Source organism: Mytilus californianus, unplaced genomic scaffold (genome assembly GCF_021869535.1).
Source record: "Mytilus californianus isolate M0D057914Y unplaced genomic scaffold, xbMytCali1.0.p SCAF_17, whole genome shotgun sequence".
NCBI classification, from domain to species: Eukaryota; Metazoa; Mollusca; class Bivalvia; order Mytilida; family Mytilidae; genus Mytilus; species Mytilus californianus.
Genome location: NW_026262659.1, coordinates 828,556 through 889,503, shown reverse-complemented (window position 1 = coordinate 889,503; position 60,948 = coordinate 828,556). Strand labels below are relative to the sequence as shown.

Sequence of the window (60,948 nt, the reverse complement as noted above, 5' to 3'; positions counted from 1 at the left end):
AAGGTAGGTAGATCCTGCGCCATATGTTGAACCAAAAATATCATTGGAGCAAATGATGAAATGTGATCAAAGTCCTGAATTGCTATAGAAATTTGTAAGTTGTATAAATGGCAATATTTTTTAAAGTGAATAAAAGGGCGTATTCAGTATGTCTGAATTAGACAACAACCTTAGTCTTTTTAGCTCACCTATCCGTCACTTTGGTCTGTCCTCTGTAAATTTAAATCTTCTCTCCAATTGCTCAGTTGACTGCAACAAAAGTGCATGCCAAGATCTATGAACCCTGAAAATTACAGCAACATCCGTGAACCTGTTTTTGAGTTATTGCCTATGAAATTATACAGGTTTTTGCAATTTTTCGCATTTGTTTGCTGTTATTTTGAAAACAATAATAGATAGGTTCGATGAGTAAACTGCAAAAATTATCAGCACGACATTACCTATCTACTCTGCAAATTTTATCAACCCATTTTGGAGTTATTACCTCTAAAATGTGGATTTACTACGGGTTTTTTTTTTGTAGTTTTAGCTGGTGTAAAAACCTATCAGAGCTAGTTTAAATATGACAACTGCAAAAATGATCAGCTACACAAAAAGTATTTATAGTATGTGCATATAAAAGTCTAAATTAGCAAACTGGCATTTTCCCCTGGTCAGAGATACAGGCACAGGTGTGCCTCTTGCTTGTTTAAATGATTGATTTTAACCAACACTCTCTAATAAAAAAAGAACACAATCCTGTACGAAAGTCAATATCCAAAACAACTACTTTAAATCCTGAGGTTCATTCAATCCTTAAAAGATAATGCAATATGTGTATGAAAAGTGTAAGCACGCAACAACATTATATATATGATGTACAGTTCTCAATGTCCAGGAACAAATATTACAGGCTCATAGACTTACTAGTAAGAGGACAGTCTGCTCTAGAGAGAAAGTTTGAAAATTAGTTGAGCAGAGAATGACTTTAAGAGATAAATGAAAGAAGATGTTGGGTACACTTCAATGAGACAGCAACCAATGATGAAAAAAATGGCAAAATATGAAGAATAGAAATTAATGGAAAAAAATAAGAAAAGAGTATAACAATCTTATTAAAATTCATATCTATATTAACTCGCATGCTCATGAGGATAGCGAAATCCGAGATATATATCTTAATTAGATTGAGAGAATAATGGCATACAAAATAAAAAAAATAAAGAAATGTAGACCCACCCCCCATCAAGACTTCCATTAATTACAGGTACAAACAACCCTGTCCTTCTTTCTTGAATCATAACATTTCACAGAAAACATTTTCCATTGTCCTTTAAAGGGGCATTAGCTGTCAAATTCATTTTCAATTTGACTCAAATTCTCATATTTGATTGATGGCATATACTAAAACGTATATGCAAATTATAAAAAGTATAAAATAAACAATTTATGATGCATGAACTCGATAATATGTATCTTCTTTTTCTTCATTATCCTCACAAAAAATATAATTTATCCTCAATCTTCTGCCAAATTCATCAATGTCGGCTCCAAGTTGTGTTTTATCCTCATTAGGTGTTGGTGTAAATTTTAATCCTCTTTTTAAAAGATTTATTTCCCTTGATTGTGACTTTTTATGCGACAAGTTAATAATTCTAGGGTGAATTTGTTTCGTGTTTGTTATACTATTTCCTTTGGGAACGTCTCCTGGGTATTCGTTGTTTCTGATGATAGAATTGTGTTCCGTATACTGCGGTCTGTTGTCCCTCCGCCCTTGTCGTTCGTCATGCGTTGTCCTAAAAAAAAAGGTTCCGTACGTTTTCCCTATGTATGTAGTGCCATTATCATTAACGAAATGTTGTTGTCTTCTATCTGGTGCAGCATTTCTTCGCAATCTCAAATTATAGTTATTCTGATTCACATTTCTTGTTTGTATAGAAATATGTTGTTGAAATTTTGGTGTATTTCGGGATTGGAAATTCCTGCGGGGATTATGTGGTACTTGGTTGTAATGGTATTGTCAGTATTATGTGTAGTTCCGGGATAATTTCTTTGTAAGTTATTTTCCTTTGGTTCTGTGGAAAGGTCTTCTTTCTATATTCTTTATTAAACTGTGTGTTTTCTTCATTAACGAATAAATCACCGAAATTTTCTTCATATTCTTCAAGCCAATTCTGTTTCCGCTTCCAGATTTGTACAGATTTAATTTCTTCTTTTTCACACTCGGATCTCCATAAATTGTGTTTTTTTTCTTCAAGTTTTTGTCTCACCGATATACATTTGAACATATGAGAGAATAAATGACGTTTGAACTTTTACAAGACATGTTTTGTTTAACTGTGAAATGCTTTCCATTTTTTAAATAAATTGAACTTTCTTCTATTAAATCTGGACATTTCATACATCGTTTATCTGTCCCAAGTCAGGAGCATGTAGTTCAGTGGTTGTCGTTGGTTCATGTCGGTCATATTTGTTTTTCGTAAATTGTTTTGTTATAAATTTGGCCGTTGGTTTTTTCAATTGAATTGTTTTATATTTTTTATGTCGGGGGCCTTTTATAGCCGACTACACGGTATGGGTTTTTTTCTCATTGTTGAAGGCTTACAGTTGCCTATAGTTGCTTACATCCACTTCATTTGAACTTTGGTGGATAGTTGTCTCATTATTGGCAATCATACCTCATCTCCTATTTTTTATATAGTTCACTAGGTAACAGTCCGCAGCAAGACATACCGCTCTATTTGGACACATTATTGTGACTCAGAGTCTGAAAGTCTTTAACTTACTCAGCGTGCTTAGCGGAGAAGCAGCAGCACATACTAATTTAAGTCTTTGGTTTGATCCGGCTGGGATTTTTTAAAACATTTGAAGGTCCCTTCTATGTATTAGTTAGTGTACTACATCTAATCTTTCTGTGCTTTTAACTTATTCCTTAACTTCTATCAAAGAACTTATCACTAGCTTTTGTAATAAAGCCTATAAAAATATAGAAATATGTTTTATGTTTTAGATAAATTACGTGCTTTAGATGGTCCTTTTAATTTGGTTGACAGTCTTGATTTTTCGACTCTCTATACCACACTTCCACACAATCTAATCAAACAAATGTTTTCCTATTTGATTAAATGGTCGTTTGAAAAGCAAATTATTTTCTGCATATTAAGCCTTCTTTTGTAGTAAAAATGGTAAATATGCCAGATATACTTACTGGAGTGTGATGAGATGATTAAAACTGTATATTTTTTCCCTTGACAATATCTATGTACGTTTTTGCAATAAAGTTATAGGTATTCCTATAGCAGACTTGCTCCTATGTTGTTATTAATCATAGTGTATGGCCAATTAACTCAGTAAAGACTCGTCTACATTCCATTTAATTGATAAATTCAACAGCGTTTACCGTTATTTTGATGATATTTTTTTAAATTGTTAAATAATCGCGTATTCTCTAAATATTCTGACAAAATTAACCCAAATGACGTTACTTTAGATTAATCAAATATAACCCTATAACTGTCCTTTCCTATATTAGATATTTCAGTTTTACACGAGAAACTCTACTCAAAAATTTACGACAAAAGGGACAATTTTTGGGTCCCTATTATTAATTTTCCTTTTTTTCGACGGTGATGTTTGGCCCAATCTTAAGGTGTTTATATACCTCAACTCGTTCGCTATGGCCATGCCTGTTGTGACTTTTTGAAGTTCAATGAACGTGATCCAAGTATGTATATATCAATGATTAATTATTAAGTCAAGGATTTCGTTACCACCAATTACTTAAAACCTTTACTAAATTCCATTAAATAAAACTTATTACAAACGGGATAGGACCGCCTAATGTTTATGGTGATGGTGTTTATCGAGCCCGTAGATTTAGATACGATCCAGGTATTACTAAGCTTATCGGTCCGTTAAATAAACTTATTCTAAAAGGTTACCAATTAAACACTATACTTATAGATCTTTGAATATTGTTTTTATTGGTAAAAATATTGATTTTGTTATCAATAAATCAAAGCATAACTAAATATTATTGAACATTCACGTTCCTACATTCTGTCGATACCTAAGTTTTTGCATGGCACAAGATCATATTTTTTCTCTGCCGGAAAGTTAATACCATCTTTCGTACACAATGTTGTATGTACTGATTGATATTCAAGTCTTAGATACAACAAAAAAGTAACATGATTTTTTTTATAAGTGGTTATTGACTTTGAACTTGCTTTCAGTATCTGGGATCATCTTCGAGTTCTCTCAGATCTGAACTCCTGTCCTGCCTATTTTTTTCAAATTTCATCCTAGCCCCCCCCCCCCCCCCCCCCCCCCCATTAAAATCAAATGGTAGCTCCCTAAGATTGTATGGAAAAGAGCTAAGTACGCATTAAATAAAAAAAAATGTGTTCGATTAAATTTAATTTTCTAAAAGAAAAGAAAGGGCTGGTTCCTTCCCCAAACGCATGTGAGTTTTTTTTTTTTTACATACATACATACGTTGTATGTTTTGTCTTGTAGTCATAATGAAACTGTACTTATTCTGCCCTAATGCGGGCACTGTGATTAGTTAATAAAATTATTGTAATGGATTTGTAATTGGCGGGAAAATAATTGTCATTACTGAGTAGTTTCCCTTTTTACATTGTACTTTCGATTTCAACAAACAAAAAACAACAAAATCAAGACGACAAGAAAATTCGTCAAAAAGAAAGATGTATAATTGTAAAAACATCATTAGGAAGGAATACCAGTAAGATTACTTACTTTCTGTTTTTATTGGAAACATTTCAAACTTATTTCGCAAGTCTATCAATGTCTATATTTTGTAGTTTCACTTTCAATTTGGCTATACAAATAAGATGTGATATGATTGTCTGCTTAACTCATTTTATTTCAAAAAGAAAAGCTATTAGGTATAGGTTTTTGTCATTGTGAATTGATTTTGAATTATTGTTCAGTTGGTAACAGTATAACTATTATATTTTTACACTTTAAGGTCAATCCATGATGTCAGAGGTTGAACTTAATTAAAGTAATTTACTAATTTTAGTAAAGCTAATGTTGCTCTGACTTTCAGTTTTGATAAAATGTGAATACAGAAACTTTTGTTAATCTAACTTAACTGTTATTTAACCTTTGGTAAAGTTTGAAATTATTTGTGATTATATTATTTGTTAATCATGTAAACAAAAATTGTTTTGAGAGAAATGTTGCATGGTGATTGATGATGAGGCCTTTTGTAACTTATTGTAAATCATTTTTAAGCTTGTCACTCATTCATTCCAAATTTCTCCTTTTAAGTCAATATTAATAGTGTGTTCAATTACAGTCATTGACAGTAAATCAAAAGAGAGACGATATATAACGCGAAAGATACCAAAGGGACATTCAAATTTTTTACTCATAAGTCAAAAATAAGCAGACAATGCCATGGCTAAAAAAGAAAAAGACAAACAGACAAGCAATAGTTCACAAAACACAACATAGAAAACTAAAGACTGAGCAACACGAACCCCACCAAAAACTGGGGGTGATCTTCAGGTGCTCCCGTTGTGTTGCTCATGTCAGTACAAACCCTGTAATAAGTCTAATTCAGTAGGTCACATTCTTGGAAAAAGGGACGGGATTGTAGTTACGACATTTGGAACATATCGATCCGCTATCATCTGTGAAACGGATATTCCATAACTGTCAAACAACTGGTGATGGCGAATTTTCGAAGGGATGATTTTAACTTCACCACTTGGAACTCTTGGTTTAATAGCTTCCTTGGGAGAAGCAATCCCTATCAAGGAAATCATGACAGGAAATACAAGCCCTGAAATATCTTATCAACTAGGAGATATACATGGGATAGATGCGTTCAACATTATTAAAAGTCACCAAATTTTTTATTATTTAGTGAGAGAACATCATCTATTATAGCAGAAAGTACAGTTAAATGATACTGCTAACTTCTTTTCTTTCTTCCTAAGAAGTTCCTGTATGAAGTCAGCCGCATATGAATAAAGGAACAAGTCGGCAAGAAGAGGGGCACAGTGGGTTCCCATGGGAATGACGATTGTTTGTTGAAAAACATGTCCTCCAAACGTAACAAATATGTTGGAAATCAAGCATCTTGATAGTGTCAGTTTCAGAGAATTGTTTGTTTGAATCAGAGTGATTTTTTACGAAGTAGGATTTATCCCTCCCTAAGACCAGATACTTGTATCTACGTTGGCCATTCTTTTTTTATGAAACAAAGAAGGAACAACTCTTTTAAGTTGTCTTTTAGTTTGGATTAGGGAATACTTAAGATGAAAGAGTCTTAGACTGTATGTTACTCTAACAGATCTTTGATTTTTATAGTATCAACATCTGATACACGACACTTCTGGAATATGCAGTTTCACAATAACTTTGAAACCGACTTTGATTGCTGATAAACAATTTTGCAACAATTGGATCAAAACGTCATATACATGTAGGGTGAAGGTTGGCGCCTATTAAAAGGTTTAAACCCGCTGCATTTGTTTGCACCTGTCCTAAGTCAGGAACCTGATGTTCAGTGGTTGTTGTTTGTTGATGTGGTTCATAAGTGTTTCTCGTTTCTCGCTTTTTTATAAAGATTAGACCGTTGGATTTCCTGTTTGAATGGTTTTACACTAGTCATTTTTGGGGCCCTTTTTAGCTTGCTGTTCGGTGTGAGCCAAGGCTCTGTGTTGAAGGCAGTACTTTGACCTATAATGGTTTACTTTTACAAATTGTGACTTGGATGGAGAGTTGTCTCATTGGCACTCATACCACATCTTCTTATATCTATCTAAGGTCTTATAAATATGTATTTGCAGTTTGCATACACAACTATAAATCCAACCTTCTTCATTGGACAGTGCAACAAAGATCAACTCCTACTTTTCTGCCAGAAACAAATACAATAATTACATTGTCATAATCATTTAACTTCTTCCAAACCTGCATAGGTTATTGTAAGTTGTCATTTATATGCCGGTTATTCAGTATGCACCACATTTTTTATGTTATTTCTTCATAGACAAAAAAAAATATTACAGTCATTCCTTAAATAATCCAAAATAAATTAACACCTACCCCAAAACCTCTATTTTGATGTGATTTAATCCAAATTTGAATCGTAGAAGTAATGTAATAACCTTCAGTTTGAACGTTGTCATTTGGATGACGTCACATTTAGCCATGACTTTTATTCCCCATAATCATTCATGAACTTTCGCGGAATTTTATTTTATTTCAAATTTAAAGATGTTCTTCAAGTTCTAACGTATGATTTCTTTTTGTAATGCATTAGAATGGGAATAACAGTACTGTAGTTGAAGAGTTGCCGTACCCAATTGGGATTTTATGGTCACTACACGTCGCCAGTAAAACTGCATTTGCGACCATCAAATTGCCAATTTACAGTACTGTTATTCCTTAATTTGTCTTCATCTAGAGAGCATCAATCCAAAAGACTGCTGTCTTTGTCCCACATTTATATTATAATAGAAATAGTTCATAGGGGTGTGAATTATTACTTTGTATTGTGCACTGAGAAAGGCAGAACATAATGTTTATTGTAATCTCTCTAGGGGTCTCATTGGGGGGGTCTGATCCTGGATCCCGCTTATTGTTTTGTCAGAATCCTGTATCCTGCTTCTCGTTGACATAATAGCGCATGTAATTTCCCGTGTCCCGCCCGACTTCGTTTACCGTTTTCACGCTAAATTATTTGACTTTCACGTGTCACGCTTAAAAAAAATTGGCCAATCCCGCATCACACTTAGACCCCAATGAGACCCACGTGGAGATTGCCTTGGTGAACTTGTGCCAGATATAAAAATAAGAAGATGTAGTAGGATTACCAATGAGACAACTCTCCTCTCTCACAAGCAAAAAACCCTAACCGTAAAATATATGGACATACACCACAGGCATGCAGGGACACATCCAACTGCATCCACACAGCAAGAGCAACAAACCCTGAAGTAAATATAAAAATTAAAAAGATATGGTAGGATTGCCAATGGGACAACTCTCTTCTCTCACAAGCAAAAAACCCTAACCGTAAAATATATGGGCATACACCACAGGCATGCAGGGACACATCCAACTGCATCCACACAGCACGAGCAACAAACCCTAAAGTAAATATAAAAATAAGAAGATGTGGTAGGATTGCCAATGGGACAACTCTCAATGCTTATCCAGATGCTTATCTTGAGTGCAGGATACATTGAGTTTGATTGCCAGCTGCTAGGTCAAATGAATAAAAAAGAAATAAAATTGGTATTATAGATGCTTCCTCACTATAAATAGAAGACAATTAGGAGTAAGAGTAATTTTGGTCAGCTAAGAATGCATTTAACCCTAACCCTAACCCTAACCTTAACCCTAACCCTAATATTTCTGGGTTTCTTTGCGAGCTAGCAACAGTTAAAATCAAAACAGCAATTTCAAAATTTGACAAATGACAATAAAATTATTTCTTGATTTGAGGTCAAATGAGAAGGTTGGTTTGGCAACCAAAAATGTTATAGTAGATTTTTATCCACTGCATCCATGTCTGAAAAGCAAATATATGACTCTTATCACAAAAAAAGTCTTGCAAGTAAAAGTATGTGTTAAAAGTACTTGAATTGATGATAGATTTTTCAAAATATGAGCATGGAATTTCCATGATAATTAGCTTTATCATATTTCAGCTAGAAATACATAATGGGGGATGTTTTTAGTAAGAAGGAAGAGAAATCTCCAACAAGAAACCCGACACAGGGAGCCAAGAACACCAACCTACGTATAAATAAAGGTAACAAAGACATGTATTCTAACCATAATAACATGTTTAAGTGGGTGAAAAATCAATAAGTTCATCATAGAACGATTGTTTTACAACAACCTCTTTTTCAGCTATCAATCATCAAACAACCAGTGTGATCTTTTGCCCTTTATTGATATCTTGCATCCCATATATCTGTTAATTTTGCATTTTGTTCATTTTCACTAAAACAGTTCATTTTGTTCTAATAAACAAAAAATATGGTCATTAGAATTAATTCTAAGAATTTTATTCAGTTTATTTTCTTTTTTATACCCCTGCAAAGAAACATATATTTAGGGTATAAAAGGAATCACTCTGTCCATCCTTTTTATCTGTCTGTCTCTCCATGTGCAACTCCTAAACTGCTAGATGGATATTGATCATCAACAATTGTAGATCTCTGTCTTGATGTGCAAAATTCTGGTCCAACATGATAAAGGGGAGATAATCAAAATCCTGGTCCAACATGATAAAGGGGAGTTAATCAAAATTCTGGTTCAACATGATAAAGGGGAGATAATTTAAATTCTGGTCCAACATGATAAAGGGGAGATAATCAAAATCCTGGTCCAACATGATAAAGGGGAGATAATCAAAATTCTGGTCCAACATGTTAAAGGGGAGGTAAACAAATTGATAATGTCAATATAATAATAATCATGCTGGTTGTTGGTAACCTTTGGGAGTTCACTCACATTTCTAGTTTTTCTCCACCAGAGTCCAAATGCCTTAGAAAATCAACAGGTCAACGTACAGCTTTCAACAATGAGCAAAAACCCACACCGCACAGCAAGCTATAAAGGGCCCGAAATGACAAATGTAAAACAATTCATACAAGAATACTAAAGGCCCGATGTATATAGCTGTTTTAGAATGGAAAAAGATTGTGAGGAGGTATCTTAACACAAAACAAAACCCCTTGAATATGAGGAAATACAGATGTATTTAATATAATAGAAAAAACAAAGGATATGGGATATCCATCCATGACACAAAATCAGTACATGCACAGCAAAAACACACACAAAGCAAAGGAACAGGGCTTTTATTGCTGTTCTTCAACTCAAAGTAACAGTGAGGCCTTCAACACAGAGCAAAACAACTCTCATCTCACTGCAAGTTTAAGACTGCTTCTAGCATCGGCTTGAGTGGAATTCTTTGCAAAAATAATTTGAGTAGACTTTTATATATATATCAAAGGAACCATATTGTAGTTGACAATTGTTTGAAGGACTCCAGCAATAAACTTTAGAAATCAAATTTTCAATCACCATGAGAAAAAGAATATCTTCCCATAAATATAATTGCAACCATTTTTTTGTAAATTTTCTTTTGTTTTAGTAGTTCTGTTTCTGTACAGGTGTAGACCCAGTTTTGTAGAGGAGAAAATTGATGCATATCCAAGATTTCCTATATATATATGTAGGAGAAAGTACACTCTTCTGAAAGAGTAATAAATTCATACATTTAAATTGAATTGTTTCACACACTAGGTAATTTATATCTTACTATAGCATAAGTCTTTTTTTTTCATATTTGAAGGCCATACTATAACTTGTGGTTGTTTAGATAATCAAATATTGCTTTTGGTTAAAAGTTCTCTCATTGGCAATCATACCACGTCTTTTTGATGCTCCTTAATTTTGATTTGTTTTTATTACCAGCTATATCAAAGTCTACACCAGACTTATTGGAGGATCAAAAACCCAGACGGAGAAAGTTTGTAAAGATTGGAAACATCAAAGTTAGCATAATACAGGGAAAGATAGCTGAAGAGAACGTAAGAGTTATCTACCTTGTGCATCTTTTCTCGTCTGCAATAGATTAGGCAAAGCAAGATATATGATAATTTACTAATTTTACAGTAACTTAAGAATTTTGAAAGATTACACTGTTCAAATGTTATTTTTATTCCCCCGCTGTAGCGGTGGGGGCATTAAGTTTTACCCTTGTCAATTGCAAAATTTTTAGTTTCCGTTCTCTAACTTAAGTTTGCCTCAACCAAATTTTATGAAACTTATACACAATGCTTATTACCACAAAACACAGATCAAAGTTGAATTTTGGTGGCGTCACTTTAACCGTTCTAAAGTTATGCCCCTTTATAAGGACAAAAAAAAATATATGTCTGTTTACGGTTACCTGACCAACCCTACTTTTGAGTGCCAACCCTAAGTCATTTTATTCCATTGTAAAGTGAAAAATAAACTGAACTCGTATCAAAAGCGAAGTTAGTGTTGCCAATAATATAAATCAATTGCCTGATACATCCCAATGTTCACAATCGTGAATATGACAGCTGTTTTAAGGAAATTCGCGACTCGTGTGATGAAATAAACACTTTGCCGCCATTTTTTTCCAACCAATAACCAAGGGAAATAATCCAATCATTAAAATAACAGGTTAAATCGGCCCGTGATCAACTCGGACCACTACAAGACAAAACCGCATGACTCAAAATCAAGTCACAAAAAATAAAATGGAAATACCGACCTACCTACCCTATTTTTTAAAAGTATGTAACCTTAAACAGACATATATTTTATTTTGGCCTAAACGGAAAAATTGCAAAATTTTTATTTTCTTCTAAATATCAAGTAATTTTTAAAATTTGAGTTATCTTCCTTTGTCCATGATTATAGTTGAATAAACTACAATCAATGCTTTATACAATGCAATGTTTAATTTTGACTTCCACTGATAAAACATAGATCAAGTTGAATTTGGGTAGTGTCACTTTAACCATTATTGAGTTATGCCCCTTTATAAATCAAAAGATTGCAAAATTTTTAGTTTCCATTCTGTAACTTAAGTTTGCCCCAACCAAACATTATGAAACCTAAACACAATATTCATTACCACAAAACTAAGATCAAGTACAAATTTTTTGTTTCCGTTCTCTAACTTAAGTTTGCCTCTACCAAATGTTATGAAACTTATACACAATGCTTATTACTGCATAATACAGATTAAGTACGAAATTAGGTGGCGACACTTTTACCATTCTTGAGTTATGTCCCTTTATAAACATAAAAATTGCTGAATTTTTTAGTTTGTCTCAACCAAATGTTATAAAACTTATACACAACCGTTCTAGAGTTATGTGTGTTTACAAATAGAAAAATTGCTGAATTTTCAGTTTCTGTTCTCTAACTTTAGTTTGCCTCAACCAAATTTTATGAAACTTATACACATTACTTATTACCACAAAACACAGATCAAGGTTGAATTTTGGTGGCGTCACTTTAACCGTTCTAGAGTTATGCCCCTTTATAAATGGAAAAATTGCAAAATTTTTATTTTCTTCTAAATATCAAGTAATTTTTAAAATTGGAGTTATCTTCCTTTGTCCATGATTATAGTTGAATCAACTACAATCAATGCTTTATACAATGCAATGTTTAATTTTGACTTCCACTGATAAAACACAGATCAAGTTGAATTTGGGTAGTGTCACTTTACCGTTAAAAGGCTTGTATAGTCCGCGGTTTTATTCTCCAAAATTAACCCTGACAGCAGGGCTGCGGACTATAGAGTACAATAAGCAAGAAATAAGAGTGAAAATTTCAATTTCGCGATGTGGTTTGTTTACGTTCCGCCATGTTTGTTATTGACATTATAGACGGCGCTCTTTTCATTTTTCAAACCAATAATTTTACCCAATCCATATTAATAAGTTATTTTTATTCAATATCAAATTAATACTGATAAATTTAAAAATTAAATGCTTCATTGCAAAATTCACGTTTCTTTTCAATGCATTGCTTAATATAAACTGGTATCTGCTTGAATGAAATCGTACAAAAAAGGTAAAAAAAGACAACCGTAAACCAGCTTACGATGTGTAAACTACAAAACATAATCAGTTATTATTCGTTCCGTTTTGATGTTTCCTATTGACAAATGTGTTTTGTATTAGCTAAGACCCTTCAAACATTAATGTGATAGATATATTAAACACTGTTTTACATAAGGACGGAACTGTTTTACTTTCAAAGTCGTATTATAGTGATATCTATTATGTATGGATTTCGACTCTCACCGGGTTTTTTCATCTTTTACACATGCTTTTCAAACTTCCGGTTTAACATACACAAGTTTCTAAATTGTTTTTATGTGTGATTTAGACTTATTTTAACCAGCGTGAAGTGTTTTAGAACCATTTACAAGCAGTTTCAGCTTCTTTTTGGTGATGGAAAATAGGGTTTTCCAAGAAATACTGCAAACGACCACACGATTTAAAATTACCGGAGTTACGTTAGACCTTTTCTAACAGTTACAAAAAGTTTTTTTACCTGAAATTTCGTGGGGAGAAGGGGGTGCGGACTATGTACCAGTGCGAACTATACAAGCCCGATTACGGTAACCATTATTGAGTTATGCCCCTTTATAAATCGAAAGATTGCAAAATTTTTAGTTTCCATTCTGTAACTTAAGTTTGCCCCAACCAAACATTATGAAACCTAAACACAATATTCATTACCACAAAACTAAGATCAAGTACAAATTTTTTGTTTCCGTTCTCTAACTTAAGTTTGCCTCTTCCAAATGTTATGAAACTTATACACAATGCTTATTACTGCGTAATACAGATTAAGTACGAAATTTGGTGGCGACACTTTTACCATTCTTGAGTTATGTCCCTTTATAAACATAAAAATTGCTGAATTATTTAGTTTGTCTCAACCAAATGTTATAAAACTTATACACAACCGTTCTAGAGTTATGTGTGTTTACAAATAGAAAAATTACTTAATTTTCAGTTTCTGTTCTCTACTTAAGTTAGCCTCAACCAAATGTTATGAGACTTACACACAATGCTTATTACCACAAAACTCAGATCAAGTTCAAATTTGGGTAGCGTAACTATTTAATTACGGTTCTTCAGTTATGTCCCTTTATAACTATATGTTATGCAAGCGGGGGCATCATCTGTGTCCACATGTGGACACTATCCACATTTATTTTTTTTTCGTTCTATTTTATTTGTGTTTTGTAACATTTGTAAATAGTAATTATTCAACTATTCTCTGATGGTTATTCCGTGAAGTACATTTTTGTATCTATCAAATTTTTATTTGTAGGCAGATGTAATTGTAAACAGTGTGAACAGTGACCTTGACCTTGAAACAGGTCGTGGGTCAAAGGCTTTAGTAGAAAGTGGTGGTGATGCAATTCAGAAAGAATGTCAAGAGAACTATCCAGGGGGGATAACTGAAAATGAAGTGGCTGTTACTAATGGTGGAAATCTAAAATGTCGTAAAGTGTATCATGTGACCTTACCTAAATGGGAAGACAACAACAAACAGGTAATAAATGACTTTTAGGTTAAGTCAAAATAGGATTAATGTCATGAAAGTACTTGTTTTTAGGGAATGTAAGTTTTGAAAAGGAGTTGGGGGTGGGAGGGAGGTATGAGACCCCTTGGAAGATTTGCTAATAAATCTTTTTCGATCCTTACTCTTATGTATATAAAACTAATGTGGTCCTAGTGCTAAAGAAGAAAATATGTATTTGATTAAACATGAACGCACATGAAAAGCTGTATGTTTTAAAAAAGTAATTAGTTTGTAGAAAAAAATTGATTCAATAGCAAATTGGATTTTTTTATCAGGCAAGTGTTTCAAGCTCTTAGGAGCCCCAGTTTTTTGGAAAGTTTGCTATAGCTTGCTATAGCAAAAACTTTCCTAAGGCATCGGCCTCAAACCGGAAGTGACAGACTATCTTACTTTAGGATGTGTGTTCTACTCCTAGATAATGTAGTACTGGTGTTTGACAACTAATTCTAGGAAGATGCTTTTTGAAATTTTGAGTTACTTCTATTTTGATTAGCTTACAGTTTGAATTAAAATGTACTGGATGTTCATCGATAATTCAAATAATTCAACTTCATTTTGAAAATGGCTATCACAAACACTACTTTGCGGATCTGCGCTGCGCGGAAAGTAAAATCAATACACATCTACACTAGACAGCAGTTTCTACGTTATGCTTTTATCGGTATTCCCCAGACATGCGTGAGATCCATATCAACGGGAGTACTATAATCCTGGTTTCTGGGGTTTCCTCCTGTCCTCCTGTTGAAGAGAAAATAAATACCGTGTTTAAAATATTTCATGAATGAACATTTTTCTATGCTTACTACGATTTTTACAATGTTTATTAAAGACGTAAAGCCAGAGTGTATCGAACGTATCCCGGTATCTCATCTCGACCTTCAACAAACTCGGACTATAATAAACTCGGCCTATTACATAATCGGCATCAGAAAATCGGACTATAACAAAATTCGTAATTATACTACTTGCTATTAAGTCTCCCAAACTTAGACTTATTGTTTTGCTCAGTTCTTATTATTTTTCTTCTTGAGGTCTATTGAGGGGTATTTTGAGGGGCCAACAGAAGGGAGGGATTTACTATAGAACCCTATGGGATTCTTTTTTTTTTAATTTTCAAATGACTATAATGTCAAAACAGTAATTGATAGACACACACGGTTTTCAGTAATGATCACAGAATCTTAAATCAAATCAAATCAAATATAGCGGGAGTCCCTCTGGATCAGCCCCCCCCCCCTCCTGTTTGAGAACTTGTAAACGGTTGAGATCGCCACCCCTAACCCATATATATTATTGTATGGGACAATAAAACAAGTCAAATGAAATATAGGGGGAGTCCCTGGGTGTAACCCACCCATCCTGTTTTGAGAACTTGTAAACAGTCAAGATCCCCACCCCAAAACCATATATATTCTTGTACGGGACAATAAAACAAATCAAATGAAATAAAAGCAAGTCCCCTGGGGTCACTCCCACCCGCTTCCTGTTTAAGAACTTGTAAATGGTCGAGATCCCCACCCATAAACCATATATATTCTTGTATGGGACAATAAAACAAATCAAATGAAATATAGAGGAAGTCCACAGGAGTCACTCCACCCCCCTTCTTTTTGAAAACTTGTAAATGGTCGAGATCCCCACCCTTAAACCATAATATTCTTGTATGGGACAATAAAACAAGTCAAATGAAATATAGGGGGAGTCCCCGGGTGTCACCCCCACCCCATCCTGTTTTGAAAACTTGTAAAGGGTCAAGATCCCCACCCCGAAACCATATATATTCTTGTACGGGACAATAAAACAAATCAAATGAAATAAAAGGCGAGTCCCCTGGGGTCACTCCCACCCCCTTCTTTTTGAAAACTTGTAAACAGTCGAGATCCCCACCCGTAAACCATATATATTCTTGTATGGGACAATAAAACAAATCAAATGAAATATAGAGGAAGTCCCTGGGTGTCACCCCCACCCCATCCTGTTTTGAGAACTTTTAAACGGTCAAGATCCCAACCCCGAAACCATATATATTCTTGTATGGGACAATAAAACAAATCAAATGAAATAAAAGGCGAATCCCCTGGGGTCACTCCCACCCCCTTCCTGGGAATGACTAATTATGGGAGCTTTGTTTGGGAGACTTCGTAAAAGCATCATGTTACAATTATTTCTTGTATTAAGTAATTTTTCTTTGATTCACTGATTTGACTCAAATTCTCATATTTGTTATATAACAATGTAAAACATTTATCCAAATTATAAAAAATCTAAAGTAAACAATTCACAGGGCATAGGGTCGATAATATGTAGCTTCGTTTTGTGTGTATTTTAGTCTAAACGCCATCTAATTAACTGTCGAGTTGACCTCCCGAAAACCACTGATGCCCATATAAGGGATACAAACATAAATAAAGATATAAATAGATAGCGCAACTCGTGCAATCGGATTCTTCTAGGTCTACCGGTATGTAATTTCATTTATAGATTAAAAATATAGGTTAATCATCATTTTTACCTGTATAAGAATGATTTTTTTGAGGATCGAATCAGTCAATTAAATGAATTACCTTTGTTTACTTTCAATGTTGACATTATTTTCCTTTAAATAATCAAACATGCACACAGTTCATGGGTTATCCAACTCTATCTAAGGGGTTAAATTGAAGTTCACATGAATACGGATTCAATGAGGTCGAATTATTCACTTGCAAGTGAATAATTCATCATCAATATTTATTTGCTTATTTTGACAAAAATTAGACAATACTGGCTGCTAAAAGCAAATTATTATTTCACTATTCCACTTTCATTAATGATTGAACCAAAAAAAATCATATTTTAGGCCACACCAATTTGATTAATAGTTCTTTGGATTTTCCCGCTCCTGTTTTGGAGAAATTGACTTTTCAAAAAAAAAAAATAATTACCGCTTCCGCCAATTTTTGGGCCGCATGCCGCTCCAAAATTAGTTTATCCTTGACATTTTTTTTTCTCGTGTATATATTGCTCCGAGCGATTCAAACGCACGTGTGATAAATCGATTGTAAATAAAAGGTCAAAAATCGGGATGCCAACTGAAGTTGTGTCAGATCATTGCCGAGGACACGTAGTTATTAAACACACAGTTATTTGAAATGCATTTCGTTTTACCTGTTCTAGTAGACAAAAATAAAAAAATCTTTCGTTAGATGACCACGATCACATCAGTACTTGTTAGAACCATTGTCATCCCCGATCATTGTTTCAACAGACATAGTCCGAGATTACTCCTACGTCCAACAGCTGTTTGCCAAACAAGATGGAGGGAGGGTCTTTGTCCCACGGCCCCAGTTGTCGGGCAAAACAGCCGTTGGACGTCAGAGTAATCTCGGACTACAACAGACATAGATATCTAGAGCTATCTGTCTTGGATGAAATTAATATTAAATTCACATGAATTTTTGAAAAATGACAGATTTATCTTATTTTAATGAAAACTCCATATCCCCTTGTTAGTCTATCGACATGCAATCAGAACTCTTTTGTAAGGGAAAATTTAAGAGTTCCAACATTCGAGACCAAAGTGGTGGTATTGGGATTGGCATGCTAATAATAATTAGGGATGTGTTATTGGTGCAACCACTTCCAGTTTGAAATACATTGCAGGTTTCAGGGGCAAAAGGAAAAAGTATTTTGCTAAGTCAGAATAATGCATGTGAATGTGGTTAAATGTATTTTAAGGGAATAGATATAGGAAGATGTGGTATGAGTGCCAATGAGACAACTCTCCATCCAAGTAACAATTTATAAAAGTAAACCATTATAGGTCAAGGTACGGCCTTCAACACGGAGCCTTGGCTCACACCGAACAGCAAGCTATAAAGGGCCCCAAAAATTACTAGTGTAAAACCATTCAAACAGGAAAACCAGAGGTCTAATCTATATAAACACAATAAAACGAGAAACACGTATATACTACATAAACAGACGACAACTACTGTACATCAGATTCCTGACTAAGGACAGGTGCAAACATTTGTAGTGGGATTAAATGTTTTAATACATTGAGATCTGCATGCATAGCAATATAATTATCTTACTCAGGATGTTGTTGAAATATTCATCACACTCATTTTGTTGATCCTATTATGGATAAATAGCTCCAACTGGATGTCAAGCAGCCAATAAAAAATCATTACCATATAATGAAAACAACTATATCAAAAGATATTTAATATTTTTCATGGGCATTTTTTTGGAATACATACACATATTTTAATTGTATTCAACACATTTCATTTACCTAACTAACATAATTCCTCTTGCTAAACTGTATCTGATATGCTTCCTTAATATATACACATGTATGAATTTAAATGAAAATTCACGCAGTCAAAGCGTATTTGACAAAAATAATCAAAATTATACTAAACAAAAGCGAACCAAAAAGTTGGGTATGGTACAGACTGTACTACAGGCACAAATACACCAACTTATATGCATAAGAGCATGTTTATCCTCCTTTTTCTTTGAAGTAACCCAGTTATAACATGTACAAATATTCTAAATCGCACAATTTAAAAAAAAAATTATACCGCTCGCTCCACTTGTAGAGCACCCGCCTCAACAAAACTCATTTTCAAGAAATAAATACAATCAAAAATATTTCGCTCGCTCGCCCCATAATTTTTGGAGCTTTTGTCCGAAGAACTAAAAATCAAATTGGTATGGCCTTATAATTTTTTTATATCTCGTAGCTAGTGCCCCTTTAAAGTCAGAAAAAAAGTTAAACACCCAATCTACACATTTACAACCTATTTGAAATATTACACATCTACCTTGCAAACTTTCCTCAAGTGCTATCCAGCACTTTGATTAAATTGTCTCACCCTTTGGAAAACGTCACTTAAATGTGACAAAGCATTTCATCGTTCCTGTTTAGGTTTTCCAGAGTCATCAATATCATGAATATAAGGTTGAGCTGTGGTCAAAGTTTGATTTTACATCAATAACTTTGTAAAACCTTCATGGAATTTTATAAAACTTGGATAGAAGATAATATCCAAAATAAAATTTAAGGTGGTACCTAACACTACAGGGAGATAACTCTGTAAAAATCAGCTAAACGTTTTAATTACGTTGTATTGTTAAGGAAATATTAAGCTTCTCAATGATCAAAATTAGTGTTTGTCAAACTGCTATATAACCAATGAAATTTTTCTGATAAAGTGGTTGGTTCAAATTTTTTGAAATTTTTATATTTTTGTCAAAGGGTCAAAGTAAACATTTTGTCAAAATTTTATGAAAATTAAACGAGCCAAATTAATATTAGTCAAGGTGTTGGGTACCACCTTAAACAATATATATATTGTTTTTATTTTTCTGTAATTAATTGAGAAATTAATTCATATTTTACAGCTATATAGATATAAGAAGATGTGGTATGAGTGCCAATGAGACAACTCTCCATCCAAGTCAAAATTTATAAAAGTAAACCATTATAGGTCACAGTACGGTCTTCAACACGGAGCCTTGGCTCACACCGCACAGCAAGCTATAAAGGGCCCCAAAAATTAGTGTAAAACCATTCAAACAGGAAAACCAGAGGTCTAATCTATATAAACACAATAAAAAGAGAAACACGTATATACTACATAAACAGACGACAACTACTGTACATCAGATTCCTGACTAAGGACAGGTGCAAACATTTGTAGCGGGATTAAATGTTTTAATACATTGAGATCTGCATGCATAGCAATATAATTATCTTACTCAGGATGTTGTTGAAATATTCATCTCACTCATTTTGTTGATCCTATTATGGATAAATAGCTCCAACTGGATGTCAAGCAGCCAATAAAAAATCATTACCATATAATGAAAACAACTATATCAAAAGATATTTAATATTTTTCATGGGCATTTTTTTGGAATACATACACATATTTTAATTGTATTCAACACATTTCATTTACCTAACTAACATAATTCCTCTTGCTAAACTGTATCTGATATGCTTCCTTAATATATACACATGTATGAATTTAAATGAAAATTCACGCAGTCAAAGCGTATTTGATAAAAATAATCAAAATTATACTAAACAAAAGCGAACCAAAAAGTTGGGTATGGTACAGACTGTACTACAGGCACAAATACATCAACTTATATGCATAAGAGCATGTTTATCCTCCTTTTTCTTTGAAGTAACCCAGTTATAACATGTACAAATATTCTAAATCGCACAATTTAAAAAAAAAAATTATACCGCTCGCTCCACTTGTAGAGCACCCGCCTCAACAAAACTCATTTTCAAGAAATAAATACAATCAAAAAAATTTCGCTCGCTCGCCCCATAATTTTTGGAGCTTTTGTCTGAAGAACTAAAATCAAATTGGTATGGCCTTATAATTTTTTTATATCTCGTAGCTAGTGCCCCTTTAAAGTCAGAAAAAAAGTTAAACACCCAATCTACACATTTACAACCTATTTGAAATATTACACATCTACCTTGCAAACTTTCCAGAAGTGCTATCCAGCACTTTGATTAAATTGTCTCACCCTTTGGAAAACGTCACTTAAATGTGACAAAGCATTTCATCGTTCCTGTTTAGGTTTTCCAGAGTCATCAATATCATGAATATAAGGTTGAGCTGTGGTCAAAGTTTGATTTTACATCAATAACTTTGTAAAACCTTCATGGAATTTTATAAAACTTGGATAGAAGATAATATCCAAAATAAAATTTAAGGTGGTACCTAACACTACAGGGAGATAACTCTGTAAAAATCAGCTAAACGTTTTAATTACGTTGTATTGTTAAGGAAATATTAAGCTTCTCAATGATCAAAATTAGTGTTTGTCAAACTGCTATATAACCAATGAAATTTTTCTGATAAAGTGGTTGGTTCAAATTTTTTGAAATTTTTATATTTTTGTCAAAGGGTCAAAGTAAACATTTTGTCAAAATTTTATGAAAATTAAACGAGCCAAATTAATATTAGTCAAGGTGTTGGGTACCACCTTAAACAATATATATATTGTTTTTATTTTTCTGTAATTTATTGAGAAATTAATTCATATTTTACAGCTATATAGATATAAGAAGATGTGGTATGAGTGCCAATGAGACAACTCTCCATCCAAGTCAAAATTTATAAAAGTAAACCATTATAGGTCACAGTACGGTCTTCAACACGGAGCCTTGGCTCACACCGCACAGCAAGCTATAAAGGGCCCCAAAAATTACTAGTGTAAAACCATTCAAACGGGAAAACCAGAGGTCTAATCTATATAAACACAATAAAAAGAGAAACACGTATATACTACATAAACAGACGACAACTACTGTACATCAGATTCCTGACTAAGGACAGGTGCACACATTTGTAGCGGGATTAAATGTTTTAATACATTGAGATCTGCATGCATAGCAATATAATTATCTTACTCAGGATGTTGTTGAAATATTCATCTCACTCATTTTGTTGATCCTATTATGGATAAATAGCTCCAACTGGATGTCAAGCAGCCAATAAAAAATCATTACCATATAATGAAAACAACTATATCAAAAGATATTTAATATTTTTCATGGGCATTTTTTTGGAATACATACACATATTTTAATTGTATTCAACACATTTCATTTACCTAACTAACATAATTCCTCTTGCTAAACTGTATCTGATATGCTTCCTTAATTTATACACATGTATGAATTTAAATGAAAATTCACGCAGTCAAAGCGTATTTGATAAAAATAATCAAAATTATACTAAACAAAAGCGAACCAAAAAGTTGGGTATGGTACAGACTGTACTACAGGCACAAATACATCAACTTATATGCATAAGAGCATGTTTATCCTCCTTTTTCTTTGAAGTAACCCAGTTATAACATGTACAAATATTCTAAATCGCACAATTTTAAAAAAAAATTATACCGCTCGCTCCACTTGTAGAGCACCCGCCTCAACAAAACTCATTTTCAAGAAATAAATACAATCAAAAAAATTTCGCTCGCTCGCCCCATAATTTTTGGAGCTTTTGTCCGAAGAACTAAAAATCAAATTGGTATGGCCTTATAATTTTTTTATATCTCGTAGCTAGTGCCCCTTTAAAGTCAGAAAAAAAGTTAAACACCCAATCTACACATTTACAACCTATTTGAAATATTACACATCTACCTTGCAAACTTTCCACAAGTGCTATCCAGCACTTTGATTAAATTGTCTCACCCTTTGGAAAACGTCACTTAAATGTGACAAAGCATTTCATCGTTCCTGTTTAGGTTTTCCAGAGTCATCAATATCATGAATATAAGGTTGAGCTGTGGTCAAAGTTTGATTTTACATCAATAACTTTGTAAAACCTTCATGGAATTTTATAAAACTTGGATAGAAGATAATATCCAAAATAAAATTTAAGGTGGTACCTAACACTACAGGGAGATAACTCTGTAAAAATCAGCTAAACGTTTTAATTACGTTGTATTGTTAAGGAAATATTAAGCTTCTCAATGATCAAAATTAGTGTTTGTCAAACTGCTATATAACCAATGAAATTTTTCTGATAAAGTGGTTGGTTCAAATTTTTTGAAATTTTTATATTTTTGTCAAAGGGTCAAAGTAAACATTTTGTCAAAATTTTATGAAAATTAAACGAGCCAAATTAATATTAGTCAAGGTGTTGGGTACCACCTTAAACAATATATATATTGTTTTTATTTTTCTGTAATTTATTGAGAAATTAATTCATATTTTACAGCTATATAGATATAAGAAGATGTGGTATGAGTGCCAATGAGACAACTCTGCATCCAAGTCAAAATTTATAAAAGTAAACCATTATAGGTCACAGTACGGTCTTCAACACGGAGCCTTGGCTCACACCGCACAGCAAGCTATAAAGGGCCCCAAAAATTACTAGTGTAAAACCATTCAAACGGGAAAACCAACGGTCTAATCTATATGAAAAACGAGAAACGAGAAACATTTAGATACAGATTGAAGATTTTCAGACATCAATAATATTGTCAAACTGTCATGATATTTTATGAAATTTGGATAGAAGCTTCTTTATGGTCATGATCAAAAGTATTCTGATCCACAGGTCCATGTGGACTGGACCCCCCATTTATAAATGTTTTAACTTATTTTCATTCCCTTATTTAATGTGTTCTTGCTCTTATCCATATGATATTACAATAGCAGTAGTTTATATCATGCATATAGAGGGGCTTAACCAGCTTTTACTTGTTTCTATTAAAAGACTATTTCAGGTAATTTAAATATCATCCAGATTTTCAGCTAGATACTACCACCCTTAGCACAAGCAAGGGGTTCAAAGGCTGGACAAAGTACTGCTCAAAGTATAAATCGAGTTTATATTTTTTATAGGCAATAACAACAGCTATGACAAATTGTTTAACCATGGCAGACCAGTATGGAGTTACTTCCCTTGCCTTTCCTCCATTTGGATCAGGATATCTCAACTACCCAGATGATGTATTGACAGATACCATGCTCCAGTCAGTGGTGGACTTTGAACAGTTATTTCATTCAACTTCTATCGAATCTATTGTTATAGTATGTCACAGAACACAGAATTCTGTATTTCGGGTAGGTTTATGCATGACAATTTGGAACGAATTATGTCATTTTAAGTGTCCACCACACATGTTTTGATCAGATCTACTGTTTAAATACAAAATTGACTTAATTCCCATATTACTTTTTTTTTTTTTTTTTTTGTATGAAATTTCTTATTTGAATTTATTAAAGGGTGCTTTAAGATGGAACTGTATTATCTTAGAAAATCTTGTAATGTTTGCGGCTAGACATTAAGCAATGATCAATCCATCAATAACCATGTGTATGAATTTATCTTATTTTCAGGCATTTGAAAGGAAAACAAGGGAATTATCAGGTAAGAAAGTGAGTTAAGATAAGAAATACTTATTTTCTTAAACAATTATGGAGAACCATTAACCTAGATCATGGCAGAGAGATTGAATACTCTTTCTAAGAAACTTTTTTGAAGAGCCCTTTGAACCTGACTAGTGCTTGTGTTATTTGTTTACAAATCAGAATTACACTCTATATGAATAGAGAAGTGTGGTATATGTCATTGAGACAGCAACCCAACGACGCAATTAGCATGATTAACAAAGACATCTAGAGGGCAATGATATACAGTCTTCAACAATAGATAAGTATCTACATAAAATGTCAGTGTCCAGAGTCTAAAAGTTGTAAATAAAAAAACAGAAAATAAAAAGATTGCTATTAACACCATTTCTCCAAATAACTAGAATCATTGAAATATGAAATAGGACAATCACAGACAAGGTTCCTGTTTTTGGGACAGGCATATTCTTTTCCATTATATGAGTATATGTTATAATAGTTTTCGTCCAGAAACATAGAAATTATTATAAAGTAAATGCAATGAACCCTAAAAGTAAAATGTTTAAAGAATTGTGATGCTAGAGTATTAAATTTTGGTATACAGAAACATTAATTTCATATTTAAGGGAGAGTTTGAGTCATTCTCCAATGTAACTTTATACAATGATAAACTATCCAATTACAGGTGCTATATCTCAGGGAGGCAGCCATTCCTGTAAATGTGGTAACATTAATGTTATAATACAGAAAGGGACTATTACTAAACAAAGGGTAAGAAATTTCTGTAAATGTGTGAGTATTAAATGTTACAAGAGGAAAAGAAATACAGTTTTAAAGTACAGATCAGTTCTCAGATTCTACGTGCCTTTCAATAGTATAACCTGTGTCAGAATTTTATGTTTATCTTCTCACAAAAAACTAGGTCACTTTTACCTAGGTTTCATTTAACCATTTCTAGAAGTAAACTGGTATTCAAATCCAGTTCTCAGAGAATAAATGACCAACAAATACACCAAATTATTTGAGCCTTCCAATAAAATAGATCACTGAGACCTAAATAAGTAATATATATTTATATAGATGTATATACGGGGAACTAACTTACAGCTACAGAAAGAATAGGTCACTTAGACCTACAGTAATATTGAAGTATTTTAGGATTTTAAGGGAATTTAACATCCTCCTCACAAAAGATAGGTCACTCAGAACCTACATCTCATGTTTCCTTTACTTATGATGAGTTTAGCATTTCTTACATGGACCTATGAACACTATGATATAGACGGGAAATAGTTTGTTTCAAATTTTAGTTTTGGTATTCTGATTGCTGCTTTGACAAATAACTTTAATGACATGACTCATTAAAACAACTTGCAAAATTGTGTGATTCTCACAAAATTTATTGTTGGATTATCATGATTATTGTTTTGTAGTGTGATGTGCTGGTGATAACAGCATCCAAAGATTTAAAGTTAAAGTATGGAATGTTGTCTAAGTCAGTACTAGATGCTGCAGGACCAGACATACAGACTGCTTGTGATAATAACTATCCCTCTGGTGTGGACTATAGAGAAGTGGCAGCTACCCGTGCATACAAACTTCATTGTAGATTTGTATACTTTGGTTCTTTACCTGACTGGAAAAATACCTCAGATAATCCACAACAGGTTTGTAAAATACCTTATATAATTCAGGACAAAAATACTTCAGATAATCCACAACAGGTACGTAAAATACCTTATATAATTCAGGACAAAAATACCTCAGATAATCCACAACAGGTTGGTAAAATACCTGATATAATTCAGGACAAAAATACCTCAGATAATCCACAACAGGTAAGTAAAATACCTTATATAATTCAGGACAAAAGTACCTCAGATAGTCCACAACAGGTTGGTAAAATATCCTTTATAATTCAGGACAAAAATACCTCAGATAATCCACAACATGTTGGTAAAATATCCTTTATAATTCAGGACAAAAATACCTCAGATAATCCACAACAGATTTGTAAAATACCTTATATAATTCAGGACAAAAATACCTCAGATAATCCACAACTGGTTGGTAAAATACCTTATATAATTCAGGACAAAAATACCTCAGATAATCCACAACAGGTTGGTAAAATATCCTTTATAATTCAGGACAAAAATACCTCAGATAATCCACAACAGGTTGGTAAAATGTCCTTTATAATTCAGGACAAAAATACCTCAGATAATTCACAACAGGTGGGTAAAATACCCTTTATAATTCAGGACAAAAATACCTCAGATAATCCACAACAGGTAGGTAAAATATCCTTTATAATTCAGGACAAAAATCCTGCAGATTATCCAACAGGTCGGTAAATAATCCAGGACATAAAACATAAATCATCTTTGATCATTTTCATCTGTATTACTACTGTAATTTATAATGCAATTTTATGTTACAACTTTTTTCATTGTCTCAAGTTTTCCATCAAATTGACATGTCTTTGGCTGTAATTTTGAATTGCTGGAAATCACAAATGTTTGATGAATACAATATAATCTAAAATAAATCATAATCTACCTCAATGTGATCTTATCCAAATCTGAAGTATAAAAGTCATGATTTAAACTTTGGTTTGAAAGTTTTCATTTGTATCATGTCATGTATTGCCATGATATTTATGCGCCAAAATCATTCATGAAGCTTCTCAGAATTTTATTTTATCTTAAATATACATTATTTAAACCTCTAATGTAAAATTTCTATTTTGAATGCAGTAGAAAAGGAATAACAGTACTACAGTTGAAGAGTTGCTACCTTCAATTGGGATTTGACAATTGCTAATATGCAGTGCAAGTAAAACTGCATTTGGGACCTTAAAATCGCCAATGACGGCAGCAACTCTTTAACTTAAGTACTGTTATTCCTAAAATATGATATTTCAGTACTGTTTGTTTACTTTGTTTAGTGTATATATCCCTTTGATAGTTACTATAATATATAAGCTTTCTGTTTAATATAAACATAAGAAGATGTGATATGATTGCCAATGAGACAACTTTCTACCAAAGTTCAAATGAAGTAGATATTTGTTGGATTACTTTGTTCAGTGGACTGTATATGTCACTTTTATTGTACAAAACAGATTTGTTGATATTATTTGGGAAGTGTGAACTCATTCACACTTTTGATAGACTCTGGACAATTAAGGGCCTGAAATATTGTTTAGACATCCCTATAATGATAATAACTGTATGTTTTGCCTTTTAGATGTCTTTTTGGTTATTTTTGTTGTTGGGTTGCTGTTTCAATTGTTGTATACCCACATATCCTGATATTTATATGTGGAAACAATTCAGATCAACCAAAATGAAAACTGAAGACCTTATTTGATGTAATTTACATTTTAAAACATAAATATTTACCAGAGATGTTGCAGAAACTAATGCATACAAAGATGAAATTTAGATTTGGTTAATACTTTCTTTCAATATCCCTGTCTTTGAAAATTATTTGGGACAGTTCTGGATAAATATTTATGACTTGTAACATATATATGGTACAGTCGAAATTATAACTCCTGTAAATCCTATGGTCCAGAAAGGTCTTCAGAGCAGAAAGTAAAAAACAAAGCATTGTTTAATCTTTGTAAGAGTACCCTTAACATAGGTTCTGCATTGTTTTAGGTTCTGACAGATTTTATCACCAACTGTCTGGAGAAGGCACATAGCCATGACACCAAGTATATTGCCTTCCCCACCCTGGGGACAGGAGCTCTAAAGTACCCACCTGATGTCATGGCCAAAACTATGGAGAGTTGTATTAGAAAGTTTGATCTGAAACACAGTGACACAAAGTTACAACATATCTACATCGTTGTCTTTGACCAAAGTAAAGACTGTATGGTTGTGGAAAATGTAAGTATAATTAAATTAACTGCTTCTGTGGTCTCATAGAAGTGTGCTTGAATCAAGTGCGTGAGGTCAATGATTCCATCCCTGGCTAGATAAAACCAGAGAATTGAAAATTGGTATTTGCTGCTTCTCCCCATAGAATGCAGCATTTGCATCTTTTTTTTTATGTCTAATTGACATTTCCTTAATATTAATTACTTAATGATACTTATACATACCCATTTACAGATGTTTATCCAGGATTTTGAAATAAAAAAGGGAGGGGAGCCTTATAACATGTCAACGTTAGGAATGATACTTGTAAAAAGTCTTTGCATTTACCATATTTGTTGCTCCATAAGGGAGAGGTCAAAATCTATCTCTATAGCAGATTTCCAACCTTAACCATGTCAGTCATTAATTTCAAATAACTGACATAAATTTCTCCTAAATTTCAATGTATCAATTTTTTCTTACGATTAAAAAAAAACATATTCTTTTTAAAATTTCATACAACTTGAATAAAATACTGTAAACCAGGAAATTTTCACGCCGTCTTTATTTTGTGATTTATTAAAACAATCTAAATTCTCGCTGTTTTGAAATCGCAATTTCCATGTGACTTATATAAATATTTTCATAAATGATTTAGAATGTGAACAGCTTTACATGATCTTACATGTATCGTAAATCAAGTGATAATACCAATCAGAAATCATTTGTTTTGGGTTCATTAATGTTAAAGGAGATTAAAAGTTGTGTCATGTTTGCCTTTAAAAACACACATACACAATAAACAGTAAAGAAGACCTAACTAAGAGTGAATTAAAATAAAATGCTGTCCGGATTAATGCTGATTAATCTATCTTTTGATCTATTTAATCTTTGTAGAAGATTCAACGAGGTAGTACTTTTAAAACTGATTGACAGGTGTCATTTACATATTTGTAACAAGTGTTGTTTACATAACAATATCCGTAATGTCCATAATGTCCTCTTGCTTGAGATGTCTTCCATTTTAATAAGGTTAACTTGAGTTGAAGTCATGATTTCTAACATTGCTTTTCATTTAGAAATAGTTATGATATGAGGCATAGATTTGTCGTCTGTAAAATCGATGTTATACAGTGGTCCTGTACATATCCTATTCATATACGCACATGTATGGTCTTCATCTTATGAATAGAGTTTCTTTGAAATTTCCGCGGTCGTTTTATTTTCGCGTTTAAATTCTTACCACGAAAATAGTGAACATAAAACTGCCGCGAAAATTTTCCTGTTTACAGTATGCATTTTATTAAGAAGCTTACTGTTTTTGGCCTAACTACATATTTAAAGTATCAAGACTTGATTTTACTTTGTATTACTGTATTCTTTTTCTCTTATAGGCTTTGCTTAAGGAATTTCAAGTCACAAGAGGTGAGAATGCAATCTAATAGATTTATTCATTACCTTTGTTTGATGTTTATTGATGTGTGAGGGATTAATACAGAACCACATTAGTATAAGAATAGAGGTGCTGATAGTCTCAAGTGAAGGATTGCCTCCCTTTGAAAGCTAGACAATGATAATGACTAATTATAAAAAAATCAAAATCTGATGTTTTGAGTAAAAGTTGAATAATATTAACATGTTAGGAATAAAACATATACGAAGAAGAATGAAAGTTTCAACTATTTGTCAGAATCAGTTGTATTTTGAAATATATATGACAGTTTTTGTAGATAGAGTAGGACTGTTGTTTTCTATTTATAACAACTTCTAGTTATGTAAAGTGCTATTGAATCCCAAGTAGCAAACATAAACAATCCATGACATGAATGGTGATCTCGATGCAATAAAAATGAGGGAAATTTGCCTAATGTAACATTATTCACAGCTTATATACTTGAATTGCTTTCATCAGAAACACGTACTGGAGAAAAAATTTCGTAAAGACAGTTACCTTAAACATTTGGGGCCATATGAAGGGGGCATACTAAGACAAAGTTTTCAAAGGTGAGCTTTGTTGTATTTATGAATTGAATTATGGTAACTTTTTTATCTAAATTATGCAATTTTCAATCATTATGTTTTTGTCCTAAACTCACTTATTTTAACCATCATTTTAGGTCTGACGTTAAAGATGCCGTCAGCCCCACCTCCACCAGTGGAGCCTTCTGCCCCACCTGAATCCCCAGCTCCTGGAACACCAGCTTTCTTTCTGTGGATGTATAATTACCAGGACAAGCCTCCTAGTTACTGGTCCATATTTGGTCCAGCTAAGTCCCTGAAGGAATGGAACTCTCAGACCAAGAGAGAACGTTATAAACTGGCTAAAGTGACGAGACAGATAGAGACAGCTGTCAGTAAAATTGTAGAAGAGACTTGGATACCAAAATTTGTTGGGAAAGGTCGTGATGGTGCTGGCTTGGAAGACTTGAATTATACGAATATTAAGGTGACCAAAGTTGAAAGGATTGAAAATACAGAACTTTTTGAAAAGTATGTGCAAATGAGAGGGAAACTATTCCACAAAGCTGGAGTACTAGAGACACCTTTTGATCAGTTAGGAGATCTTCCTAGTGGGGTTAGAAAAAGGAAAGTTTTTACGACTGTAAAAGCTGATAAAAGTGTTTTTACTGATGTTTATCCTGAGATAAATGAGCATTATCTGTTCCATGGTACACAGGAAGATAGAATTCCTACAATCGCCACACAGGGATTTGACATCAGACTGACTGACAAGGCCATGTTTGGAGCAGCTGTCTATGCATCAGAAAGTTCAACAAAGGCAGATCAGTATGCAGGTATAATGTAATATAAATTCTTTTAAATTGTTCACTGCAAAAATTATTTTGTATATATAATTCAAGTCGTTATTGTCCCCTGTACATCGCTTCACAGGGGGACATAGAAATACTTGGCCTCTATCCATCTGTCTGGTCTTGTTAACGATCTCACATTATATGCAGATTTTTATGAATTTATGTCATAGATTTATATCAGCAATGTCTTAGACAAATACGAAAATCAGTGCTGATCAGTTATTTCTAAAAGTGTTATGCCCCTTGGAAATATTAATTATATTGGAAAAATTTGGAAATTACATTAAATTTACTATGAAGCATTCATTTGTCAAGATATTTATCAACAGTTTTAAAGAAAAAGAAAAAAAGTGTATTTTTTAGTTAATTTGCTCTTGAACCTTGGATAGAAAAAATATGTGCAAGAAGGGGACATTGGAACTTTGTTTTTTTTATTTTCACAACCTTTTTCAGGGAAAATGCATAATAGTTACAACTGAATAGAATTAAATATTTTATTTATATTAAACTTCAGATTACCTTTTTTGTATTTAACTTGTATATATTATAATATGCATATATATTTAAATCTAATCTGTCACATATTATTTACATCCATAACTATTTACATGGTAAGGGGCAGATCCAATGTTAAGTAAAGGGTTGGACATAAGTGTATGTAATGGTAAAATCGCATTCTCTGCAGGGGGTGAATTTTTTGTTGTTGACAATTTTATGCCAAAAACTGATGTATTTTTTGTAAAACAGAATTGAGCAGGGACTTTTATCTTACCTGGATAGTTTTCATTATGGTACATGTATGTAAAGGTTATATAACATTTTTGTTAATTGTTACATCATAGAGTCAGGTATTCTCTGTTTGATAAATAATAGTATCTTTATTCTAAAGTTTGTGGGATAATCTTTTATCCTATTATTTTGTAGATAAAAAAAGTGAAAGGGACAAATCTAAGCCAAAGAAGATGATTCTGTTAAGAATGGCTCTTGGAGAAATCTTTGTGACTGAAACAGAAAAAAAATTTGCTCGCCCCCCATGTAAATCTTGTGAGAGAGACAAATGTACCGATTCTTCCCATAATTCCTCAGGACATGGATCTTATGACTCTGTTGTTGTTGATGGGTCGTGGAATTTCCGTGAGTTTCTTGCTTTTGATGCAGCACAGTGTTATCCTGAGTATGTGATAACTTACCAGCGAGTGTAATGATGAAGTATATGTGATAGATCTAAATGTGCCATTACTATTGAAATGTGATCTTGTTGATTATTTGAAATTAAGCTTTATTGAAAGTTTTTGTATAATATTGTGTCAGTTTGAAATAATAGTATCTTTTTGCCCAACAAATAAACAATTTAAAAACAAATCAGTGTAAAATAGGTAATTCTTATCAAAATGTTTAGATTTTTGTTATTAGACATATTTGAATTGTTATATACTGTAAATTCAGAGATTATTGCGTGCATTTATTATTGCGATTTTGTCATTTTAGACTAAAATACGATTCTAATTTTTGCAATATTGAGAACAATCCTGTTTAATTCATATAAGTTAAAAATGCGAGTTTAAATTATTGCCATTATAACCCTGTCGCATTTTTCGCAATAATAAAAACATGGCAATAATTTCTGAATTTACAGTAGTTGTGGGCAACCTGTGGCATAGAGTTTATCATGGTAATATATAATATCTGATCAAACTTAATATTCCCACTTGATTTCCTTGTAACCAATGCAAGTTTTATGCCCCTGCTGCAGCTGACAGGCATTAAGTTTTACCCTTTTTCGTCTGTACATCCGTATCTCCGTCGTTTTGTCCCAAAATTATTTTCCTCTCTGTAGTTTGTCTCAACCAAATGTTATGAAACTTATACACAATGCTTATTACCAACATACACATAAAGTTGGTATTTGAGTGGTATATAAATATGAATAGTAAGATTGCAGAAACTGCAAATTTTCAATTTTTCAATTTATAAAGGAATATTACTCGAGAACAGTGAAAGTGACTCCACCTTAATTCAAACTTGATCTTTGTTTGGTTGTAATAAGCATGTAAGGATTTGAGAGTCTACAATATCCAATAGTATTCTACATATTGTATTATTAGTTGTTATCGATTTAGCCTTAGTTATATAAAGAAATTATGAATTTTATTAACCATTCGTGGTTTAAAATTGTTTGTTATGTTATGTGTTATATATTATATATTCCAGATTTATAAACAACAGTATTGATTTTATAAATTTTGAAATATATAGTAGCTATAACCATTTAATACACTGTCTGGATCCTCCATTTTGGTATAAAATAGTTTAAGTTAATATTGATATAATATCTAAATACATAGTATAATTATCTCCCTCGTTTGATAACCTGTTGTCATCCTTGTTGCCAAGGTTAAGTCAGTATGAACTATTTTTGTGGGGTTCTTGTATCCTATATATTTTTCTCAAATACCTCACATTTTTACACAGTGACAGGCCCTTCATTCACTGGAAAAAACATGAAATTGTGGAGTTATAAAAATTGTGATGACTCAACTTGAAAAAAACATTTGGCTCTTTTACCAATTTTGTAATAAAAGGGGATTTCCATCCATGGCTATATTCATTTTTGGAATAACCCCTGTTATTTTATATTAACTGTTTTCAGCACCCATTTTTATTGTATTAAATTATCAAGTGTTCTAATCAATGCCTACTTAAGTCTATATTTATATTGAGATTACATTGGAATGTTTTGTTTCTGTATTTGTAATTTGTGTTATGAAGTGTCCTTGAATATTTGCAGCATTCAAAGTTGTATCCTATATCAGAAGTAATAGAGCAGGACAACTCAAATGATTAATGAAGGTGCTTAACTTAAATGTGTGTGTTTATTTTTATTATCTTTTCATTCCATGCACATGTATATAAATTTAATGACATTGTCCATTATATGTGAGAGACTTGACAAGTCCAACGATGGATGAACTTTTACAACTTTTCTTCTGAATTAATTTTTTTTAAAAGTTCTATATATTTTTTCTCAAACAGTGAGATTTAGTTATATTGTTTCTCACAGTGTGAAGGTGTTAGAGACACCAATTTGTTAAAAGATTGTGTGATAAGGTCAGTTTAAGGAGAACCACTTATGATAAGTCGATGATATTTGGTATGCTGCGTTGTATTAGCCTTGGCACATCTAGTTGAGATTATTTGATTTTGCCTCCTAAGTCATGGTCTATTGACTTTGAAAACTGTTGCATGGTTGACAAATTAAAGTATTGCTATTTAGATTTCATCATTTGCTTTTTACTCTTGGAAAAACCTTTGTGACAGACGAGATATGTATCTCTGTCAATAGTTTATTTGAAACACTTTTTCTTATATCTGTTGTTGTGATCAGTCTATACTTCGTGGTCAAATGACTCTGGCAAAGTTTTTATGCACATTTAGTTACTCATGTAAATTTTGCATATATATGGTATTTAGTGAGGGATAACCAATCAAAACCATGTATTTCACATTTCTTCAAGATAACTTATGTCAGTTATGACACTGAAGGATTATTTTTGTATTTAAACTGGAAAGATGTTCATTCATGTGAAACTAAATAATTTTGATTAGACTTTGTCATAGATTTATATTATATCATTTTTATTATAGACTGAATGATTTGTGGCATTAAAACTTGATTGTGAGATGCATAATTATAGTTAATTTGATCAGTGGAATTAGGGGTCAAACTTTGTGATCTTTTTTTTTCTAGATATTGCTGTTTTGAAAACTATACTACCGTCATGATAATTTTTTATGTATAGATACCATGACACAAATGTACAGTGGTCTGCTCTTTGGTCGGGTTGTTGTCTCTTTGACATATTTTCCATTTCCATTCTCAATTTTATTTCCAATTTTTATATGTATCTTCTTAGAAAGTCGATGTTAATATAATTTGATGAAAAGTAGAATAAAGACAACACATTTTTATGATTTTAACCAAATCACTAATGGTCCTGAACATTCAAAAAATATTTGTCAGTGGACTAATAAACGACAATCAATCAATCAACCAACACATACCTCTGTGAGTGAAAGGGTTCTCATCAAGGCTTCTCAAAAACATTTCAAGTTATGTTTCAAAAATATTAATGATAATTTAAAGGTTTGTTTTCAATTTGTTTCGAATAATTTACATGAGTATATATGAGAAATAATCAGTTGAATATATGTATTTAAGATAATATAAATATATTATGTGTCAAAGTTTTCAGGTTAATTATACTTTTTTTCTATTTTCATAAATATTTTGTTAATAAGCATGATGGAAATAAAATCTGTGATATTTGAATAATGTCTTACAATTGTTAAGAAACAATAAATTTGCATCATAGATACTGAGTACTCTTTTCTCTTAAAGAAGGAATATTATTGGTTAATTGTGTTCAGTGGACTTATTTAATAACTTGAACAAAATTTAGGTTTAACTTATCAGATTTGTAAACATTTGGTTCATTAGTGTTTCTCGTTTCTCTTTTTTTTCATATTAGATTAGACTGTTGGTTTTCCTGTTTGAATGGTTTTGCACTAGTCGTTTTTGGGGGCCCTTTATAGCTTGCTGTTCCGTGTGAGCCAAGGCTCTGTGTTGTACTTTGACCTATAATGGTTTACTTTTCATATTGCATGCCATCAATAAAAATGACAACGATATGGTTCAGTAAATTTAACGACTATATTACACAAACCAGTATGATAGTCATACAACAATAGGGTATGGACTTTTCTCACAGTTTAAGGCAGTTCGGTTGACTATAATTTCTTACATCCGCTTCATTTGAACTTTGGAGGATAGATGTATTATTGGCAATCATATCACATCTCCTTATTTTTATAAAAAAAAAGGAGATGTGGTGTGATTGCCCATGAATCAACTCTTCACAAGAGACCAAATGACACAAACATTAACAACTATAGGTCACCACACAGCCTTCAACAATGAGCAAAGCCCTTATCGTAGAGTCAGCTTTAAAAGACCCTGAATTAAAAAATGAAAACAATTCAAACGAGAAAACTAATGGCCTAATTTATGTGCATAACAATGAATGAAAAAAAATATGTAACACAGCAACAAACAAAAACCACTGAATTAAAGGCTCCTGACTTGGGACAGGCACATACATACAGAATGCAGCGGTGTTAAACGTGTTAGCGGGATCCCAACCATCCCCTTAACCTGTGACAGTGGTGTAACAGTACAACATAAGAACGAACTATACAATTCAGTTGAAAAAGGCTTATCTCATCAGATGGATACAAATAAAAATACATCTAAGATAAATACAGAGTGAACATGGACAGGTACTTGTACAACCCAACAGCAAAAAGACTCTAAATACAGATCTGAGAGTACAGTTACTGACAGCTAGTTTAAAGCCACTAGCAACTAATCAAACACATCATGCATCTAAGACTAAATTATCAATCAGGACACATCCAACATCCAATGGATTTAGTGTAAAGACGTCATAAACAGATGGAGAAAACATGATCTTGTGGAATTAATGCCAACAGACAGGTATCGACAGATTGAAGATCCAATGATGTGCATATAGTATGTATATAACAATAGTATTTAGTTTGCTTTTAATTTACTGATGAAAAAGTCAATACTAATACCAACAAAAACAATATTCAAAGATCTAATTACAGTGTTGAAATGGTAGACTTTGAATAAGTTTATTTAAAGATCAAAGATAAAAACGTTAGAAGAATGATGCAAATATTTTAATATCTAACTTACTTTTTTGTGGGTTTTTATATGACTAAAAATATATATATATGTGTGTTTTATTTATGATTTTATTGTGGAGCATGCGACTTTGTCGCAAAAAGCTCGACATAGGGATAGTGATTCGGCGGCGGCGGCGTTAGCTAACTTCTTAAAAGCTTTATATTTCAGAAGGTGGAAGACCTGAATGCTTCATACTTTGTATGTAGATGCCTCATGTCATGAAGTTTCCGCCTGTTACTTGTCCATTGCCCTTGACCTCATTTTCATGGTTCAGTGACTACTTGAAAAAAAGATAAGATTTTTTGTAATGTTAATTTCTCTCTTATAATGAGTAATAGGATAACTATATTTGGTATGTGAGTACCTTGCAAGGTCCTCATGCCCGTCAGGCAGTTTTCACTTGACCTCAACCTCATTTCATGGATCAGTGAACAAGGTTAAATTTTGGTGGTCAAGTCCATAATTCAGATACTATAAGCAATAGGTCGAGTATTTTCGGTGTATGGAAGGACTGTAAGGTGTACATGTCCAACCGGCAGGTGTCATCTGACCTTGACCTCATTTTCATGGTTCAGTGGTTATAGTTAAGTTTTTGTGTTTTGGTCTGTTTTTCTTATACTGTATGCAATAGGTCTACTATATTTGGTGTATGGAATGATTATAAGGTGTACATGTCTAGCTAGCAGGTGTCATCTGACCTTGACCTCATTTTCAAGGTTCAGTGGTCAAAGCTAAGTTTTTGAGTTTTGGTCTTCTTTTCTAATACTTTATGCAATAGGTCAACTATATTTGATGTATGGAAATATTTTATGATGTACATGCGAGTCTTGCAGGTTTTATTTGATCTTGACCTCATTTTTTTGGTTCATTGCTCAGTGTAAAGTTTTTGTGTTTTGGTCTGTTTTTCTTTAACTAAAAGCAGTCGGTCAACTATATTTTTTGTATGGAAGAATTGTAAGCTGTACATGTCTGCCTGGCATGGTTCATCTGACCTTTACCTCATTTTCATGGTTCATTGGTCAATGTTTAGTTTTCTTGATTAAGTCTGTTTCTTAGAAACTATAAGCAATAGGTCAACTATATTTAGTGTATTGAATGATTGTAAGGTGTATCTGTATTTCTTGTTTGGTTTATATGACCTTGACCTTATTTTCTTGGATAATGTTAAGTTTATGGGATAGTTGTAGTAAATCTTTATATTTAGGACGATCAGCATAATATCAATGATTTGTAAAGAAGGCGAGACATCTCTGTGCACTGTTGTACTTTGAATGTTTCTTTCCAGGATATTCACTGTATTTTATTCAAAACTTTACTTGTACATAAATGTAGTGTTTTTAATGTTTATATATCAGTATGAGAAACAAAAAGATGTGGTATAATTGCCAATTTATGTTCAAAACAATAAACGACAAACAAACAACCAACAAGATGACAAATTTTCCTAAAACAGAAACGTACGAATCAAGTTGCTCTCAGGATTACATCACAGGTAAAAAATTATGCTGGAGTTTCTTATTGACATAACACATGTCTGTAGAAGATAATGAAAATATTCTGGCCTAACAAAATCTCCAACAAAGACCTACATGAGAATACCAAAACCAAGGACATGGAGACTTTGCTGATACAAAAGAGATGGAGATGGCTTGGTCATGTTTTACGCAAACCATCTGAAGACATGACCAAGGTAGCCCTTATTATTTATTACTTTGGGGTACCAAACGGTCTATTTTGTTAATAGTGAACAAAAAAGTAAAACATGCTACACAGAGGAACACGTGATCATTATGCTTGAGTTTCTTATTGAAAAAAAATTTGTTGAATTTGGAGGTAGACTTTTTTCAACAAATTGTCGGCATTCCTATGGGAACGAACTGTGCGCCTCTCTTGCCGACCTCTTCTTATTTTCATGTGAGTCGGAGTTCCCTCAAACATTTGTAAAAAACAAGACCTAAGAAGCCAGATAAAATAATTTCACATTCAGATATATTAATGATGGTTTTTTTTCTGTTAAAAAGCCAAACTTTTCTGACTGTGTTCAATTAATATATCCACAAGAATTAGAATTTAAAGAAACAGACACGGATTCCCCTGCGTCATTTTTATACTTTGAATTTGACATGAGCTGTCATTTCAGTACTAGAATCTATGACAAATGAAACAATTTTAATTTTGAAATTATCGATTTCCCCCACCTTAGTAGCAATATGTCAACATCACCTGCATATTGGATATTCATTTCCCAAAATCATTCGGTATTCAAGAGCTTGCAGCTGCTTCAGACTTTGTAAAACGTCACCAGTGTCTGAGCAGAAAGTTGATGAACTAAGGGTACATTATATTTCGAAGATGACAGTGGCTATTTAATTTAAAATAGCAAATTTGCAGGCTCTGATAAAAATGTCTTGATTCAAGTCGGCAAAATCGCCTATTTCGTTTGAAAATGGTTATTTTCCCGGCACCAGCTATATAGTGAATTTGTTATTTTGCCGTATCTTTGTGAAGGGCGAAATTTAATATTTACTTTTAAAAAGTAATATGAAAATGTGCACTGTCACGGCAACATAAAAGAATCAAATAAATTACTGATATACCAGTAGTTAAATAAAAAAAACAACTAACAATATTTGAGATACAGCGATGAGTGCAAGGTATTCATTGGGCAAGATTCTCGGGTCAGTGTCTGGAGAAAGTTCGGAGAAGAGTGTTCTGCTCTTTATGAGCCCTTAGATTAGGAATAAAGATATTTGAAGGTTGACGGTTGAATGTATTTGCCCTCCGTCTCAGCGTAAGTAGAGTTTAATTATCTGGGCATGTATTACTTACAAAGGCGTTGGAACTATAATTGTTGTTGAAAGGGACATAAATGCCTTAAAATACATTGACATTATTGACAACAACGTGTGGCCAGTGTTTGTTCGTCATTTTCCCAATAATGACTACGTTTTTCAAGATGACAATGCCTCCACTTATGTCCATCGAGCCCGGTCCGTTCAAGATTTCCTGACTTGGTACAGGCATTTTCTTATGTAGACAATGGTGGATTAAATCTGGTTTTATAGCTAGCTAAACCTCTCTCGTGTATGACAGTCGCATAAAATTCCTTTATATTGACAAGGATGTGTGAACAAAACAAATAATAGGTAAAAATGTCAAAATAGGGGTACAACAGTCAACATTGTGTAATATTCTTAACCACTATAAAACAAACAAATATGTAACAAAGAAGCACAAAGGGGCATATAGACAAAGCACACATGCTAAAATGAAAGACAAAAATACAAAAATTTACCATCGCACAATAACACAATGAAGGGACCCACGTCAAATGGATATTACAAAAAATATACTGTAAACAGTCAAAGTATTATTCAAAAAGATAAATAAAAGAATACTATAACATGTATGACGAGGTTACTACCCGTGGTCACGAATGCTTGTCAAATATTCAAATTCGCGCGTATGTTGGTCGCCCGTCTGATGTGTTATGTTGGCTTTTGTCTTTTTTTTAATGAACTATTAAAACGAAACAAAACAATTATCCTACAAATTCCCTGAATTAATTCAGAGAATCTACAAAAAAAAATATTAATCATTTCAGGAATTTTGTCAAATCCATAGTGGGTGACTCGGTAAAAACCTGGAGATATGTACCATGTATCCGCTTTTCTGGTACAAATTTGGTAGAGCGCGGTGGCTATGTCAACATGTTTTTATAAGAAAAGGGGTATTTTATTTGTTTTTATCAAATTTTAATCAGGGATATGTTACTGTGTTTATCCAAATTTTAATTGGGAATGTTTTTAGGTTTTTCTCCAAATTTTAATTGGGAATGTTTTTAGGTTTTTCTCCAAATTTTAATTGGGGATGTATTTAACTTTTCATCCAAATTTTAAATGGGAATGTTTTTAATTTTTATCCTTATTTTAAAGACTTATTTCATTTTTTTTTAACTGGGTCAGGGTATTTTATATGGCTGTATAAGTCATGCTTTAGTCAAATCAGAGACTTTAAAGTTGGTACTTCGAAAGGAAGAGACAAGTGTGTCACTGCGGCCATTTGTTTCGATGAACTAGCACATTAAAGTCCTGATAACCCTCAGGCCAGCTGGCTAGTACATTAGCAGACAGGTGCTTTTGTACCATTTGGCAATTTTAAAATTTTTCAAGGATAATTTCTTTATATGAAATTTACATCACACATTTTGGCTTATTGTTACTTTATAACTTTCTTGGTCTTAATGCTTCTTTCTGTATTTTTGTTTTCAAGTTTATTATTTTGATGTCAAATTTATTATTCATTCTCATCATATGGACATTATATGTAATGCTTGAAAAAATGCTTCTTTCTGTTTTTTTGTTGTCAAGTTTATTATTTATTCTCATCATATGGGTATTATATATAATGCATGAAAAAATGTAAGGGATTATACAAAATGCCTGAAAATATCAAAGATATGAAACATACACAAAAATAGAACGACTTGAATAATCAAATATACCAGTTTATTTTATTATTGACAAGCATGCCGAAAAGTATATGATCTTTGGGAAGAACTCAATAGATGGATATATTCAAAAGTCGAAATTGAACTTACACTTAACTTAGACAGTCTTATTTGAGATATTAGGAAAAAAAAAGGAAAACAACTACACAAGAAACCTCATGATTTTATTAACCAAATATTAAATATACAGAACAATAATGCAAAGCGGACAAGTAAATATTGTAGTTTTAAAAAATTGTCTTAAAGAAAATTTATTTACTGAAAAATAATATTCTATAACTAGAGTCTCCAAGGAACCTGTGTCGCTCACCTATCCATTCAAAGGTTCTTCAGAAGAAGACATTTCCATTTTCAATTTTATTGGTTACATATTTCCCCATAGTGTTATATGTTAAACTAAGGTCCTTTTGGTGGCCATCTTGAACAGTTAATCGGCTTCAAAGTAGCAACACTTCATCATCACCTCATTATGCCATTTTTGGTTTCATTCCATTCATTGCTGCTCTAGAAGAAGAAATCGTATGTATTTCCCATGTTCTTATGTTAAACTAAGTCCCCGCTGGCGGTCATTATGGATGGTTGATCGCCTACAACGTTACAACACTTTGTCAGCTCCTCATTAGGAACACTCATGCATGTTTGGCTTCATTCCTTTCAGTGGTTCTCTTAAAGAAGACTATATTTCCTTTAGGGTCCTATGTTAAACTAAGTCCCTCTCTGGTGGCCATCTTGGATGATGGACCAGCTACAAAGTAGCAACACTTGATCAGCACCTCATAAGGAATATTCATGCAATGTTTGGTTTCCTTCCATTCATTGGTTCTCTAGAAGAAGTTCTAAATGGAAAAAATTAACGACGGACGCCAATTGATGAGAAAAGCTCACTTGGCCTTTAAGGTCAGGTGAGCAAAAATAAAGAATTGCAAAGAGCGAAATACTACTGGAACCCCTGTATCTTCCCGATCCAGGCTGCAAATGTTTGGGTATTTTTACCATTAGTATTTAATTATTTTTTCAATGATAATAACTAATATGATTCAATGTCACGGCATAACGAAAAACGTAAAAGTGTAGATGCATTCTGGGTAACTTTCATTATTATCGAGTTATCAATCTCTGTAATTTTTCTTGAAATGTTCCATCTAACACTTGAACGTCTAGACTGTGTAATAGATTTTTTAGTTTAAATTGTTCAGGATGTTGCATACTATAAAATAAGTCGACAAAATGAAAAATATATTACTTCATACAGATTTCACAAACCACTGTGAATGCGATGTATTTTTCTATTTTTTTGTCGATATGTTTATCTGCAAGTAAGTTTATATATTTTCTATGATAGATTTATAATGCATACCAAATGTTTGTCGTTGTCTATTAATTAATGTATTATGGCGTATATGTATTATGAAATCTTCTCTTATTAAAAAAATGTTAACTATCTTAAGACGTTCTGACTTTTAACTATTTGTTTGCTGTAATTCAATATTAGCATTACCTATGTTACCCTGTCCCATATACTGAAACATATCTAGGCCGATACTAGAGCTATTGCTGTTTACTGACATGCTATTTACTGCTCGCGAGGCTTTTTATATTTATTTCACTTCCCTGGATATACCTATATAAATGGGTTGGTGGTAACTGAATTTATGTAGGTACGTGATGAATTTATTTGGAGATCAATATTGTAACATTTTAAAGCAAAACTAAAGTATTATGTCCTTATGCTAATGGATTTCGACATTAAGAGGGAAATCAAACCAGAAAGATTTTCTCTGAACTTAAAATAAAAATTGTAACTGTTTAAAAAAAATGCAGAATATTAAGGGGATCCATAAAACGATGTTTGCAAGTGTAATTTTATTTCTTGCCATCAATTTTTAATTGTCAACCCTTCATATTTCAGTGTTGGTTACATCAAGTGATGCAGCTAGTCTCAGCTATAATTACTTCGATGAGATAGCACAGACCTACTGCGCAAGTCATGGCGTAGGTAACTGGGTGTTTGCAATAAGAAGAAACTGTATTGGGAAAGCCCCAAGATGTACCATTTTGTGTCGCAGAGCAAAGAAGAGTATTCTAAAAGCAATCAATGACGAACGAGATAGGTATTTTATTTTAATGTTTCTGCAATGTAGTTTGTTTTATACACTGTTGTGCTCTCTGTATGGAAATTTGAGTACTAATGATATCGTTTTTGAAAGAACTACCAGTTTCTGAGAAAAAATACATAAACTCCAAAGTAAATTCAAAAAGATGTGAAAACTGACAAATTCAAAAGTTAAAATGCATAAACTCCAAAGTAAATTCAAAAAGATGTAAAAACTGACAAATTCAAAAGTTATCAACCTACAGAAATGCTATCTCTCTATTCAAATACTTAATTTTCTCCCAAAAGGTTATTTTTGTTAACTTGACCGTAGCGCTTAGTATTCATTGGTAAGAAAAGCTGTTGATCCACGTGGACTATACTTTGAAAAACTTCTTTTCCTTTAGTGTAGCGTGTTTCGATGCAATCCAGATTCGAAAGCAGCATGCACGTCTTCAAGTTGACAGTTCTAATGCCCAACCCGATGCTGGAAAAGTGAATATGATAACTTACGGATATGGAAACAAAGGATGTAGTTGGAAGCGTAATCACTGTGGGCCAAATTATTGCTGCTGTAAAGCTTTCTGAGAAAACCATTGATAATAGTCATAATCAAATATGCGTTTTTCCATTGTTAATCTAATTTTTTTTAATATTTTTTCCTATTATATAAGATGTGGTATGAGTGCCAATGAGACAACTCTCCATCCAAGTCACAATTTGTAAAAGAAATCTATTATAGCTCAAAGTACGGTCTTCAACACGGAGCCTTGGCTCAACCGAACAGTAAGCTATAAACGGCCCCAAAAATTAGTGTAAAACCATTCAAACGGGAAAACCAACGGTCTGATATATATAAAAAACGAAAAACGAGAAACACTTATGAACCACATCAACAAGCGACAACTGCTGAACATCAGATTCCTGACTTAGGACAGGTGCAGTGGGTTTAAACGTTGGAATAGGTATCAACCTTAACCCTAACCCGAAACAATAGTGTAACATCATAAAATAGAAAGACACACTATGAAATATCAATTGAAATGGCTTAACCCAATCAAAGGACATACTAACACAAGTGAACATACAATGACTGTTTGTTTTGAATCCGGTGCAGCAATCCGGTGCAGCAAATCGGTGCAGCAACCCGGTCAGGAATATGACAGTTGTTCATTCGTTTGATGTGTTTTATCATTTGATTTTGCCATTTGATTTGGGACTTTCCGTTTATAATTTTCCTCGGAGGTCGTTATTTTTTGTTATTTTCCTTTTTATTTTATTTTTTCACACATTGTTGTCAATAAAATGGAATTTTAGAAGTGAGAGATTTAGTTTGTTATAAAACCATGTTTAATCCATCATTTTCTTCAGAGGAAAATGTATGTACCAAGTCAGGATTATAACAGTTGTTGTCCATTTGTTTGGGCTTTTGAGCTTTTGATTTTGATATTTGATTAGGGACTTTCCGTTTATAATTTTCCTCGGAGTACGTTATTTTTTGTTATTTTACTTTTTAGATATTTGGTTGGAAAATTCGAATATTGACCTCTTATTTACCATTGTTAAGTTTCCATTTATGTAACGTCAGCTTTCTTTTCGTTACTTTATTTCATACAAACGGCTGCATTATACCCGTTTTAAACGCTAATTTTTTATACGTCCAAGATTATGAAGAACCCGTTAGTTATCAGAATAGTAAACATTGTACTAGTCTGATTTGAAGACAGAAAATCAATCAATCTTCCTAAACTCTTTTCCGGTTTCGTTTTGCTAAATGTGTAATTTGCTGCACCGGGTTTTGAGGACCGATTGTTTGTACATATTTGATTCAATCATGTTGTATATCTTCTTTCGACTGACTTGTGGATTTTGTTTTGGTCTCCTCTTATCTTCTCCCTGTAAAAACTCATCAAAACTACCATGTTTATAATTTTGAACACCAAACACGCTTGGATTACACAATACTCATCAATGACGCTCAAATATAAGAAGTTGAAGGCCAAATCATGCACTAAGTTGAAGAGTTATTGCGAGCCAATACTTTGTTTCGGGTGTCACTCGCTAGTCTTGGTTTTTTTATGAATTAAAAGTAATAAGTCGAATTGTATTATCTGTAATACTTGTTTTATATGTTTTTCATCAGAGCGTCAAAGTAGGTTTGTGAATGATAATTGAGTCATCGTATTTAAAGGGGCACTAGCTACGGGATAAATAAAAAATCTAAAATATGATTTTTTTTTTGTTCAATTATTAATGAGAGTGAAATTGTGAAATAATTATTCGCTTTTACCAGCCAATATGGTTCAATTTTGTCAACAAAAAAAATATGAAACATTGAGGATGAATTATTCACTTATTCATTGTTATTATTATTATTATTATTATTATTATTATTATTATTATTATTATTATTAAAAATACACAGAGTACTTGTTTGCAATTCCCTTACACTATTGATGTTTAGATTGATTGCATTTCAGATTTAAAGCATCCGTTGAAACGGATTCCAAATTATTTATGGAAATAATTTACAATTGCTTTATGAATCTGTAACAATACATACGGAAGTAATAATGTTTGCATTAGAAGAATATATATTTGCTTTTGATTGAATTGTTAATATGATATGTTAAATGTATAATACAGTCTGCCTGATGAAAATATACAGCACAAGGCCACAACACGGGTCAATACAGCGGGGAAATCCTGCAACCGGAGGCGGTCTCCAGTTGCTTTAACAGAAATATCTTTGATAACCTATGTAATAGCGACATTTTGCTTATTTCCCCTTAATATTTTTAATTTTTGAGATAATGTGACAAGATCCTACAGGTTATAAAAGTTTTTTTCGTCTGACAAATGAAGTCGACATATGCATTCAGTTTTTACTGACCATTCTTGTTACAGCTATATAATGTCATTAGGAATGTATTATACATCATTTTCATAAGTTTTCATTTTCACACGACGGGTGCCACATGTGGAACAGGATCTGCTTACCCTTCCGGAGCAACTGAGATCACCCCCAGTTTTTGGTGGGGTTCGTGTTGCTTAGACTTTAGTTTTCTATGTTGTATCATCTGTACTATTATTCGCCTGTTTGTCTTTTTATTTTTGGCCATGGCGTTGTCAGTTTGTTTTCTATCTATGAGTTTGAATGTCCCTCTGGTATCTTTCGTCCCTCTTTCATAAGAAAGCCGTTAAGAATCGTTAGGATAATGTAAAAATATGCAATTTATATAATGTTTCTATATATGTGGTTTATTGGTTACCAATTGGAAAAATGTCCAGATGTCATGCATTTAGCGTGACAATTGTAGTATAAATAATTTTTTTTTATTGAAACCCATCAATAAGAAACAGTCCGACTGAAAGAAATAATATACAGCTTATAAATAACTGTAACCATGATATTGGTTCGAAAGTAGGTAAACTCAACAAAGCTAACACCAAAACACTAATTAAATACGATTTATTAAAAGTTTGCATGAACGCGCGAGGTTTGGCAAGCCACAAAACCAGGTTCAACTCACATTTTTTCTTAAAATGTCCTGTACCAATTCAGGAAAATGGCAGTTGTTATCTTATAGTTCGTTTCTGCATGTGTTACATTGTCGTTTGGTTTTTTCTTGCACTTCAGTGTTTCTGTTATTTCGTTATTTTCCTCTTATAGTTGATGTGTTTCCCTCAGTTTTAGTATGTAACCCTGATTTGTTTTCTCTCAATCGATCTATGACTTTCGAACAACGGTATACTACTGTTGCTTTTATTTATTGCAACTTTTGAAAAATGCAACACAGACTTGCATTTAACTTTTAAAATATATTCAACAGAAGTGTACAAATTCAGGAAGATGACAGTAAAGCGTTGATTTTATGTGCTCCAGACGGGTAGGCAGATTCTGCTCCAAATATGTTACCCCTCGAGTTGATCATGTAAGTACGATTTCAACTCAATAATGTAACATTTGATGAAAATATTACGGAATGGTGTCTACGACAAATAGAACATATTCGTCGTCATTTGTGAAACAGTTATTTAATAACAACACATGCGTCATCCTTCATAACCGTCAACCAACTCATGATAGAGTCCGTAACAACTTTGAAGGGATGGTTTCAATTTCACCACCGGGAACGCTTTGTTAAATAGTTTCCTTCTATTGTGATGCAAAATGTAGTATACAAAATAGTTTTTAATTAAAACTCCAATGAAAATTCAAAACAGAAATTATCTTCTGTAAGGAAACGTTCAGCTTACAACTTTACTTAAACCACGTCCACTCTGTGTTTTTGAAGAAAAAAATTTTGTTTTTCGTTCATATTTTGTACATAAATTAGGCCGTTAGTTTTCTCGTTTGTATAGTTTTACATTTGTCATTTCAGGGCCTTTTATAGTCGACTATGCTGTATGGGCTTTGCTCATTGTTGTTAATTTATGTGTCATATGGTCTCTTGTGGAGAGTTGTCTAATTGGCAATCATATCACATAGATATAGGAAGATATGGTATGAGTGCCAATGAGACAACTCTCCATCCAAGTAACAATTTATAAAAGTAAACCATTATTAGGTCAAGGTACGGCCTTCAACACGGAGCATTGGCTCACACCGAACAGCAAGCTATAAAGGGCCCCAAAAATTACTAGTGTAAAACCATTCAAACGGGAAAACCAACGGTTTAATCTATATAAAAACGAGAAACGAGAAACACGTATGAACTACATAAGCAGACGACAACTACTGTACATCAGATTCCTGATTTAGGACAGGTGCAAACATTTGCAGCGGGATTAAACGTTTTAATGGTACCAAACCTTCTCCCTTTTTCTGAAACAATAGTATAACATCACAACATAGAAAGACACACTATAAAATATCAATTGGAAGGCTTAACTCAATCAAAAAACGTAAATTAACACACAATGAACGAATAACTTTGATCTGTGATACCTGAATGCAAATACATAGTTAATAAAAATTATAAGGAATAAATAAATAAGGTGAAATGTAAATAAACTTTTTGAAACAAAGTTAAAGTATGATACCACTGTGAAATGTTAAACAATATTTAGAAAATCATCACTTTTGAAAAAAACCTGCGTCATATTATACACAGGTAAATGAAAATAATTTTGTTGTCACTTTTGAAAAAAACCTGCGTCATATTATACACAGGTAAATTAAAATAATTTTGTTGTTAAGTATACTTCTTCTTCTGTGTGTATAAAATCTTCCGTTTAGGAATACTAAGAAATTTCTTTAATATCATTAAAACTAATCTAACACTTGGTACATCTTTTTTAAATTATAGTCGCTTAAAATGGTGCCAAATTGATTTTGTATTTACATTGTGTCATAGATCAAATTTATACCTTCAGTATACAAAAACTTGTTTGTTTTCATATGTCTTTTGGTTGAGATCAGCCATTTCAATTGATATTTTATTGTGTGTCTTTCTATGTTGTGATGTTTTACTATTGTTTCAGGTAATGGTGAAGGTTGGTTCCTATTTAAAATTTTAAACAAGCAGCACTTGGTTGCGTCTGTCCTAAGTCAGGAACCGGATGTTCAATGGTTGTCGTTTTTTTACATGTTTACCTATTATGTCTGTTTGTTTTGTTCACGCATCGTTGTCAATATAATGGAATTTGATGCGACTGTCATACAAGTGAAAGGTTTAGCTAGCTATAAAACCAGGTTCAATCCACCATTTTCTACATAAGATAATGCCTGTACCAATTCAGGAATATGACAGTTGTTATCCATTAATTTGATGAGTTTGAGCTTTTGAGTTTGCCATTTGATTAGGGTTTTGATTTTCCTAGTTCAGTATTTTTGTGATTTTACTTTTTGTTGATGTGGTTCATAAAAGGTATTTTTATAAAGATTAGACCGTTGGTTTTCCCGTTTAAATGATTTAACACTAGTAATTTTTGGGACCCTTTATAGCTTGCTGTTCGATGTGAGCCAATGCTCCGTGTTGAAGACCAGACCGTACTTTGACCTATAATGGTTTACTTTTACAAATTATTACTTGGATGGAGATTTGTCTCATTGGCACTCATAACACATCTTCTTATATCTACTGAAAGCTGTTTGTTTTTATTCAGTTTCAGATAACCGCATTCAACTAGCATAAACAGAGAATTGCAAATATGAAGAATGCACAACAACATGTGTGTTGAATTTGTTGAATAAATGTTCTAAACTCTAACTTGTTTGCCAACTTCTACTTCCATTCATTTAAAAAGTAAAATCACAAAAATACTGAACTCCCAGGAAAATTAAAAACGGAAAGTCCCTAATCAAATGGCAAAATCAAAAGCTCAAACACATCAAACGAATGGATTACAACTGTCATATTCCCGACTTGGTACAGGCATTATCTTATGTAGAAAATGGTGGATTCATATTAAATCTTCTCAATGACAAAAAAATCCTAATTCAAAATCCTGGTTTTTTTTTCGTAAACAAAGAGATTGAAACAGTAATGCTGAAGATTTTACATTGCGAAAATAATAATATCGATACAAAAGAATAATATAAGTGCTGATGACTAAAAACTTAGATCTAGGAAGTCTTTTAATTTAAAATCAACTTATATCTGGGGTTATTTGATCAAATATCAAATATAATGAAACAAAAGAAATGACAAAAATCCCTCAATACTTTACAAATATAGACAAGGACGATAGTTCATATGTAGGATTTTCGTGCGGTAGAATACCAAGTTTGACCAAATATTGTAACAGTTGATCTGTAGACATGTTCTGTTGTCTTACATTAGATTGTGATATGCAAATGTCAGATCTGTTTAAACATGGAATATCTGCGGTCTCCGATGTCATATCTTTCAAAATACTTAAAATATTTTCATTAATCTCAAGGTTTGCCGTCTTCTGAATGTTATATGCTTTGATGAATGGGCTACCAATAAAATTATTTTTGCTGTAAAGACTTAGTATTTTACAATATGTTTCAAGCACGCTGCAATTGTCATACTTTCGCACGTCAAGGAGTGCTGAATGCAAGCAATTTTTAAAACGTAAGATGGAAATGGATTATGCAATAATGATTGAAAATGTCTGTTCAGTAACTTGAGAAACATATAAATATTCTTGTGATGTTTTGTCATGTTATGAACAAAATCTACCTCTGTTTCCGTAAAGGTGATTTTAAATAGTCCAGGTTTTAAACTTGAAAACTCATCAAAGTATTGGTTAACGAACAATATCGTCCCGTTTTTGAACACTCGGTTCGCTAAGTCAGGATAATCACAATCTCCCATCGAGTACACTTCTTTAACATTGTTGTAGCGTATTGCTGGACATATGTCAACAGAACAGGATGTCCATTTACAACAAGTGAAAGTATGAAATTTGGGGTTTGAATAGATGCTTGGTGCAAAAAAGTATCAGCAACCGACTTGAATATCACTCCAGTTCTGTCAGTTTTTTCTTTTGTTTCAATTTGTAATATGCAATTGTTATCAATGTACAATTTTACATTCTGACGCTTTGCAATTTCAGCAATTGATGCTAACATTGTTTCGCTAAACGATTTAGGCACATTTGAAAACTTCGAAGGATACTGAAACTGTCTCAATCTTTTATCCACAAACCACCATTTAGTTGTCAACTTTTTGTCATTTACTTCAATGTATGTAAAACCAGGGGGAGCATCATCTTTCACGATGGATATGGCACCAGGCTTTGATAGTTCGTCAATCACAACTAAAAAGTCAAATTCGTCTGGTGCGAATATTTTTGTTTTCTCCTTGTAACTACCTACTGAAATAATTTCGGATGATTTAAAACGAAAGTCCTTCTCCTTTGTATATAGGAGTACTTCTTTGACAACAACTTTAACTTTTTTCTTTATCTCACTGTTGATGGCAACGTCTCTCCCTTTGATTTGTACAATTGAGACTGTATCATCAATCAATTTTGACAATTTACTTGTATCTTTTACACAATCGTCATTTTCCATAGGTTGCGACATTGAATGTGCTGCGGGTTTATTTCTTGGTTATGGTTATTGCAACATCTAAAAATAGCTCTTCTAATTCAAATTTGTATACATGGATGATCATATTTTGTTAATTATCAACCATAATCGATACATTGGCACCCAATGATTAAGAAATAGTACTTACTGAAGTGAAAGTCATGGAAAAAAGTAAAACAACAAAAATACTGAACTCCAAGAAAAATTCAAAACGGAAAGTCCCTTATCAATTGGCAAAATCAAAAGCTAAAACACATCAAACTAACGGAAAACAACTGTCATACTCCTGACTTGGTACAGGAAATGTAAATCCAAAATTTTCTACATAAGGAAATGCCTGTACCAAGTCAGGAATATGACAGTTGTATTCCGTTAGTTTGGTGTGTTTGAGCTTTTGATTTTGCTTTTTGTTAAGGGACTTTCCGTTTTCAATTTTCCTTGGGGTGCAGTATTTTTTGTTATTTTACTTTTAAATGAAAATGGGTTTGAACGTCAAGCTCACAATCTCTCCTGACTTGGTACAGGAAATGTAAATCCAAAATTTTCTACATAAGGAAATGCCTGTACCAAGTCAGGAATATGACAGTTGTATTCCGTTAGTTTGGTGTGTTTGAGCTTTTGATTTTGCTTTTTGTTAAGGGACTTTCCGTTTTCAATTTTCCTTGGGGTGCAGTATTTTTTGTTATTTTACTTTTAAATGAAAATGGGTTTGAACGTCAAGCTCACAATCTCAATACACTTCTTGAAAAACATTTTACATAACCATTTACTACTTTTTACAATAAGGAATATGTTTTAGTATGCTTATGTACTTTTCATAATCAGCAGTCAAAATAACGAGGATATTGTTTCTTTTGTTATTCGGAATCATCTTTGTTCTTTCGCTTCTTGTTATGGTTTCAACTTATGTTTAAATATTATAAATTTATCTAAGATATTAAATAAGCATTCATATTACATAAATCAAAATGCATGTTTTACTTGAAGGTAGAGTGTAGTTTCTTTTACTAGCTTTCGATTGCATATAAATAAGAGTTGATTCCTTAAGAAATAGTTGGTGCTATATTACATTTAGGTACCTTGTCCGTCCGTCCATCGTCCATCTAATATTTTCATCACACTTTTCTGAGTAAGTTCGAAAAAGAGTGGCTTAATATACGTTCATCAACTTTTTTATTATGATTTTGTATTGGTCGAAAGAAAATGGTTTAAACGGGATTATCTTCCGTTTACCATACTTATCGAACGTATTTTAAATTTGAGTTGTTGAAATATATACATTATAGTATAAACTATGTCGCTTGTCCGGTGGTCTCTTAAAGATAGTTTGTCCGTAATAGATGCCAACCATGTCGATGGCCATAGTCTTAGTCGTGTTTTTCCTCGTATATTGTTCCATCTTATTCCTGTAATTGAGAGATTTACCTGAACATCAGTATACTACCTCAATATTTTACCTTACAAAGAGCTATTTCACACTTACTTAAAAGCAAACATCTCTATTGTTCTGAAAGGAAATTTTCAAGCATCGATCGAAATAAATGACTAAAGTACTTTGCAATGCAATCATATAAATGAAGTATTGATTGATGCATATCAGCTTTATAAGTATCAGTTGAAATCGAATCCATTCAATTAAAGGTCTTAATATGTAATTCCTTCGTGAAATCAGAGACGGTTCATTAAAATATAATGATGTTTGCAGTCGACGAACGTAAATTTACTATTTGATTGAATATGTTAAACATTATGTGTTATTTTCTAGGAAATAAAGTCTGAAATATTAAAAGATATAGCACCGATAATGCTTCCATCAATTCTCATAGGAAGGCAAATATTTCTATAACAGAAACATATTTTAGAAAATATTTGATAGCGACATTTAAATTGCTTTGGTTTTTTTTTATTCTAATTTGATTTTGAGATAATCATGATAATGTGACAAGATCCTACAGGTTGTACAAATGAAAACGACATTCTATTTTAACCCTACCATTGTCAATTTCTTGTTACAGGTATATTATGTTATGAGGTATTTATCATAAGCAGTTAACAATTCATTAGGATAACGTAACATTATGCAATTGATATAATTTTTCTATTTGTGTTTACCAATTGTAAAAATGGCCAGATGTCGTTGTGTGACTTTTTCAGTATTTGATATAAAACGTTTCTGTGGAAAACCTTAGTTAGTTTTTGGAAAAACATTCAAAAGGCCGATCTATTAAACAGAAACCTGTTTCAGAACAAGGTCACCCGTTCGACTACAAGAAATAATGTAAAGCATGGGTATAACTGTGACCTTGGAATTATATTAAATGTACATAGGTTCAGAAATAGGGTAAACCGAACAAAGTAGAACAGTTTACATCAAATCACTTAATCTTAATCAAATAAGATTTATTAAAAGTAGGCGACGTTTGAAACAATACAACACAAGCTCGTATTGAACTTTTCAAATATATGCAACAGTAGTGTACCGTGTCAGGAATATGACATATTCGTTCCGTTGCTAGCTTTAGTCTAACGTTGATATTTTTAGTTTTTATGGACTTCCCTTTTTTTAATTTACATTGGAGTTCATTATGTGTTCATATAAATAAGAAGATGTGGTATGAGTGCCAATGAGACAACTCTCCAAGTCACAATGTGTAAAAATTAAACAATTATAGGTCAAAGTACGGCCTTCAACACAGAGCCTTGGCTCAAACCGAGCTGCAAGCTATAAAGGGCCCCAAAATGACTAGTGTGAAACAATTCAAACAGAAAAACCAACGGTCTTATCTATAAAAAAAAAAAGAAAAACGAGAAACACTTATGAACCACATCAACAAACGACAACCACATTTTACCGATGTCCAAATCTTATTATTCGATTAATTTATTGATTAAAAAGACGAATAAAGATGACAAAAAAAAACCAAAAGGAGCAATAACGTGTGTTTTTAACCGGGGAATCGTCTTGTGTATGTATATGAATATGCCTTGTTTTACCTTTGAAGTAATCATTTATTGTTTTTTAAACTAGTTTTTGATGGATAATATTGCTTATATGGACAGCATCCAAACCCTTATCATCGAATGCTACATTTAAATAAACTATGTTTTTCTTATCTTTGGGTCGCAGATTTTAATAGCATATGGTTAGCAATATCTATCACTATTGCAACCAATCGATACTTGGTAGAATGGGAAACAATAACGGAAGTGTATTTGACCTCTTGAAATAGCGAATGCAGCTTTGATAACGGTATGGAAAATAGTTTCAAAAGGGTTATGATCAGAAGATAACAAACCATCAATAAACACCCTGTGAACATCAGTTAACGACAGAATACAAAACAGAGAAAACCGAAAAAAAAAACTGTACAACATGAACCCCATTAAAAACTGTTAGATAAGACTGTCACCGGTATAAATAAAACAGGTTTGTTGGAAAAATTAAGAGAAAGGAGCAACACTAACAACTCAGAGCTATACGAACCCATTTTAAACAAAAACCAGGGCTGATCTCAGGTACTCCAGACGGGTAACAAGATTCTGCTCCAAATATGATACCCATAATGTTGATCATGTAAGTACGATTTTGAAATCGATAATGTTACTTTTGATGAAAAAATGACGGGATTGTTGCTACGACAATTGGAACATATTCGTCGTCATCTGTAAAATAGATTAAGGCAACATTGATTGCCTGTTCTGTATCATTGCCGCTGTTTTTAGCAATTTCAGTTATTTTATCAGAAATTTAAGATTAAAATGTTGTTTATATTTCCCAAGATTATTGAAGATATTCTTTGCTTTCAATTGATCTGATACTTATATATTTATACCAGAAAAGGTATTTCGAACCAATACAAAACAACTAAAAATCAATATGTTTTCCGGAATATTTACACCACAAAAGCAGTTTTAGGCAGTACAAAAAACATTGATTGAACATTGCAATTGATAAAATGGAAAATATCAATTTCGTTGAATTCCTTCTTGTGCAACTATTTGTCCTCTGTGCAGGTATTATCAAAGCTAATTATCTTTATCGATATAATCCTTTGATGTTCGTTTTAGGCAGGCATCAAAGGATTAATAATGATAAGACTATAGAATAATATGGAATGATTCTAGATAATCTAGTGATGCAATTTATTATTCATCATCTATTGAATTTTTATTACACATTACACTTGTACTTATGCATTATCCAGTAAAACTAATATTCCTGTATTTTGATTGCATGGTTACATAACAATCTACAGTATATCATAAAAGGGAAGTGTATCATTATATCACGTTTTGAGGCGTGTTATCGGGGATTTTTAGTTGTGTCCTTTATCAACATGAACGGATATCATTTTTTTAAAACGTCAGATTCCTCATTTTATTCTCAAGCAACAAACATCATATTCAAATATTATAAAAATTGGTTGTCAAAAACGGAAATTTTCCGTAAAAATGGAAGTGATAGACGAACGAAGACGATGTTTGCATGAAAATACTATAACAATAATAAAAAAAAACATGACGAATATCTTAGTGAATCACTCCGTCTTATTAATTTCAGTGCACTGGTTATTAAGAATATTACAAAAGAAAAAGACATTTTGATACGAAATGGCAAATCAACACTCTTAACTCAAATTCGACATCAGCATATAAGAATAACATAGATCATATCTTGTATACTATGTATCGCCATGACAAATTATTTGATAGTTACAATATTCCTGCAACCAGGTTTAATACATTATTTTCTTCCGAAAATGGCTGTACCAAAACAGGAATATGAAAGTTATTTTTCACACGTTCTGTTCTGTTGATTGACAAAGTTTGATTTTGTCAGTTTTTATTGACTTTCCCTTTTTGAATTTACCTTGGAGTCGGTATTTCTTCATACTTTTTTCTGAAAGATACAATTACTCTAGCGTAGATCTCACACGCCTGCTAACATTCTTAGTACTATCATAACTCTGTAGGAGATCCCAAATGTCTGCTACCATTCTTACCGATATTTTTTTAAAAGAGACGGAAAAGATCAAAACAAAATTTAAAACCCATAATTCGAGGTAACTGACAATGAGTCGAGGTAACTGACAATGAGTCGAGGTAACTGACAATGACATGGCGAAAAATGAAAGACGAAGAAAAGACAAACATTTTCACAAACCACTACATAACTAAATGAAGTCTAAAGGGGTGTTGGTAAATATGTAGGTATTCCTGTTCTAATGATTTTGATTTCGATTGTTTGGTGTTTTAACGCCACTTTTAAGCACTTTTGGGCTATTTCGTGGCGGTCAGTTTTTATTGGTAGAGGAAGCCGGAGTGCTCGGAGAAAACCACCGACCTTCGATAGGAAAACTGACAATTCTTGTCAATTAAGATTGGAGTCTAGTGCACCTGCACGAGCGGGGTTCGAACTCACAACCTCAGTGTTGACTGTCTATTGATTACAGTAGTAACTACTTAGACCACTCGGCCACCGAAGCCCACTATTCCTTTTCTAATACGATTAGATATTTGATCGGTGATTATTGGATTTTACCTTATTTTGATATTAGTGGCATATAATTTCTAACTCAATTCTATTCATTATTGATTGTGCAGTATCCTTGTTTGTGTCTGTTGCTCAATCTTTTTCGTATCATAATGAATAAAATAGGTTTAGAATCAAAAACTTTGTTTTATTAAGTAAATAGTTGTATGATTTAATAAGCTGTAATTATTCAGAGTATCTGGTTAGTTACAAATATATAATATGACGGTGAATTAATGCTCTAGAAGGAGTTTTATTTCTGATCTCTGATATAATGAATAGAGTATTGCATACAAATTATGTAAAATGGAATCATATGGATAATCAATTAAACCAGATACAATAACATTTCTAGAAAATGCAAATAAGCTGATATGGAATAAAATATTTCCTAAGCTTTTACCTTTATATATATAACATAGAATTGATTCATATTAACTTAACAGCTACAGCTTTGTTGATAAAGCAATAACCTTTGCTTCCTGTGTCGGGAATTTCAAGATCATAGAATCGTTGAAATTTTTAGTAGATAAATTGTTGTTAAAGTATGATTTTGAATATGAATTTTCTGGAATATTTATTCGACTAGAACCGGTTTAAGACAAATGTTGTGGCAGCCAATATGACATAGAAATATCTCTCTTTGTCGATGATGTTCAGTTGGTTGTCCTTACAGAATACACATTTCTCATTTGGTTTGTAGTGACGTCTAATATCATAAAAAGACATTTGCTACCATTTAGACAAAAAAGGATTTTTTTGGTTTAAAAATTTATAAAAGTGGAATTTTGAAATAATGTGTCACTATAAGCAATAATTTTGGTTCAATTTTGACAAAAAAGCTATAAAATGTTGCTAATGTATTATTGTGGATTACAAGTCAATATTAAAACCTCATTTGATTCCGTATTCATGCGACCTTCGATTTAACCTTAAGCTGAAGTTGGGTTACACATGTATTAAACATGCTCAGTTATCAAAAGAAAAGAATGTCATCATTGAAAAGTTAAACAAGGAAAGCACGGAGAAAACCCGTTTCGTTGACTTATAAGACCAACAAAACATTATTCGTATACAGGTAAAAACGATGATTTTTTTTTATTTCTATGACATGTACATGAAATCAAACAAACCCAGTAAATCGTCCTTATATCAATGCACGTGCTTGTCCATGTATTTATATTTATATTGATGTTCATATCAGGTCATACACCATCGGCATTCTTCGGAGGTAATATCAATGGTTAATTAGATGGCGTCTAGTCTGAAATACACACGGAATACTGATATTTATATAGAGTCCATGCATTATTGATTGTTTTATTGAACTTTTTGTAATAAGAATGTATGTTTTAGTATATTTTAAATAAAATATGAGAATTCGAGTCAAATTGGTGAGCATGAACTTGACAGCTAATGCATCTTTAATACTTATAAGTGTAAAACAAGGATATAATGTTTGTTAAATTCTATCACAAATATATAAGTCTATTGTTATCGTATGAATGAACTTACCAATATTTAATCAGACGTGACATTTTGTGCTAGGGTTTTTTTACTATTATATTATTAGAATATTATTTATACAGCCAAAAATTAAAGGATTCTCTCGAACTTTAATCATCTTTTTTCTTTTTTTTTTTGGCTGTCTGGACTATTTAATACAAATATATATATATATATAATTGTACTATTGTTGTTTAATCCAAGGATCTGGTATATTTGGGAATCACATCATTTCGCTACTTTACATCTTGAAGACAAACAATAGTCTACGATATACATCACAAAAAACAACGACTGAGCAACACGAACCACTTCGGTAGGGTTAGCAGTATGAAGTTTAAAAGATATCTATCACTGCCGACATTTTTCTGACCAGACGAAACTTATCTGCGACAAATATAATGAAACTATAAAATTTCAGTTATGATGATAGCAAGAAGGCTGAACAACATTAACGATAACAATCTTACTGGACATATTCGTGAGTGATAATTTTCTGTCAAAGAAAATGTCCTTTCAAGGGTGTTGCTATCAATGGTAAAATTATTTTTAAAACTCTTAAACTTTTTACAGGACAAATTTTGTTTACATATTTGCCCTCGACGTCTTTCTTATATCTAAAACTGCATACTTTTTTTTTTTTTTTTTGCATTGGAATGTGAGCGAAAATATTGTGTGTGGGTTTTGATATATCGCAATTAAAAATTCTTAATTCTGAAATATTTTCATAATCATAAACCTCCCTTTAAATATATTTTATGTGTTTTATTCAATAAGATATTGATGCTAAGATAGATACAGAAAATTATGATGAATTGCATAATATTTTATGGTATTATTTTAAATAACTATGTGTTTTTATTCGAAAACGTGCCCATAAAAAATAAAAGGGTCTTCTTTTTACTAGGTTAATGGCTTTTGGATTTAATTGTCAACCTTTTAAATATGTCTATGTCATGTTTGTTTACCTTCTTCACGACGTACGACGACGTACTTCGTGGTTGGGATGAAAATTCCGAAAACTTCATATCCACATGCCCTCTTCCCTCCATGAAACTCACTGTTTCAACCATTTATGTTAGGGGAAATTATAAAAACGTATGATATATAACAGTAGAACAATGATTGGTTGAAAAATATATTCCCGCATCATGAAACTTAAACAGTGTTAAAACTTCATATAGGCTTAAAGCTTGTTTTTCAGCTTTATTTCTAGGTTTGCACTTTTAAAAGTAATATCTCTATATAAATGTGATGTGAGAGGTGCATGCCTAAAATGTATTTTCAACGTATTTAGTTAACTAACTTAAATGCTATCAAAATGATGTTTTATGTACGGCATTGATATTTTTATAAATAAGGCTGTGTATTTCTAAAAAATATAAGAAAAACGTAAAATAACAAAATACCGAATTCCTTGGCAAATTTGAAATGAAAAGTCCTTTAACAAATGGCAAAATCAAAAGCTCAAACAGATCAAACGAAAGGAAAACAACTGTCATATTCCTAACTTGTTACACGCATTTCTTTTTGTAGAAAAGAAAGACTGCTAACAGATTGCTTACCGCAACAGCCGTTACTTATTTTATAATGATGATATTTATATGTAAACAGGTATATTTTGAAAAATAAGCATAAGTCATCATCTTGCCATTAGGTGTGATAGTTCGCAATAAATTTAAGAAAACGATATCTCAATAGTATCAAAGTTATTAGGTTCAGGATGTTCAAATATATCAGCCTTAGACATCACTCTTCGAAATGTCCATAAAAAAGTAAAATAACAAAAATAACGAACTGTAAGGAAAATACAAAACAGAGAGTCCCTTATCAAATGACAAAAGCAAAAGCTAAAACACATCAAACAAATGGATAACAACTGTCATATTCCTGACTTGGTACAGGCATTTTCTTATGTAGAAAATGGTGGATTAAACCTGATTTTATAGCTAGCTAAACCTCTCGCTTGTATGGCAGTCGCATAGAATTTCACTTTATTGACAACAATGTGTGAACAAAACAAACAGACATAATAGGTAAAAATGTCAAAAATAGGGGTACAGCAGTCAACATTGTGTTTAATCTTCATTTTAGCGAAGTAGAGTAAATAAAGGCAAAGTAGAATATCGCTGCAAGTAGGGTTTATTTTGAAAAAAAAAGATTTTATAATAATAAAGATAAATATAATTATTACATTGGTTGCAATGAATTACATTGATTTCCCAGTGTAATAAAACCCGATTATTTCACATGTGAAATAAACGTGGTTAATTCACTCCTCTGACGTCATATAACAATAGGCGTTGTCAAGACGTTGTCGCTGACGTCGGATCAAAACGAATTGTTAATGCGTAGAAAAAAGATATAGTTCCCCATTTTTTCTTCAAAAAAGATTGCAACAGTCAAAATTAAAATTATCAATAATACAGTTCATTTGCAGAGAAGAATTACAATCAAAAATGTTTTAAATGACCTAGTAGAATACTTTATAACTTAAATAGCATTCCTCCTCTTACGAACTAACATTTCACAATACGATATACGCCATTCCCCCTTGCACCATACAAAATTCCACATTGCACTACAGTATACAATTTTCATAAGATCATTTGCAACAGAAGATATCATTTTGAAACAATAAGCCGATATGTTTTATTCATATATCAATATCTGGATGCTTTAAGGAAAAATGAATCAGGCATTAAAATACCAATTGACTTTTCGATCTAGGTCATCAGAACATTGTTTTCATGTTAGGAATATTCATAAACCGATACTTTTAGATAATACGGCAAAATGTTTTATAGTCTTTAACATTTATAGAT

The 60,948-nt window shown here is 32.4% G+C and overlaps 1 protein-coding gene across 1 annotated transcript; it reads left to right on the top strand.

Moving 5' to 3' along the window:
* The first annotated feature begins 4,617 nt into the window (after positions 1-4,617).
* On the top strand, positions 4,618-35,084 carry LOC127726441 (uncharacterized). Its single transcript, XM_052233818.1, has 12 exons — positions 4,618-4,729; positions 8,679-8,782; positions 10,459-10,574; positions 13,879-14,103; positions 23,513-23,734; positions 24,011-24,041; positions 24,708-24,793; positions 25,456-25,689; positions 27,691-27,921; positions 29,286-29,316; positions 30,009-30,686; positions 31,629-35,084. Exons 2-12 carry the CDS (start codon positions 8,692-8,694, stop codon positions 31,904-31,906), a joined length of 2,223 nt encoding a protein of 740 aa, XP_052089778.1. The 5' UTR covers positions 4,618-4,729; positions 8,679-8,691; the 3' UTR covers positions 31,907-35,084.
* The last annotated feature ends 25,864 nt before the right edge of the window (positions 35,085-60,948 follow it).

Excerpts from the sequence above, each read along its gene's own strand:
- LOC127726441 (XM_052233818.1), top strand. The coding sequence starts at position 8,692 with ATGGGGGATGTTTTTAGTAAGAAGGAAGAGAAATCTCCAACAAGAAAC. Across the intron at positions 10,575-13,878 it reads GAAAGATAGCTGAAGAGAAC|GCAGATGTAATTGTAAACAG; the intron begins GTAAGAGTTATC and ends TTTTATTTGTAG. Across the intron at positions 25,690-27,690 it reads CCTCAGATAATCCACAACAG|GTTCTGACAGATTTTATCAC; the intron begins GTTTGTAAAATA and ends GCATTGTTTTAG.